This window comes from Ambystoma mexicanum, chromosome 1q, assembly GCF_040938575.1.
Source record: "Ambystoma mexicanum isolate Mex_15411 chromosome 1q, UKY_AmexF1_1, whole genome shotgun sequence".
Classification (NCBI taxonomy): Eukaryota; Metazoa; Chordata; class Amphibia; order Caudata; family Ambystomatidae; genus Ambystoma; species Ambystoma mexicanum.
In genome coordinates this window covers 762,655,687-762,727,775 of record NC_090922.1, presented here as the reverse complement: position 1 = coordinate 762,727,775, position 72,089 = coordinate 762,655,687, and positions in this window count along the sequence as shown.

Sequence of the window (72,089 nt, the reverse complement as noted above, 5' to 3'; positions counted from 1 at the left end):
AACAACCAAACTGTCCCCCGAGTAGGGCGAGGGTTCCTATTGACACTAGGGCGTTGCGCCCTTCGCTCCCTGCCCTCCATACCCTCGGGGGGTATGTTATGGGGATTCCTAAACCCCATTGAACCATTTGTCTTTAGCGAGTTCCAGATCGTTGGGTCTTGACCAGACCGCCGTCCGTGAATTGTCCGTTCAGCTCCGTTCCCATGCCCCCCCCCGACAGGGTCTCAGTAGCAGCGTTTCCATGTCTGTCCCCCAAGTATATGTTTTTCTTGTGTTCTTCATGGTACCTTTCTCCGGGTGTCCCTCCCTGCATTTGCCTTCTTCTGTTTGCTGTATTCCCAGCCCATAGGTCTTCTCGTTCGCTCTCTCTTGTTTGTGGCCTCCCCCTGTTCCATCTCTTCATCTTGTAGTCCCATCGTACTGAGGCCTTCTTCCAGCGTGGTCACTCTTTTCTGTTTTCCTTCCCATGTAAATAGTAACCCAAATGGGAAGGTCCATTTGTAGCGGATTTGTTTTTCTATTAGCACTTTCACCAGTGGGGCCATTGCTCTTCTTTTTTGGAGGGTTATTAGTGCCAAGTCCTGATACAATTGGATGTCTTGCCCATTCATTTTAATATGCTCCAATTCCCTGGCTCTCCTGAGAATCTGTTCTTTCTGCGGGTAGGAAGATAGAGCCACCAGGACATCTCGAGGTCTTTCCCCTGGGGCCCCCGCTCTTTTCGGTCCCACCCTATGGATTCTGTCGACTCCAATATCTTCAATGTCTTGTGTTCCCAGAATGTCTCTGAACACCTCTCTCACTGCTTCCTTCAGATCTTTGTCTAGCACTGATTCCGCCATGTTCTTGATTCGGATGTTGGAGCGTCTAGAGCGGTTCTCTAAATCCTCACATTGTAGTTCCAAGTTGTGAGTGAGTGTTACCAGGTGTTCTTGCGTTTCGCTTGTTTGTCTCGTGTCTTCTTCCAGACTTTGCACCGTTTTTTCCATTATATCTGTTTTTTCTTCTAGGTTGTTTATATCCGTTCTCATGTCTTGTACCGCTTGTTTCATTTCGTTCTTCATGGATGTAAATTGTTCCTGGACTGTAGACATGAATTTTTCCTGCAGGTCCATGAACCAGGTTTGCATGTCCTCCCTGGTCAGTGGTTGCTGTTGCTGGGATAGTGGTTCTGCCTCCCCCGTGGAATCTCCCTGGTTTCTCCCTCTCGGTTGTGGTGTCCTCTCTGTTGACCACATTTGTAGGATATCGGCCCCTTGTTTCGGTCTTTGGGGAGTCTGCTGGATGGGGTTCCCCTTTCCTTTTGCTCTAGACATGATCGGGCGCTCCGTCAGACAGTCTATGGGGCTCCTGCGCCCTCTTGTAGCCCTCCGGTGGGGCCTCCTCGCTTTCTTGTCCTCCGAGAGGTTCTTATCTGTTGGGGGTTCTGCAGTAGTGTGTTTCTCCTTCCTGGGTTTCCCCCCTCTCCTCACCCCTGTCTTGTGGGCCTTGGATCCTGCCTGCGTGGGTGGGGGGGACTTGCGTTGTGATTCCGTGTGTCCCCGGGGGAATCTAGTTGGTGCCGGAGAGAAAGGTATATATTTTTATTTATTTTTTTTTATTTATTTTTTTTCTTCTTATTGTCTTGAGTCCCCCCCGGGGTGTGTACGCGCGGGCGGGCGCCTTGTTTCTGGTCCCCCCCCCGGGCCGGCTCACCTTTTGCGCTTCGTCCTCCTTGTGCGCTCTGTGCAGGGCGGCCCCCGCTGCTCCTCTCCTGCGGTCCGCCCTGCTCGCGCTGTTTTCTCCCGGCGCCGCAGCGGCTCCGCTGCACACCGCTCTCCCTTCACTTCAGGGCGGTGTGGGGTGATGTGAGGGCGGTTCTGTCCTCCGGGTCTGCTGTGTCCCCGATCCCGCTCTCTCGCGGCCGGTGCTTCCCGGTCTCCCGATGCCGCGCTGGATGGCCCCCTGCGACGTTGGAGAGTCTCCTCCGGCGCCGATGGGGGAGGGGCTGTCTGCCTCACTCTTTAGATTTACGGCAGCGCGCGCTTCGCCGCAGCGCCTGCTTCCTCGCTGGGGGGGATGTATGGGGGGCAGCTTTGTAGTCGGGGGGGCCGGAAGACGGTCCGTCACGGCTTCGGTCGTGCTATTTTTGGCGGCCCGGGCGGAGCGCGGTTTAGCTGCGACTCCTCACCCCGGCGGCCATCTTGGATCCCCTATTAACTCTTTTTGAATTGCCAAGTCTTTCTCACATGGCAGGTTTTCAATGGAGATCGTCTTTTTTTCCGCTGTTATTGTTTGGCCCACTGCCTTGTCTTTCATTGTGTCCGCTAATTTCAGACTTGAAGTGATTGCTTTGTCCACCAGTTGGAACATATTCAGGTTACGTAAAAAATTTCATGCTCCTTTTTGTTGATTTTTTTTCCGAGCAGGTACATTTTTTTGCTTTTTCTCCATGTGGGATGGAATTTGTTTTGCAACCATGTTAGCTTTGGACTGAATTTCTGAGACTTGATTTCCAAAAATAGGAAATAACCCGGCGGAAATCTCGATTACTGCGGGGTCTTCAATCATCTCCACCTCCTGAACCACCTCTTTCACAGGAGGCATTGAGCTGGATGCTTTTTGAGAGTCTAATAAGGCAGGATTTGCAGCATTTTTGGCTTGGTGGAAGGCCGTGTTAAACAACATGTCTAATGAGTTGGTGAGCTCACTGCTGTTGATGGAATTCTCTACCGCAGTTACAGACAGTGATGATTCGACAATGCGCATTGGGAGCACAAATGCATTCCCTTCACTTACGAGACTTTCCAATGGCATGCCAGTCAGATGCTGAGATTGAGTGGGCTGGACTTGGCGGGCCTTCTTCTTGGACAACTTATCGGCATTAGATGAAGCTTTCCCGGAACATTGCACCTGTAGCCTTGTTGTATCTCTCATGTCGCTGACACAACCCTGGTCCCCTCCTCTTTGAACGATCAGAGATTTCCGCCAGTATATTTTGGTTTAGCTCCTCTTGTTTAGCCTTTTGGGCACTGTGTGCTGCTTCCAAGTGCAACACTTTTGAGTTCATCATGGCCAATAGAGTTGTAACGTCTTTCACATTTTCATTTAAAGATTCATACAACTTAGTGAAAGGCGTTATGGAAATTGCCATAGCAGATGTTAAGGCTATTAACGACGTTTGTCATTTTAGTTAAGGACGTGATTCCACTTTCAATTGTGATCGGTGTAGCGCCTACCTCATGTTCGACTTCAGGGTCAGCTATGCTTCTGCCATCGAGCTTAGCATTCGATCTCCAAGAGGGCTCCGCTGCAACACGGCTAACAAGGCGAGCCTCCCCCAGGTCCAACAGGCACTGTGTTGCCTCTGCGTCTCCAGCAACGGCGTCATCTCACCCAACCACTTCCGCCTCTGCCGACTGGCTCCGCCCACCAACCCCGACGGGAGCGCCATGGCCACGGACAGCAACCTCGCGTCCCAAGCCTCCTGCCGCTCCGCCTCCGCCTTAGCATGGGCCAGGGCCACCGCATGCTCCGACCGACCAGATATCCGGAGATCACCCACCCCCTCCAGAATGGAGCACGGTTCACCCTTCCCCACTGGTAAGTCATGATCCATGACCGTGCCATTCAAACAAGTTGCATTATGAGTCAAGTGCTGACTTTTAGCTTCAGCCTGATTCGTGCTACTTAGCACGGGCGTTGGGATAATTGATTCAAGGTAGGCGAGAACTGAGGGTACGACATCTAGAGATGGTGCCGAACAGTCTTCGTGTAGCAGAGGATAAAATACATCATCGCGCATCTGAATGACCTGGTCCTTGGTTAGATCTATTTCCGACGCTGATCGGCAGGAAAAGTATTGGCTCACCTGTTTCTGGCAGGCGCCTTTTGTAGGTAGCTCATCTTGAATTGCCATACGTTTAGATTGCGATCTTGTCCTTAGAGATGAGGTTAAGTTAGATGGATCCATCATCTGCACTGCGCCACTCGCCAAACAGCCAAACAATGGATTCCTCAGCCCTTAGTCCTCAGGGCTTAACGCCGCAAGGGCGGTAGAGGCGGCCTTTTGTGCCTGGTGACCAGGTCAGGTGACTTGGTCAGGTGTAAGTTTGTTAAAGACACAGGCACAGGGACACGCACCTCAATTCTCCTTTCTCCTTTCTCCACTGGAATATGTCACTTACCACAGCCAAACAGTGGATTCCTCAGCCCTTAGTCCTCAGGGCTTAACGCCGCAAGGGCGGTAGAGGCGCCTTTTGTGCCTGGTGACCAGGTCAGGTGACTTGGTCAGGTGTAAGTTTGTTAAAGACACAGGCACAGGGACACGCACCTCAATTCTCCTTTCTCCTTTCTCCACTGGAATATGTCACTTACCACAGCCAAACAGTGGATTCCTCAGCCCTTAGTCCTCAGGGCTTAACCTGCAGCGTTTCGGGAGAAAAAAAAAGACGTCAAAGAAAATGGCCGCCATGGCCATTGGGAGCAGACGCGCTGGAAACAGAAACGCTTCCAGTGTGTCCGCTCCCGAAAAAAAAGAAGGTAAGTGCGGTTGCGAGCGCGGAAGGGAGGGAAGGAAAAAAATTAATAAAAAAAAGGTACCTGGGTCCCCGGCGGGGGACGATAGAAGCCTCCAGCCGGGTGTCTCCGCTCCGAGTCTCCACACGGTAGGAGGCTGCCATCGTCCCCCACCGGGGACAAGGGATAGAAGGTAAGTGGGGTGGGGAGGGCGGGGAGGTGTGAGGAGGGAGGGAGGAAAAAAAAAAAGCCAAAGCCTTACCTGAGTCCCCGGCGGGGGGCAAAGGCAGCCTCTCAGCCATGGGGAGGCTCGGAGCAGGGATGCCCCCGCTTCAAGCATCCTCATTGGCTGAGGGGTTGCCACACCCCCATCCGGGGACAAAGGCCATGGAATCCCGACAGAGGGATTCCCGGCCTGGTAATGACTCAGCGAGGGCCAATCAGAGTGGCTCTTTCATTCTGACTGCACCCTCGCCGGGTACTAATGTGATATAATTCAAACCTCTATAATCCACAAATGAAATAATACTGATTGATATTTGAAAGCCATTCTCCTTTAAGTATTCCTGCAAGCTTTTTATGTCTTTCTCAAACAAGTGCCCTCATTACAAGTATTGCGGTCGGAAATAAGGGTGCCGGTCGCAACATACCAGCACTTTTTCTGGAACGCCATACTACAGCAAAGCCGGTAGTGGCCATGAATCCCCCGGCAGGCCTGACCTGCCAGGTTTTCAGGCACCTACCGGCATTGTTGTCACTGAAGCACCAGCACCATTAGCAACAGTGGCAGTGCTTCAGCGACCCCATTTCCATGGAGTCCTATGGAAATGGGGTCACTCCATTAACGTACCACTCGATTAAAGTATCACTCCATTAAAGTGCTTTATTAACCAGCACCTACTTTGGTGGTATTAGTATGGATCAGGTTAAACAACTGCTGAATGAGAAAGTTTGGAGGCCAGATATAGTAGGTTTCTGGGGGCAGAGTGCCAGTAAACAGAGCAGAAGGCCCGGTAGTTTTGTTATCGGGCCTTTTTGCTTTGTTTTTCAGCTCTCTTCCACCCAGATAACTGACATTCAATTATCAATCAAATATAATTATCTGGCACTGGTCAACTCCGCCTGGTGCCAGATACTCAGTCTTTTACTGTATATATTTCTCTCATGGGAGAGTAAGCTGAACATAATAGAATTGCTCTTGTTGATAAGAAATGTGTTTAGCAGAAATACTTTTAAATAGCCTGCTGGACAATTCAGAATATGAAAATAATTGTCTGTTTTTATCCCAAAGTGGAATTGTACAGACACAACAAAGAAATATGATATCACAACAACATGTATTGGTTTTGCCAAATAAAGGACAGAGACATTATAGGGTGGGAATAACCACCCTATACCTAAACTGAGTCGGACACTCATAGGAACCCTTCAAAATTCTATCATTAATAACCTTTGATTTGAGTAACGGTTTTGCCCAAACCTTGAATGTGATTAATAACCTGTGGACCCACCCAGACTCCAAAGTTCCATAAAGATTGGTTGGAAAATGAGAACGTTATTAAGCGTCCAATACATTTTTTTTCTCCAAAAGTGCTGCCTACTTCCCACAAATTAGAGGTTGTAAAATGTTGGGATGGTTTATTAAAAGCTTCCATGAGCAACAGTTTAAAATCGGAAACATACTGATTTCTTTTTATGTTATTGTTACTCTACTGCTACTTGATACAGAAATAGTAACAGCTGTGACTGCCAGTTTACTGGGCACACTGGTTCTTCTATGGAGTTAAGGTGAATATTTAGCATGCTCATAGTTACAGGTCAGACCAACATGAGGGCTTTAATAAAGACTGTGCGGCATTATCTGACACAGGTATGCCCCCTTGGCTTTGGGCTTATTGCTATTAGGACTGTGGCTCATTACACTGGTGTAGTAATAGTGTCTTTATTTGATTGGGGAACAGCAGCAGTAGTGATGCTTTTTTACAGTAGATTCATGTGTGAAAATTATAGGCCATGCTTCAAAAGGGAGGCGCGGGATGTTCAGTGCACATTGTGAATTATAACAGTAAGACATGGCCCTTCAAATGTTCCTTCAGAAATCTTGGGAGCATCAATCATGATAAATGATCAGGTGCGAGTCGTCTGGAATGATGTGGATGATGCATTTTGGAAATTGCACAATATGCTCTGGCCCATATTGGGCTGCAGCCCTTTTTTGGCTAATATGTGGTCTTATATCTTCACTGTAGCTGAGAGTGGTGGTTGTGCATAATCAACCTCCCCTCCACCCATTAAAGGTGCTGCTAGCATTAGCCAGAGTCTTCAAACACTGGCAGCACTGAAATACTCTATTTGAAGAGTCATCAGAAATGCTAGGGAGGTGCAGAGGAGGCTTCTTTTTTGTGGCATTGGGCCTCATTACAAGGTTGGCAGTACGGTAATAACGACACCAGTAAGGCATTACCAGCATCATTTACAGGACCGGCCCATCGCTACCTGCAATGCCGGTCCTACCGGCATCGACACGGACCCGCTGTGGGCACGCACCATCGTACCGGCATGCGCAGGGACACGTGGGTGCGGTGCCAGTAACACCGGCATGCTACAAGGAAGAGGACATTACGAGTCGCACAGACATGCACATAAGGGCCACCATGATGCCGGCAACACCAGCATCGTGGATCACCTGTTAATAGCAAACTGCTGTGTTCCCAACTGCCACAGGTGCACAAAATCAGCACAGGTGGAAGCAATAGAGTCTGGCCCTGCACAAAAGGAGCACACCCACACACCACACCCCTTCCAAGACCAAAATGATTCCACTTGCAGTTGTGATACTGGAGCTGGAGGACATGCATACACTGCTACTCCTTGAACAGGCAGTACACCAGGGATTACAGAGAAGACGCAGGAGGAGAAGGAGGGTGAGACTGGGCCAGCAAATCCCACACCAGTGCAGGTAGTGGATCCCCGCAGGCAGCCACCAATTCCACGCATAAGGGCCAGTCCACTCAACTTAACCCCAGCACAGATCCACACCCTGTACCGCCTAGACAGGGACACCATCACCACCACAGTGGAACTAATACGTGAAGACTTGGTCAGCCCGATCAACATCCGCACCACCATCCCCCCTCTGCTGAAGGTGGTGTCTGTGCTCCACTTTCTGGCCACAGGCACCTACCGGCAGACAGTGGGGCAGCTGCATGGCATCTCGCAACCATGTTTATCCGGTGTGCTAAACAAAGTGCTGGATGCACTCCTAAAGCATGCAAGGGCCTACATATCCCTGCCACGGACAGCACAGGAGGTGAATGACACGAAAATTGCATTTCATGTACTGGCAGGCATGCCCAATGTCATTGGTGCCCTCGACTGCACCCACGTGGAGTTGGTAGTCCTGCATGCTATAGAGGTGGTGTACTGCAACCAGAAGCTATACCACTCCATCAATGTGCAGATGGTGTGTGATGCCAGCAAGATGATAACACATTGCTGTGCTAGATTCCCAGGATCCACAAATGATACAATGGTTCTGCGGAACTCCCCCCTACCCCGCTACATGGAACCACATGCTGCCAGACGTGCCTGGCTGCTGGGTAAATCTGCTCACTGGGCCATGGGAGTGTATTTTTGGGGGGTACATGCATATGCAACCTGTCTGCTCTCTGGGCCATGGGAGTGTATTTGGGGGGGAGGGTACATGCATATGCAACCTGTCTGCTCTCTGGGCCATGGGAGTGTATTTTGGGGGGCGGTGGGGTACATCTATATGCAACCTGTCTGCTCTCTGGGCCATGGGAGTAAAGAAAGGTCAAAGAGGGGGGAATCATGCCAGGCACATGAACCAGAGGGAGATCTTCTGGATAGAAAAATTGAACAGCCTAACTCCCAACGGGATGAACGAAGACTATAGTCTAGCTGCATTCTTATAGATAAGAGGCCAGGGTGATATCCAATGAATAATCTTGCACACAAGTCAATAGATTTGAACCCAACTCACACACTTGGGGTACACGAAGCTTCTGTGATGATAACTCATATAGAGATGTTTTCGCCCGTGAGAATTATCTAAGAAGGTTCACGGATAACATAATGGAGAATGTGAGCATGTTCTATTTGGAGTAATAAGTACATGGATGGTCAATATCACTCCCCCCTTGGGACTTGCACATACACAACGCCAAACGCCTAGCTCTGCTAATTTTAGGCAGACCCAGGTGTGTTTTTTTAAAACACCTACCTCTAGAAATCAATATGATATATCACACATTGGGCTTAGTTAGTGATGAGTTGATTTATCAACTTACGAATACTTACATTGAACCAGTGCGCGCATCAACAGACCGTGTTTACATGTGTAGGCATGTTGATTTTCACGTCACACGTTGACTGTGTAAACACAATGACATCACCACGCTTTTACGAAATAACATCACTATATAAACAGCATCCATTTTTGAGTGCTACTCACGAGGAGCTACGTGAAAAGCAGCACCTAATCCTGGAACATCCATTCGTAGAGTAAGGTAAGACAGGTGCCTCGAGCATACATTCTATGTCTATATATGTTAGCAGATAGACACCATGTGAATATTAGTTATTCTATCGACTGACCCGTTTAACATGGGATGTGACCGTGCTAGACAACTTAGACCCACTGCTTCCATAGAAGCAGTTGTTTACAATCAATGCCTATAAGTTTCATAGACCATTCTCTAACTATTATCCATGGGTTAATTTAGGCTCTAGATGGCTATACTTTGACCATCTATTACAACACATGTATATGTGTTTTACAGGTACATCTTGGAAAATCATCCAACCAAATTACTTCTCCCCCACGGGAATTCCTTGGCAGTCCAACAGTGACACTAACCAACTTACTGTGTGGTACCACAGATGAAGATACGGCAGGTAAATTTTGATGCACATGTTGCATGATAAGAACTTTTTAAACTAGAATTCAGGACTCATTCTCCGATTTTAATTTAGTTTATCTCTACCATTTTTCTATTAATTTTACAGGTTGCATACCAACCATGCTCTAAATACAACGTTTTGGTTATTCTTTGAAAAGACCCCCATCATTATCAAGTTAGGAGATTTGCCATTGAACATCCAGGTGATTATTATTATAGATGGTCCACAAAAAGAACATGACAGAGACCAATTAAGATGAAAACTGAATGTTGTACTGAATATCGAATTATATATTATAGGTGAAGAACAAAAGGAGGAATAGAAAGAGGGCAAACAACTCTTGAAGAAGGGGACAAAACCAACCCCGAAACGCATAGAATAATATATGTTAACGCTCTCTATGATAAATAGAAAATGTGTTAAACATACTGTGTGCCCACGAAGAATATTGCACCTAAAATGAGTGTGACAGATAAATGTGTATGTCCACGCTTGATAAGTAAAGTTGAAATTGCATCAGTATAGATGATAAACATCTAATGAATCAATATGCAAATGTGTAGCTTGTATTTGATAGCAACATTAAACTGATGGTTATTTTTTAACATAATCATTGTCTTAAGTTGTTTTTCACAAACATTTTTCAAAAACAAATTGTTACAATTATTAAATTATTGATTGTTTTCACAATTGATTGGGTGTGCAGGGGACGGGAGAGTTCCACAAGAGAGTGTGGACATCTGTTGGTTTTACATAGGTTAACACAACCCAGTGTCAAGGTTGTTTTTCTCCCCGGCACCCCACTAATTTATCACCAACGTCTTGAAATAACTTAACTAAGAGGTGTGCGCTAGGCCATAGATATATTGGATGTGCTAAGGACACACTATACCTGTCTGTACCGTTCGCAACCAAGGTGGAACTGTTCTTAGAACACACCCAGTGTCCGGGATGTCCGTAAGTGAACAAAATGGAGGTATCCTAAGGACACTATACCTGTCCCTACCGTCCACAGGCAAGTTGAAACTGTCCTAACAACACACGCGGTGTCAGGGATGTCCGTAGTCAAACAAAATGGAGGTGTCCTAAGGACACTATACCTGTCCGTACAGTCTGCAGAACATCTACGCACATGCGCACCACACCCGTAAAGCCTGAGAACATCGCGTATGTCCGTAACTGTCCGTCTCACTTGTGTCACACTATTAATTTGTTTGAGGACCCGAACATTGTCCGTAGAACACCCGTGCGCATGCACACGACTTTTCCCGTGCATTTGGTGTCCTGCGGACACCCGTTCCCTTCGTGGACGTGTTCCCGATGTCATCATGTGACCGCAACCATGCTGAGCGTGTGTCCTAATTTGCGGACAATGTCCGGTTCCCCAACATTTTAAAAGAACTTTTTCCGACAATCCAAATTATTTTACAGTAAAAATTCACCATTGCACATGTCCCAGACAATGACCCTGGCTTTCCACATACTTTTTGGAACTTTTTGAACCTTTTTGGGTGTTCGATCTACCTGTGAAGTGCACCCCTCCACCCCTATAAAAGGCCACACCACAGAGCTGATCTTCATTGTACTTCTGGCTATTGCAGATTGACTTTTGCTGCCTGTGCTGCTCTTGCTGAGATTATCTCATCAACCCTGATGACATCCATGGCTGCTGTTGCTACATCTCCCTCAGCACCACCCCCAAACCGTCCACCACCACCTCCCCAAGGGCCTGCAGATGGGAACAGGCGTGAGGATGTACAGAAGGAGGATGAAGAGGATGTGGTAGAGGAACTCCCTACTACCAGTACTCGCCGGGAATCTTGGGTGTGGCGGTTGTTTACCATTCATGGTAACGTACAAAAAACATGTGCAAACAAGGTCACCTGCAAACAGTGAAAAATGGTGCTGAGTCATGGGAGACGTGGTTCGTACAGCTTTGGTACGAGATCCATGAAGCAACACCTAATGTCGTTCCACAGGGGGGCCATTTGCAAGGTTGTACCTTGTGATCAACATAGTAGGTTGCGTTCCTCTACCACATCCTCCGTTTCCGCTCCTCTCACCACAAGAGACACTCCTGTAGGAGAGCGCATCCCTCCAGCTGCCTCACAGGCCATTCACGATGCTGTTGACCCTTACCTTTCGAGGGTCACAATATTGTGTATGTACTGTGACACTGTACTCTGCAGGGGGGAGAGTCTTTGAAGTGCTTTCGAGACTACGGTCACGGAGCACCAGAAGACCTGCTACCTACCTAAGTAAGGCCCAACCTACATCTTCCTCTCTCCACCTGCCCTTTCCTATCCCTGTGGTTGGTGTCCCTTCATTACCCTCCTTTCCCCTCCTCTCCTAGTGTGTCGAGTGTAAAAAACAAAAAAAATATAAAAGAACACAAATTAAAAAAAAAAAATCTTTTCAGAGCCGCCTTTCACAGTTTCAAAATCGAAGTGGGAAATAAACAGTGCAGGGCCCTGTGCATTTTTTGGAAGTCTGCGGACAGTCCTAGGACAAATAAAGTTTTAGGGTGCTGCCCTACCAAAACCAATGCACCTTTCTCTTGGAGGAAGTGGTGGCTCTGATAAGAGCCTTTTGGTGGTGTTTTTGTGTGTTTGAAAAACTTGAAATCTTCAACATCTACTGCAAAATAGATGACTGTAACTCCAAAAAAGTTTGCAATGCATTTTGTACATTTCTCAGAAAAATCTGATTGCCAGCATAAGTAAGATGGACTCCATCTCTGCAAAAAATGTATATGCTACGAAAGATAATATTTTCATTGTGAAAAGAGGACATGCCAACATCTCTTTGAAAGGCACAAACAGCCTTATTGACATTGCGCCTCACTTTCTCCATTTGTGGACCAAATGAAGAAGAACGCAGCCACATTTGTCTTTGCGCAATACGAGAATAAATTTTTGGGAATTTGGAAACATGTTCATGACCTTCCCAAGTCCTTCTTTCATTGCAAATTGCAAAGAAATTCCAGACACATGTCCTAAACAGTTCCCTCCCCAATATATTATAATTATGTCTGGATGATGCTCTGTCTCTAAAGTAGCACAGAGAGGTACCAAATCCAACCACTTCATTCCACGCACTCCATGCCAGTGCACTTCCACATGAGGGAATCCAAGATCTGCAGCTACTCCACAGCATTCTGCATGCACCTCCAACCAATGTATCCATGAGTCTCCCAAAATCCAGATAATCTGTTTTTGGAAACACACAGCCATAGCTATCTGTTCTTGTCTCAGGAAAAAGACGTTCTGACAAAATCTCTCCTTATACAACACACCCAGTAAACTTTACTGACCAATGCCTAGCTCCACTCATTCTCATTTGCATGCCTCTCCACCCCAAAATCCCTGTATAATATACACGCTGTCCGTGGATTACCACTATGTCCGTGGACATATCGAAAATCTGAGCATGGTGAATGTAAATTTAAATAGTGTGCCCCATTTCTCCTTTGAGGTTGGCTCTGAAAAGAGCTGTTTTTTTGTTTATTTTGCAGATGCTTAACAGACACCTGTTATTTTGTATTTTTTTTTTTTCTTCTTACTTTACAACTAAAATCTTCACATAACCTCCTCCAAAGCAACCCTTACATTCCAAAACAGCTTGGCATTTCCCAAAAAAGATAAGGGAATGCCATCTTCTTTAAAAACAGAATTACTGAAATCAATATTCTCATTATTACAGAAAAACATACCAGCTCTGAGCATGAAAGCACACATGCCTCGGTTGATTGCACACCTACCAATGTTTTGCAGAGATCAAAAAACAGAACTATTGTCCTATATTGCCCTAGGTAGTAATCCAGAAAAAAATACTTTGGCATTTGGAAGGATGCTTATTACTGCTTGAACCAACTGTTCCAAATCTGCCAACAAAGTAGGGGCACTGACGTAGCCCAAATGGAAAGCACCATAGTGCAAAACTACCAGATGTGGATTATTCATCCTGCCCATATCTTCACAAACATGTACAATTCACTGTACATTGCAATCAGGCACAGCACTCCACACCACCTCCACTCCTTTAACATCGAAAATGTTTGCCACATGCCTGCATTGAGCATATTGCTGTAAAGCATGCACAAACATATCTCCAAGCACCAACACCCGGACTTTCTCCACCTCTGCCCTCTTCACTTCACACAGTGTCTTTCAACACAAATTCACAACCTCAACATCTAATTGGCTGGTCCATACAGTCCCCTTTCCATGCGGTATTTGCTGGAAAACCCTGGATGTGGCACGCCCTATCAGTGGACAGCCGCGGTGTTCGCGAGGTGGTTAGCTCTTAGCCAGCCCTTCTACCCTTTCCACATCACTCTCGGTGCCATTCCCTAATTTATTAAACAGGGATTAGCAGGCAGAATGGCACACAAATCCCTGTTTTTTTTGGAACACAAATAACATAACTCAACCCCTAGAATGTTAGTATTACAAAACAAAGAACTGTTTTAATTTTATACCATTAGGTTTACTATTAATGCTTCTCCTCACCACTAGATCACTTTCTACTCTCATCTGAACCGCAGTATAGTAACATACAAATAGAAGAATAGCCTTCCCAACTAATTGTAGCTGCCCAATGCACAATCACACACCACCACATACATCTTTCCCATCCTATTCAGACACTCATGCACACAGCACACATACATTGCAGAACGGGCCAACCAACCCATACCTTCTTTTTTTTTTCAACAGACCCCAAAGAATGCCTACCAAAAAGCAAGTCCGTAGAAAGCATTGCAGAAATAGAGCAAATAAAAATAAAAGTGTCCAAAATAAGCATCCATCTCTACCAGAGTTTGTACAAAAAGTTCAAACAAAACAGCTAATACAGTCATTTAGCGAAACAAAACAAGCTTCCATTACGGAAACTTTGCCTCCTCTATCAAAATGTAAAACGAAACAGAAAATGGTTAACAAGAATTCAGCTACCGCTACTGCTAAAACTGCTCCTATAAACCTTGATATACTAGCAAGTTATGATACCAAAAAAAGTATTTTATCAAAAATGTTCCGCCACAGAGTCCTTCAGAATCTTATAAAAACATGAGACAAATCATGCACAACCCTTAATACCTACCGTAGAAAATTAATCTTAGAAGCTTTGATAGACAGTGCAATCCTTCTCAAAAGAAAGTTATTCATTTTAGTGTTGAACAGAATGAAAGCACTAACAAAACTAACTACTAAATTACAAAAAAGACTTCTCAATAAACGGAATGTCAACAAAAATAACTTCTTAAATATCTGTGGAGGGGAATGGAGTCACACCACGAGCACAGAACCATATTTTAATTAAGAAGCATACCTACAAAACCAAACAAACACAATTGCCATACATAGCAGTGGACGAGGTTATGAAAAACTTAATAATACCATAATGGATCAAGAAATACTGCTTACAAAAATATCCCCAAAAAACAAACTCAGAATAACCTCTCCATTCGACTGAAGCAGAACGTCCAGTATACAAATGGCCATGCACGTCAATGTGTAACATTCCCAAAAAATCTTTCAAATCGTTACGCCAGTTCCTCAATCAGTATGTGAAAGGCAAAGACAAAATCAAAATGAAACTGCTGCAAAATATGGATACCTGTCCAGTGCGCAAATACACAGAACTACAAGGACATTCATTAACCAGCATTTCAGGACCTATTTGCAAAAGCACCTTCCATCACATCAAAATGATATCAACACATCATTCAAATATAAGAAATCCAGTCTATAAACTGTACTATGCTAAAAGTCCTGCTTTAGTACTAGCCAATTTAAAATAACAATCATATACATGGTACAGCCAAAGACCTACTCGAGGAAATCGACCATATCCAGAAAAAATATTCTGGAAGTGAAAGCCACTTACAAAATGCAATAGATTTACAACAGACTAGCAACAATTCTACACATGGCAACCTTCTACTTCACACATACAAAAAAGATATACTAAAATTTAAAAGTACATCCGCTGAAGTACCAAACCATGTGTGTGTGTGTTGCCGCAGAACTTTTTATAAGAGTAACACAAAAACTGTAGACGTAACATACAAAATAGAAGATAATGAAGATTCCAAATGGTTTGAATTAGCTCTCTACCTTATAGCAGAAAACAAATACAAAATAACTGACCCCTTAATACTTTGCAGTTACTGCACTACAAAACTTGACAACAATCAAACTTCTTCACGTGCTATCACAAATAACTTGGAATTATTCCCACTACCAAAACAACCGCAACAACTCAATTTATATGAGAGCATCATAATTCAAACAGTGCACCCATTTCAAGCAATAATACGCCTTCAACCAAAAACAGCAAAATTACCTCCCTCTGAATTGGTGAAATGCATTTGTGGCAAAGTAGTTGATTTACCATTAGAGCTGAAAGAAAATGTGCACACTCTGGGAGTGCAACGTCCAATAGAGCAATCTTTAATTGTCTTAGTAAATGGTGTACCTAGAAAAGACAAAAAAAATTGGCAACAACTCGTAGACTTACATAAAGTTAGACAAGCCTTGCAATATCTAAAAGACAATAATGAATACTACAAAGAAATAAATATTGAAGAAAACTTAAGGGAAACAACTCAAATAATTCAAGAGTCACCAGAAACTGGTCAATTTTAACTTCTAGATCCTGCTACAGTATCCAATATTTTAGACCAGTATACAATTCACCATTACACTCTAATGACACCATAGATGATGCACTAGAAAGTACGAAATGCGACAAACCAAAGGATCACCAATCAGCATATGGGAAAAAAGTATAGAATCAAGCGCTTTTCCTCTACTCTTTCTTACTGGCAAAGGAGGAAGGTACGATGATAGACCCACTCAGATGACAGCATCAGAATACCGCTCGTTACAAATGTATTCTGAAGATCCCAGATTTAGACAAAATGTGGAATACATATTCCACCTACTCTTTGAAAGTGAACTAGCAACTCTATGTTACAGAATTGCACACACATTGAAATCAGGAACCCACTTTCAAAATATGTCAGCTACGCAATTAATACAAAAAGTGCAAGAAAAAGATGAGGTTTTACAATCAAGCATTACAAATCTGTTAGCAAACATGCGTGGTAAGAAAGTGTACCTGTTCCAATGTCACAGAGATGTACGTTGTATGATAAGAAACCTTGGCCCACCCACTTGGTTTGTTACATTAAGTTGTGCAGAATATGCATGGGAAGATTTACATGATTTCCTACGCATATCAAACAAAAACAAAACAAACATAGATAAATAGTTAATCTTTCAAGATATTTCCATCATCGTTTCATTGCTATTCTACACTTTATTTGTAATAAAACTGTTCCTCCCCTCCGAGAAGTGCAACACTTCTTTTGGAGAAAAGGATACCAAGCCAGAGGGGCACCACATATCCACATGCTTTTATGGAATAAAGATGCTCCTAAATTTGGTCAAGACAGTGATGCCACTGTTTTACAGTTTATTGTAAAATATGTCACTTGTGAAATTCCATCGGAAGCAACAAGTAGTGAGCTTCATGCAGAAATTGTACAATTTCAAAGACACAAATGTGGCAAATATTGTTGTCGCAAATACAAAAACAAAGAAAAAAAAGAGTTCTCAAATCATACGATGACATAGAAACAATAGCCAAAAATGATCCCAACAGCCAAGACATTTTGAAAAACAATTTACTAGACACGTACTCAGGAGTACCACTTTGGAAACCATGTGTCTATACCACATAGCCCAAAACTTCACATTCAAAAATAATATAAAACCCGCTGAAAAAAAAGGTAGATATAGAGTGACAGATTGTGAAGGCAGCTTAGTGAAACTTACCAAACAAAGCTTAATTAATCATATCAAATTGTCATTAAAAACTCCTCAACATAAAGAACTATATTACATGTCCCTGCTACAACTTTTTAAACCATGGAGAAAAGATGAAGAGATACTAGAAAAGTATGACTCCTATGAAGACACTTTCAAAGCAAATGAAGCACTATCTCCAATGTAAACTTTACACAGTACAAAACAATGTTGCACAATGAACAGCAACACGAAGAAGAACTCCAGGCCCAACTAGACAAGGACACTCCCGACAGTAGTCAACATTCTGTAACAGGAAGCCAAGAACCACTGGGACAGCCACTAATAGCAAATGAGGCAGAATTAGCTATGAAGAAGTAGAGAACACCATGTTTCACTGTGAAGAAGATACAGAAGACTTAACTGTACTACAATCAAAACTGAACAAAGAGCAGTGTACCATTTTTCAAGAAGGAACAAAAGAAATTGCACATGGTGTACAACATAAAATAAAGAATGTACCTGCCAAAATCACAAACCTATACTACTATACATCAGTGGTGAAGCTGGTTCAGGCAAAACATTCTTAATCAAAATCATCAGCAAGTTCCTTCAACAATTGATAAACAACAAACTGTCAGCTGTTGTAACTGCCCCCACAGGTTTAGCTGCCTACACCATAGGCAGTGTCATTTTAGACCGATTACTACTCCTTCTAGTAGAACACCAAAACAAATTAGAATATTACAAACTTTCTACAGAAGCTGCAATGGAACTACGCACAGTGTTAAAACAAATGAAAATGCTACTAATAGATGAAGTGAGCATGGTCTCCAACCTAATGTTGGCTTTGATTCACCTCAGATTGCAAGAAGTACTTAAAACAAACTACGAAGAGCTCTTTGGAGAAAAACACATTATTGTTTTCAGAGATCTTCTTCAATTGACACCAGTGAAAGGCAAACCTATTTTTAAAACCTTAGGACACAAACTTTGCCATAAAACTGTTGGCAGAAGCACAAGCAATATTAAAAACCCAGCACATCCATGCACTTTATGGCCATAACTCATCTGCTACTGATGTCATGGAACAATTAGCACACAACAATGTCAATCGTATGTCCTTAATGCCAACTCTTGCAAGCTGTTCCAAATTCAATGAAACAATGTTGAAAAAAGAAATGCAACCAATAATTGAAATTTGCTCCACAGACAAACTGGATGTACACGGTATGACACTACCCATGTGTCAACAAGCCACAACAAAACTAAATACCTTAGAAAATTCTATCTCCAACACAGCTGGTTTGGAGAAAACATTAAAATGATCCTTAAACTGTAGAGTAATACTTAAACGTAACCTTAACATGGAGCAAGGACTATTTAATGGAGCATTGGGGACAGTTGTTGGCTTTCAAACATACCCACGTGACAACAACATTCAGTTTGTCAATATTCTCTTTGACAAACTTTCAGAAGTAAAAAGGATAGGGTGCTCAACAGCTCGATTCTTTCTCTTCAAAGACATGTATGTACGCAGAGAACAATTTTCTCTAGCTCTAGCATACACAGTCACCATTCACAAATCACATGGTTTTACCCTAGACAAAGCATTGATAGATATTGGGAACACAGTCTTTAAAGAAGGCATGATCTACGCAGCACTATCATGCTTACGTACACTTGACGGTCTATTTATAATCAACTTTGATGCAAGTAAAGTAATCACTGATATCCCTTGCATTTTAGAATACAATAGACTACGTTCACTATACACCCCCATCTAAAAACATATCCTGTTCCACTAAAAGGGAAACGTTGTAAAAGAAAACAAATTAAAACAGAAATGCACCAGGATCTCACTGCAAATCCTCCAAAGAGAGTAAAAGAAGCTAATACTTTATCAATTACCACAACCAAAGAAGAATGTATTATTCAAAGTAACTCAGGTACTTCTTCAAAGAAGCAACACACACTCTGAAAAAATGACTTGGACACATAACTTTCTGGTCCATTCAAATTTTCAAATATAACTGGTGTAAGTTGCTACGCAAATGTAGCAATGAATATTCTATTTCAATTGCCACCAATTGTTGACAACATTTACTTACACAGTACAGACCAATTGTGTTTGCAAATGTTAGTCCTTCATAGAAACGCAACAAACAATCCTGACAACACATCAACAGGCCGATTCATGGAATAATTAGCGCGGCGCAAGTGGGCAAAAACGTGCGAATCGCAGTGGAATAGCGAAAATCGCAGTGCAAGTGCGAAAATCGCACGAAAAGCAGCGCACGTCGATTCATGGAAGGCCGTGCGCGAGAAAACCAGCGGATGTGCGATAAAAAAGTGCGCGGCGCACGTTGGCGCACAGGCCATCTAACAGCGTGCGCCAGGTCACAGCGAAAATCGCACAGGCCACAGCGAAATTCGCACATAGCACGGCGCACGCAACAAAAGTAGGCGGAACACGGGCGTAACACTCGGAATGGGGAACAACTTGCCAAAACGTGGGCGTCACGGGGGAAGTACAGGGCACAAGTGCGCGGAACGCCCACACGCTCGCCTACAACACGTATTCATGGAATAGAATAGGGGAAAAAAGCGCATGCTCAAACCAGCGCACAGGCACAAACACGACCGCCACAAGAAAGCAGGCGGTAGCGTCTCTGCGGCTGTAAGAAATGTGCGCCAACAAATAGCACCTATATACTGCCATGATGAATGTCCCATACTGTGGCCCTCCAGGAAAAATGACGTGCAAAGGGGTACCCACAAACACGGACACCCGCTGACAAAAAATACGTGTGCATGTATACCGGGGTGCGCGGGAAGTCTCACACGCGATTTCAGCAGGGTACGTGCATCACAGGGGTTCGCGTGAAGTTATTCACGCGATCGGGCCTGGGGGAGCGGGCTACGTGTATTTCAGGGGTTCGCGTGAAGTTTCTCACGCGATCGGACCTGGGGGAGCGTGCTACGTGTATTTCAGGGGTTCGCGTGAAGTTTCACACGCGATCGGGCCTGGGGGAGCGGGATACGTGTATTACAGGGGTTCGCGTGAAGTTCCTCACGCGATCGGGCCTGGGGGAGCGTGCTACGTGTATTTCAGGGGTTCGCGTGAAGTTTCACACGCGATCGGGCCTGGGGGAGCGGGCTACGTGTATTACAGGGGTTCGCGTGAAGTTCCTCACGTGATCAGGCCTGGGGGAGCGGGCTACGTGTATTCCAGGGGTGCGTGAGAAGTTCCACACGCGAATAGCCTGGGCGCGTGTATTTCAGGGGTGCGCGGGAAGTTCCACACGCGAATAGCCTGGGCGCGTGTATTTCAGGGGTGCGCGGGAAGTTCCACACGCGAATAGCCTGGGCGCGTGTATTTCAGGGGTGCGCGGGAAGTTCCACACGCGAATAGCCTGGGCGCGTGTATTTCAGGGGTGCGCGGGAAGTTCCACACGCGAATAGCCTGGGCGCGTGTATTTCAGGGGTGCGCGGGAAGTTCCACACGCGAATAGCCTGGGCGCGTGTATTTCAGGGGTGCGCGGGAAGTTTTACACGCGATTTCTGCACGGTACGTGTATTTCAGGGGTGCCGGGGAGTCCCACATGTGATTTGACAGTGTGGGTCCTCCCAGGTGTACCCTGTACACCCTCCACGGCCCCTGCAGGCAGCCCACACCACAGGGGACTACCCTGCATCCCTGGTCATGTCCCGCAGGCAGCCCACCCAACATGGGCATGCCCCCCAGCAAAGGCACATGTCTCCTTGAACTAATGAACACCAACTCATGTCCCCTTGCACCACCCCCCCCCCCAGCACTGTGGGGCACCTGCCAGCAGGCCCCCACCCATGTCCAACTCATGTCCCCCACCACCCCCACCCCCCAGCACTGTGGGGCACCTGCCAGCAGGCCCCCACCCATGTCCAACTCATGTCTCCCACCACCCCCACCCCCCAGCCACCAGGGTCACCCTCCACCAGGCCCCCACTCATGTCACCCACCACCCCCACCCCCCAGCCACCAGGGTCACCCTCCAACAGGCCCCCACCCATGTCTCCCACCACCCCCACCCCCCAGCCACCAGGGGCACCCTCCACCAGGCCCCCACTCATGTCTCCCACCACCTCCACACCCCAGCAGTGCAGGGGCACCCTCCACCAGGCCCCCACCCATGTCTCCCACCACCCCCACCCCCCAGCCACCAGGGTCACCCACCAGGCCCCCACTCATGTCACCCACCAACCCCACCCCCCAGCCACCAGGGTCACCCCCACCAGGCCCCCACTCATGTCTCCCACCACCCCCACACCCCAGCAGTGCAGGGGCACCCTCCACCAGGCCCCCACTCATGTCTACCACCACCCCCACCCCCCCCAGCTACCAGGGGCACCCTCCACCAGGCCCCCACCCATGTCTCCCACCACCCCCACACCCCAGCCACCAGGGTCACCCTCCACCAGGCCCCCACTCATGTCACCCACCACCCCCACCCCCCAGCCACCAGGGGCACCCTCCACCAGGCCCCCACTCATGTCTCCCACCGCCCCCACACCCCAGCAGTGCAGGGGCACCCTCCACCAGGCCCCCACTCATGTCTACCAGCACCCCCACCCCCCCAGCCACCAGGGGCACCCTCCACCAGGCCCCCACCCATGTCTCCCACCACCCCCACACCCCAGCCACCAGGGGCACCCTCCACCAGGCCCCCACTCATGTCTCCCACCACCCCCACACCCCAGCAGTGCAGGGGCACCCTCCACCAGGCACCCACACATGTCCCCCTGCCCCCAGGTCCTGACGATACTCAATAATGGCAGTAATGGGCAGCATACACAGCACAAACACCCAGGCAAGGATTGCATCCACCCACATAGTGAATGCAATTACATGATACAACCCCAATGGCAAGTCTGTAAATGAACACATGTCCGTCACACACACATACACAATGGGTGCAAGTCAATGTCAAAACCCATATCATGACATGTATGAAACCAATGAGAAAATACCACAAGTGAAAGTTAAAAAAACATGTATTAAAGAGGAAAAATAAGTAAAAAAATCAAACATACAACAATGGGGATAACAAAATAAATGGTCCATGTCCCAGAACAAATGTAAAAATAAAAAAAACAAAGTAATCAAATGTTGTCCAAAGCAAAATCATGTGGAAGTAAAATAATGAAAAACCATTTCCTCATGGTGAACACAATAATCAATCAAAAAAATGTTTCTTCAAAAAGCAAACTATATACACGAAAATTCCAGGGTCCATGAGCCAAACACCATAAATGAAACCTACTACTACCTAATGAAAATAATATATACAAAAAAGTGGCCATTGTCCGAGCGGTCCAAAAAAACAAAAATTAATAAAGGAAACCTAACACTAACTAACTAAATAACTATATACAAAGGCAGCGGGCAAGTCCTGCGGCTCACTCGGTGATGTTGCTGGCCAGGGCATCATCGAACTCCATGTCGATGTCCTGGAGGCGGGACTCTGTCCTGGCCCCGAGGTCTCGCAGGGATAACCCCATGTCCAGCTCAAACTCCCTGCGAGCTTCCTCGAGGCACTCAGCCCGCCTCAACGCCCGACGCATGGAGAACTCCGCCCTGACCATGGTGAGCCGCTCCTCTTCCGCCCGCTGCCGCTCCGCACCTATCCGCTGGACCAACTGCTCCCACACGAAAGACACCACCATCCCAGGGTTGCCCTGCCCTCCGGCCGATGCCTGCCCCTCTGATCTTGAAGGCCCCGAGCCATGATGCCTCCCACGTCGAGCCTGCTGCTGCCTCCGACGCCACTGCCTCTGCCAGCACGACGGCATCCAGGCTGATGGAAACCACCGACGCCGTCGTGCACGTGCCCTGCCTGATGATGCTGTCACATCTTCCATCTGCTGGGGTCCAGTTGCTGTGTTGTCCACCCCTGCTGGACCTCCGACTCCCAACTGTGGCAGGGATGGGATCCCCACCGAGCTGGCTGCATTGGTCGTGGCAGGTCCACAGGGGGCCCTGGTGGCATCTGGGCTGGAAGACGGCAAGGAGAATGACTGGTGTATAGCCTGCACAGAGGAGGAGAGGGCCGCCAGATTAGACAACACATGCAGAAAACCCCCGAACATGGCCGATCCCAATTGGGCCACGTCGGCACGGTGCACTTCGTGATGAAGTGCGTCCTCCTCCCGGGAAGCACGCACGGCATCACGAATCACAGCCGTGCGCATCGCGACCCCAATCAGGACCTTCTCCACACGGCCAGGGGTTCCCACGTCCGCAGGTGGAGGGGAGTCAGGTGACATGGACATCCCCTCTACCTGCGGACGGGCCTGGGACGGGGCATCCCTGCTGGTGCATGGTGGTGCACTCACAGGGTCAGGGACAGCGACATGCACAGGCCCCTCCACGGTGACCTGTGCTGCCTCCTGCCCCTGGCCCTGGACTGCATCACTTGCACCAGCAGGGATGCCCCCACCAGGCCCCATGTGTGCCCCAGTGGCGGCCTCCTCCTCCTCTGTGCAAACCACCAACCTGGATGGCTCCTCACCGTCTCCCACCGTAGCAGGCCCCTGTGGGGGCTCACCCACCCCTTCCGCTGCAGCCGTGGGGGCATCCCCGCTGCCTTGCTCCACAGCGCCGTCCCCGCCCTCTTCTTCACTAGCCGCTGCGTAGAGGGAGACAAAGAACACAAGCATCAGGGCACTGTACAATGGTCCCCTAGACAGGAAGCAATAGCAGATGAGCACCACTGTCAAAGTACACTTCCATCATGTCCCTCCACAACACATGGGTCAGTCCAGGCAAAACACACACAGTAACAGGCATGGTGCATGCCATGGACATTTCCATGCATGTCCAATGGACTCTTGAAACATTCAATGATATGTAACTCACATGCATCATGGCCCATGCCTATCACATGCACACACTTCACCTCAGTCACATCCATCTGGCCCCAAACACACCAAACACAGCGGATACAAGGGTAATTTGGCTGCTTCACTGAATCTGTGCATTGTCACACACATGTGTCATGCATCCATGGCATGCACAAGTCACAGACACGCAGGTCAGGCACACAGACATGGCTACCATATATGTACCTGGCATCAGCACCCATCCCTCACCCCCACCCATGTCCAGGTACAGAGACTGGCATGCTCTCATGTTCAGAATCTGCATAGGGCTCCCCATGCGGCATTTGAACACATGCAACAACCATGTGGGTCACACATCACTGGTCGCACATGCATTACCATGATGTCCCTGCACACATACATGCATACATGGCCTATGGCACACATACAGGCAAGTATCATAGAACCAGCACACCGCAACATGCCCTGTCTCACACAGTAATGCTTGGACACTTACCGCTCAACTCCAGACGGGCCTCCCTCTCAAGGATCTGGGCGTGGAGCGCTGGGCGTACGCGTTCCAGGACCCTCATCTGGATGGAACTCATGCGGCCCCGGCCCCCCTCCACGAGGCGCCGGGCCTTCACAAGGGTCCTGGACCTCAAGTCCTCCCAGCGCTTCTTGATCTTCAGGACGTTGCGGGTTGCCACCCCCTCCGCGTAGATGGCAACCACACAGTCGGCCCAGATCCTCTCCCGTCCTTCCTTGCTGGCGCGGGACGATCCAAAGAGGGCATCATACTGCCCCAGGACATGCTCCACCAGGACACCAACTTCGGTGTCAGTGAAGCTGGTGCCCCTCTGCCCCTCTGGCCGGGGGTTGCCACTGGTGCCAGATGTGGAAGTGCCCGACATGGCAACCCCAGAGGCAGGTGTGGGTGGGCAACTGGGTCCTGGGGCTGGGCTGTGGAGCGATGTAATCCCAGTCGGGAGTCTTCAGTTCCAGCAGGGGTGGACACAGCAACTGGACCCCTGCAGATGGCTGATGTGCAGGCACCAAATGGCAGGGCACGGTGGCAGCAGGCAGGCAGGCAGGCAGCAGCAGATGGCACGTGGGAGGCTGCTCGGGGCACTGGGGGGCAGTAACTCGGCCTTCTGGGCAGGAGCGTGGTCTTCCGTGTGTTTTCGCGTGGCCAGCTTGATACGGAGTGATTTGGCACGTGAAAATCCTGCACATCAGCGTGAAATCCGAGGAAAGGCCCTTAGCGCGTAAGCGCGTCAGCACGCATACGCGATTCTATTGGCCCAGAGTCCCTCAGCGCGTAAGCGCGTCTGTGACGTGACCCGCACGGGTGTTCCCCACTCAGCACGTGATGACGGGGCACACGTGGAAATACTGCACGTCAGAGTGTCATCGCGTGTAATTGGACAAAAGTGCGCGTACACGCGATTGGCCTATGTACGTGTATTTCATGGGTGCGCGGGCACTTACACACACAAGTACGTCAGCGAACCTGTATCCCGTGGTGCGTGTGAATTTCCACACGCTATTGGACTGGGAACTGGATTCCAGGGGTGTGCGGGTCACACGCTCGCCTAGAACATGCGCAAAGCATAAATTTGCGCACTTTAACAATAACAAGCTCAGACGCCAGGATGAACATACCGTTCCTAGCAGCAGTGGCAGTGGGCTACCAAAGGAGGAGGAGGAGGATAGTCAGGGCCAGAATATTCACACCCAGAACCAGCCTTTTCGGGATGCCTGATGACCAGGTGTATGGGAGGTACAGGTTTCCACCACACATTATACTGGACCTGGTGAGTGAGTGGGAGGATGACCTCACATCACCCACCCTGTGCTCCCAAGCACTCAGCCTCCTGGAGAAGGTCCTCAATGTACTGCACTTCTTAGCCACTGGATCATTTCAGCGGACAAGTGCCATAGTGGGTGGGGTGTCACAGGCCACCCAGTCACGCTGCCTACACCAGGTCTTGAACATCATCACTGCACGCCCATCAGTCCGCAGGCACATATACCTGCCCAGAACACCTGCAGAAAGGCATGCTGCCGCCCTGGATTTTTACGGTGTGGCACGATTCCCCAAAGTGCTAGGTGCCATCGACTGCACCCATGTGGCTCTACGTCCCCCCAGGGCATCTGAGCACATCTATAGGAACCGGAAGCACTGGCATTCCATCAACGTGCAGGTAGCATGTAATGGCAAGGGAATCATCACCTCAGTATATGCCAACTATCCCGGCTCCACCCACGACAGCTTCATTTACCGAATGTCCACCCTAAGCCGGGACCTAGAAGCTGGGCGGCATGGCGATACATGGCTGCTTGGTGAGTATGTATGCCACTGCACATGCATGCATGTTGGATACTGAGCAAGGTCACAACCCCACCAATGATACCAATCACCACCTCCACAGGGGACAGTGCCTACCCTCTCAGCCCCCACATGATGACGCCAATTCGGAACCCCACCACGCCACCTGAGGTAAGATATAACACAGCCCACATTACGACCCGGGGCATAGTGGAGCGCACATTCGGAGTGCTAAAGTCACGCTTTCGCTCCCTTGACTGTTCTGGCGGCCAGCTGTTATACGCTCCCCCAGTAGTGTGCAGGATCATAGTGGCAGCATGTGTCCTGCACAACATTGCAACACGCCGGGGCCTGGCCGTGGACATGGTGGTGGCCCCACATCCCCAACCACATGCACAGCCGCTGCGCATGGGAGGGGAAAGGGCACGGGGGGAGGCAGCCCGTACACAGCTAGTGGCTAATTACTTCACATAGAAATCACACCCCTGTGGAGTGCACACTGCCCTGGCACATTCCATCTGACAATCAATGATGACTCAACCTGACACTGATCCTGAATGTCTGGAGAATGAACCGTGAATACCATATCAGCCTGAGATTGTTCACCTGGAAGTGTCACAATGTGTGCATCCCTACCCACACAGACACCACCAATGCAGTTTTGTGAAGTTACACATTCAAGCAGCTAAAATGAATACCCACTTGCAAAATGCAACAAGAGGACAGTGCCATGTCAGCCAACCCAACCCCAGCACCGCCACACGACACACCGTGCCATGTCATGCTAATTGCAGGTAAACAAAGTAATCCCCACAACATGACACTAGTGTCACTATGTACAGTGTCCCTATTAGAAACCTGCAACACCTGAAATGCTCACAGCAATGCCGGACCAACAACATACTTGAGCACGTACTACCATTAACATGACATCACAAATGTTACATATTAGTAGTCTCACCACCTGGAAATGCCTGCACTCCCACCACTACCAACTGTGCAGTGTTGGCGCCATGTAGAGTTGTAGGTGCACTGCTGCCAACATGGACCCCAAATCCAGACTAGAGGTCCTTGTGTAGACATGAGGAAGGGACCTGCAAATTGGGAGGTAGAAACAGAAGAAGAGTTACACATCAATGCAACATGCAGTGTACAACACAACAGCAATATGCACTAGGAATGTATACACAGTATTGACTACAGACTGCCCACACAGCTCATGGGAGTCCAACGTCACTGTGTAATTCACTGTCACTTGGCACACCCTTTGCAAGCCCATGGAAACGAGAAGCAGGAGGGGTGTGTGTGACTCAAACCCAAGCATCTGAACCAAATACATTACAAGCCTGCATGTGCCCAGCCACAATGCAGCGTATGCCCACAGAAACCACGGAAGCCAACAAATCGTCCCAAAAAAATTGGGAATAAAAGAAATAAAAATAAAAATAAAAATAAGAAACAATCAAAAATGGCCATTGATGGGCCCGTGGGGGTTGGGGAGGCCACCCAGGAGGTCCGAGGACAGGATGCACACCAGAACCCACCTGCGTGGATCCTGGGAAGATAAAACACCTCCATGGGCTCATGGCCCACACGGCTACCCTATTGTGGGAGTATCACTGCTGTCGCTATTATCACCCTGTGCAGCTGCATCCGGAGGTGGTTGCACTATGGGAGGCAGCCCACGCAAGGCCCTAGTCTGCTCCTCCATGGCTGCAAGCATGCGGGTGTGGTAGGTCTGGTTCTGGAGGATGAGTGTGCGGAGGTCCCCATGCAACAACTCACGGGATGCCCGGACCTCCGCCCTCGTTGCCTGCATCTCAGCTGAGAGCGTACGGGTGAGACGCTCCAGCTGCTGTTCTGTCCTTTGGTGTGTTGAAGCCTCAAGCTCAACAAGAGTCGTCCTGAGGTGAAGGAGCTCCTGCCTCAGGGCTTCCCTGTGGCCCTGGGACTCAATGGAGATGGCCTCCTGCAGAGTCGCCAGTGCCGCCCGCCTGTCCCTGTTGGACCCCAACATGTCCTCCCTGTGTGACTGGCAGATGGAGTCGGTTGCCTGCTCTAGTCGCTCCATCAGCCTTTCTGGGGGGACAATGGAAGTGGCCACCCTATCCATGGCCTGAGCCATCATCTCGGGTGATGCAGCCTGTTGGGTTGCCATACCATAAATGGATTGCTCCCATGCGGTATTGCCGGGTGGCGTACGGCCACCACGTCGGCGGGCACCACACCTGTCTGGGGCAAGGCGAACTGCGCCTTGCTGTGCCGGCACTGCCTGAGGCTGCAGGACTGCATTCCCCCTCTGATCTGCTGGCCCAGGAACAGGATCAGATGTCGCGGAGTGTGACCCTGCATCCGTAACCACCGAAGGCGTAGCTGCCAACACTGACATCCCCATGGAGGGTTCTGACCCTGGTGCAGGTGGGTGAGACAGAACAGAATCCCTCCCTGGAACACTCACCTGCGACGGCACGTAGGTCTCATCTGAATCAACACCTGAGTACAGCTCGGGGGAGGTGCAGCCAGAGACACCCCTTGAGAGCACGACCTGCAGCACTTGTGGGTTCTCCCCCACCACCACACCACGTCCCTCACTGGTGGTTGGTCGGCCCTCGGACCCCTCCTGGGTCTGCACCATCTCCACAACCCCAGCAGTATCAGGTGCGTCTTCCCCTGCAAAGACATGAAAACAAAGAAATGGAAACAGGCATTAGCACCATGGCACACAATGAGGGCTGAGAAGCAAGAGATCCAGTACTTGATTGACACATGTCCCACATGACTAAAACCCTCCCATGCATGCACCCTCACTGCATATGAAGTGCAGGCAAATGGCACACACTGATGACACCAAGATGGAAGATGAACACATTTTCTGCATGCTGCCTGGCAGTGGCATCACACATTGGCCTGTGATTGCCAGGTGATACACACATGCCATCACACAGATGGCATGTACCATTGCTATTGAGTAAAGATGGAGAGGAGGGCAGCACCTATTCATTCAGTCCAGTTTCCGCATGTAATCGCTTTTCTAATTCTAACAGGTCAGATTTTTCACCTGGAGCTGCCAGTCTGAAATGGTCCAATTGCACAGGGACATGTGTGTACAAATGATATCCAGGCAACAAAGTCACTCCACTTTACCATAGCCATGTCAGACATGTGACTAGTGGACAGCGACATGCCTAGTGAAAGTGGTGGAATGCAAACAAACTGACTGAATGAACAGTGAAAAATAAGCAACTATGTTGTGGCAAGGTGACACTTCAAGGGCAACTGGCGTGCAGTTGGGCTAGATGTCTACTGTTGGCAGAAGGGATACTGCTATGGCCAAATGCAGCTGCGCAGGAAGTATTGCATGAAGCACATGGCTGACCCATACGACTCAGGCGCACACACTCTCACCTGGCACACAAACAGAAGCCCTCACACACACACCATGCACATGGATGACACACACATGCATGTGCACTCACCGGACAATGCCTCGTAATCAGCCAGATCTCCCACGCCTTGGATCTGTTCCTCCGTGACGTAGGTCCCAGCGACTGACTCATGTGGAGTGAGTTCCATGTCTACTACTGGAGACCCACCTCCAGTCACTAGAGTTGCGGCATGACTTGAGGCCAGCTTACTCTTTGCCCTGCGCTTTAGGTCATTCCAGCGCTTATAGCAATCATTAGCTGTGCGCCTCACGATTCCAAGGGCACTTACGATGTCCGCAACGGTCTGCCAGTGTGCCTGGCGTTGTGCAGGTGTGGTCTTGGATCCTGCAACAATGACCATCTCGTTGTCATGTCCGGACACATACTCGACAAGTGCATTCAGTTCGTCATCCGTGAAGCTGGGCTTCCTGGATGGGCCGGACTGTGTAGCCGTGTCTGGGGCATCAGCCTGTGCCGGACGAGCACTCTTCCTCTTCCGCTTGGAAGGTGGTGGTGATCCTGAGTGTCCTGCGCCGCTCTGGACACTAGGGGCAGGAGCCCTGGTGGACTCTGTATCAGGAGTGTGGGATTGCACACTCAGCATGGGAGTTGGTGCAGGCATTGGCTCTGGTGTGATGGTGTCAGGGGGAATGTCAGCAGCATGGACTAGGACCGACACTGTCCTGGCTGGGTGTGTGAGGGCTGGGGTGGATGGAGCCGCAGCTGCCCCTGCAGCCTCTCCGCCCTGCCTCCTTGGTGCAGCAGATGACCTTGCTGGCCCAGATGCACGTGGCATGGTGACATCAACGTGCACCAGCGCACGTGTCATAGGCCTGCTGACCTGGAAGTCAGCCATGGAGTCAGCCAGATCTGGTGCCACAATGGGCTGGTCCAACAAGGGCTGAGCATGGATGGTGTCAGCCACATCAGCCTCAACGGGAGGGGGGGGGATTATGGGTGCCCTTGACTGGTCCTCCACACATGGGGGGACAGGCTCACCCTGCAAGTAACGACCACGTCCCCTACCGGATCCACCACGGCCACCACTTGTGGCTCTTCCACCTTTGCCACCCTTACGGAATCCTTGCCTCCCAGCCATGGCACTGATGTAAATGTGCGTATGGGAGTGGCTGGAAACTATTGTCCTGGGCAATTGGGGGTCAAAGGGGTTGGGTACCAGATGGTAATTGTACCCTAGTGCTCTTGCAAGGCTGATTGTAACCCCTGGGGAAAGATAACGGGTCACGCTACGCACAGGAGCCCCAAAAAAGGGAGATGACGTGCACGCAACCCCTCCTAGACCACGTGTGCAGAAAGAAAAACCTGCACTACGCTGTGGCACCCAGTAACACAAGAATGAACGTATGCGTGTCACACGCAGCCTAGAATGACCTCTGAAGGGGTAGGCTACACACTGGGCAAGCACAGATGTTAGATACGTGCGTGACTCACCGTCTGCCTGGTAAACGAGCGTGTAAAAGGAGCACGTTTGGTTGGCAACACCCCCGCCAAAAGAAGATTTGTACGCTGTCTGAGGAGACAGGACAACAGTAGAAGGGAACACTGTTTGAGGGAACAGGCCCAGGTAAACCAGTAAAAGCGAAAAAAGAGAAAAAGCTGTCAGAGGTAACAGGGAATACGAACTTGAAACGCCGTGAAGTAAATCGCGTGTGAAACGACAAGAAGTACAGAATTCACCCACTCGCTCTCCACGAAAAGCACGTACAAGGAAAACGTGTTCTACACATACCTTTTATACAGGGCCACACGTCAAGCGTCACTTACGCGGCGTGTACGCGCTAGGGCCATTTCCACCAATTACACGCTTTGTCACTTCTGCGTGTAGGGACATTTCCACCAATTACACGCTTTGTCACTTCTGCGTGTAGGGCCATTTCCACCAATTACACGCTTTGTCACTTCCGCGTGTAGGGCCATTTCCACCAATTACACGCTTTGTCACTTCTGCGTGTAGGGCCATTTCCACCAATCACACGCGATTACACTCTGACGTGCAGTCTTTCCACGTGTGCTCTGTCATCACGTGCTGTGTGGGAAACACCCGTGCGGGTCACGTCTTAGACGCGCTTACGCGCTGAGGGCCTTACCTCGGTTTTCACGCTGACGTGCAGGATTTTCACGTGCAAAATCACTCCGTACCAAGCTGGCCACGCCTACGCACACGGAATACCACGCTCCTGCCCGGAAGCCCGAACTATTGCCCCCCAGAGCCCCGAGCACGCTCCCACCTGCTGCTGCCTGACTGCCTGCTGCCCCTGCACTGCTGGGGGGTGGGGGTGGTGGGAGACATGGGTGGGGGCCTGGTGGAGGGTGCCCCTGGTGGCGGGGGGGTGGGTGTGATAGGGGACATGGGTGGGGGCCTGGTGGAGGGTGCCCCTGGTGGCGGGGGGTGGGGGTGATAGGGGACATGGGTGGGGGCCTGGTGGAGGGTGCCCCTGCACTGCTGGGGGGTGGGTGTGATAGGGGACATGGGTGGGGGCCTGGTGGAGGGTGCCCCTGGTGGCGGGGGTGGGTGTGATAGGGGACATGGGTGGGGGCCTGGTGGAGGGTGCCCCTGGTGGCTGGGGGGTGGGGGTGATAGGGGACATGGGTGGGGGCCTGGTGGAGGGTGCCCCTGCACTGCTGGGGGGTGGGTGTGATAGGGGACATGGGTGGGGGCCTGGTGGAGGGTGCCCCTGGTGGCTGGAGGGTGGGGGTGGTGGGAGACATGAGTGGGGGCCTGGTGGAGGGTGCCCCTGCACTGCTGGGGGGTGGGGGTGATAGGGGACATGGGTGGGGGCCTGGTGGAGGGTGCCCCTGGTGGCTGGGGGGTGGGGGTGGTGAGAGACATGAGTGGGGGCCTGGTGGAGGGTGCCCCTGCACTGCTGGGGGGTGGGGGTGATAGGGGACATGGGTGGGGGCCTGGTGGAGGGTGCCCCTGCACTGCTGGGGGGTGGGTGTGATAGGGGACATGGGTGGGGGCCTGGTGGAGGGTGCCCCTGGTGGCGGGGGGGTGGGTGTGATAGGGGACATGGGTGGGGGCCTGGTGGAGGGTGCCCCTGGTGGCGGGGGGGTGGGGGTGGTGGGAGACATGAGTGGGGGCCTGGTGGAGGGTGCCCCTGCACTGCTGGGGGGTGGGGGTGATAGGGGACATGGGTGGGGGCCTGGTGGAGGGTGCCCCTGGTGGCTGGGGGGTGGGGGTGGTGGGAGACATGAGTGGGGGCCTGGTGGAGGCTGCCCCTGCACTGCTGGGGGGTGGGTGTGATAGGGGACATGGGTGGGGGCCTGGTGGAGGGTGCCCCTGGTGGCGGGGGGGTGGGGGTGATAGGGGACATGGGTGGGGGCCTGGTGGAGGGTGCCCCTGCACTGCTGGTGGGTGGGTGTGATAGGGGACATGGGTGGGGGCCTGGTGGAGGGTGCCCCTGGTGGCGGGGGGGTGGGGGTGATAGGGGACATGGGTGGGGGCCTGGTGGAGGGTGCCCCTGCACTGCTGGGGGGTGGGTGTGATAGGGGACATGGGTGGGGGCCTGGTGGAGGGTGCCCCTGGTGGCGGGGGGGTGGGTGTGATAGGGGACATGGGTGGGGGCCTGGTGGAGGGTGCCCCTGGTGGCGGGGGGGGTGGGTGTGATAGGGGACATGGGTGGGGGCCTGGTGGAGGGTGCCCCTGCACTGCTGGGGGGTGGGGGTGCAGGGGGACATGAGCAGGTGTGCAGGGTAGTCCCCTGTTTTGTGGGCTGCCTGCAGGGGCCGTGGAGGGTGTACAGGGAACACCTGTGAGGACCCACCCAGCCTAATTGCGTGTGATAATTCCCGCACACCCCTGTAATACACGTACCTGGCCAAATCGCGTGTGATAATTCCCGCGCACCACTGTAATACACGTACCTGGCCAAATCGCATGTGAGAATTCCCGCGCACCCCTGTAATACACGTACCCAGCCGAATCGCGTGTAGAACTTCCCGCACACCCCTGTAATACACGTACCCTGGCCAATCGCGTGTAGAACTTCCCACGCACCCCTGTAATACATGTAGCAAGCCAAATCGCGTGTGATAATTCCCGCGCACCCCTGTAATTCACGTACCCTGGCCAATCGCGTGTAGAACTTCCCACGCACCCCTGTAATACACGTACCAGGCCAAATCGCGTGTGATTATTCCCGCGCACCCCTGTAATACACGTACCCAGCCGAATCGCGTGTACAACTTCCCGCACACCCCTGTAATACACGTACCTGGCCAAATCGCATGTGAGAATTCCCGCGCACCCCTGTAATACACGTACCCTGGCCAATCGCGTGTAGAACTTCCCACGCACCCCTGTAATACACGTACCAGGCCAAATCGCGTGTGATAATTCCCGCGCACCCCTGTAATACACGTACCTGGCCAAATCGCATGTGAGAATTACCGCGCACCCCTGTAATACACGTACCCAGCCGAATCGCGTGTAGAACTTCCAGCACACCCCTGTAATACACGTACCCTGGCCAACCGCGTGTAGTACTTCCCGCGTACCCCTGTAGTACACGTACCCTGGCTAATCGCATGTATGACTTCACGCGTACCCCTGATATGCACGTTACCCGCTTTGCGTTCCTTGTTTGGCAGCCCTGTAGACTGGTCCAGGGTTAGCGCAGCCCTTTGCGATGATTTAGCGATTTTGATGGCTTTTCCTTGCGTGAGGGCGTTCTTGGGGGCGTTACTGGCGCTGCTGCAGGGTCGCTGTGATACTCTGCACCACGGCTGGTTTGGGAGCCTGAAATCCATGAATACGCTGTGCGCGGAAATCGGTTTTAGCGCACGTGCCTGGCGCAGACAATCGCACGCGGACACTCTGCGCCAGCCGCTTGCGACACTTTTCTGCGAAATTCTATGAATTACCCTGATAGTGTTCATGGAATGAGACAAGAATTGGACTACAAATCCCTAATGAGCGCTTCGTGTATGTATCCATACCTAATTGTGAATCCGTTCCATTTCAGCAACTTGTACAAAATACAAACCATGGTAGATTATGTATGACCTGCAATTCAGATAATCACTCCACCTTACTAATACAAACACATAGTAAATACGTAATACTAATGCTTCTATGTTACAATGCAGATGGTACCAAAAACAACTGCAAGCTGACTGGGTTCACACATGGTCAAGTATCACTTGGTAAGAAAACCTTCACAACAATAGGTATAATCTACCGCGCAGGAGCCACAACCAATGCAGGTCACTACACTGCATATATAAAAAAGAAATGTGGATGGTTCGAATGTAATGATAGTACCATTACTCTAAAGCAGAGATCACCAGCAAATCTTAGAAACACTTATTTAATCTTCTTAAAACCAAAATTTAATAACTAATCTGTACTTAAACATTAACAAAACTTTAATTAAAAAACTATAAACAGTTAGAATACGTCAACAGGTATCTAACTGCCCCAAGATTCTATAACAACCAAACAGATAAATGAATACCACTAAATTATAACACGAAATAAACAGTTAGAATATGCCAACAGGTATCTAACTGCCCCAAGATTTTGCAACAACCAAACAGATAAATCAATAACACTAAATTATAACAAGAAATAAACAGTTAGAATACGCCAACAGGTATCTAACTGCTCCAAAAATCTGCAACAAGCCAACAGATAGAACATTAGCCAGAAACAATAAGTGAACACTGAAAACAAACAAACAAATAGACTGTAGCATAACAAAAAAAGTTTTTTTTTAATCCAACATGGATTTTTTTTCCCCACATACCCAATGATTTAAAAAGCAAACACAGAAACTGAGCAAATTGCACAGTATACTGGTTTGTAAACTACTAAATATGAGGGTCGAAAAAAGTCTGAAATGTCTATTTTACAATGTAATAAGTCTTTATAAAAGACCTACATTAACATGATCTTTTCTTTTATCACATAAATTGAAAAGGAATATGTGCTCCAGTTACCCAAAATATATCCAATCTCAAAAAATCAAACAGTAAGTATATTCTAATAGAATGCATAAATACTGCTGCATAACAGAACCATTGAAGCAAACATCTAACCATACACCACAATACAAAATGTTTACTTCCATAGATATGTTATACTGCAGTGCTTGTTACCAAACTCTACAATCTTAATGACATGACGTAGCCAGAACTTCACATACAAATTATACAAATCAAACAGCACACAAACTGTAGCTTTGCAAATGTTTGATAGATAGTCGATTCTATTAGTTTGATAGCGTGTGGCCATGCACCCAAGACTCTAGACCCTGGCCACAACCACCTCAGCATATCACACCCATAGATCACATCCATAGAATCAAACATTTTAACTTTCTATATGGGCCCACCCATTTCACACTTTTTGCAAAGTTTGGTAAGAATTCATCCAGGGAGAGCGAAGTTATAAGCCACCGATGGTGGCTTATAACTTCGGTGCATATAACTTTGGTCTTCGGTGCATGGGCCCTGGCCACAAGCACTGCAGCATATCACACCCATAGAATCAAACATTTTAACTGTGTCATATGGGCATTTTTCATGTCGGCGGACACCGTGCGTGTCCTTAGAACAGTTTCAACTTGCCTGCGGAGAGCACGGACGGGAATAGTGTCCTTAGGACACCCCTCATTTTGACTAATTACGGACATCCCGGACAGCGTGGGCATGGTGAATACATCAGGGGCACCTGCCACCTAAACAAAATACAGCATTTGACCCATCTCTTACTCCCCAAACCTCCCCAAGCACTCTTGCACATGGAAAGACTCCCCAAAACTGCATTTCGCCTCTGTTCGCCGCCGCGCTGTCGGTGGATCCAAGATGGCGGGCGCATCGGAACAAACTGATGCACTTCACGCTCTTCAACCTTCAATCAGCGAACACGTCACATGTCCGTGGACATGACGCAAGCCGATTAGCCAATCAGTGTCCTGTCCGTGGAGCGAACAGGGAAGTGTGTCCGCGGAGCGGACATAGATATCACTAATTTTTTGTGACCTACTTTTTGATCATTTTTAAAAAAACTACATGACGGATTTTCACCAAATTTACAAAAGCACGCTTTTGACACCAAGCCGCTGCTCCTGCGCAAATTTGGTGAAAATCCGTCCAGCGGTTTGGGCTGTAGACGTGCGCAAAGTTTTTTCCCCATTCAGTCTATGGGAAAAAAAAATGTTGGGACCCCCTCTATAACTTTGCCCCCCCTGGACCAAACCTCACCAAACTTTGCAATTCAGAATGGGCCATATACTTTATTTGCAAAGTTAGGTGTGGATTCGTCCAGGGAGAGCGAAGTTATAAGCCACCCAAAAAGTGGTCTTCCTATGGGATTAGCAACTTAACCATAACTACACAGCCACTAACGTGGCTGTGTAATATATATTGTTTTGGATATATATATATATATATATATTACATGGCCACGGTAGTGGCCATGTAGTTATGGTTAAGTTGCTGTTTCCATAGGAAGAGCACTTTTTGGGTGGCTTATAACTTCTCTCTCCCTGGACGGATCCTCACCAAACTTTGCAAAAAACGTAGTTGGGTCACTCTGAATTTTGTTGCAAAGTTTGGTGAGGATTCGTCCAGGGGGGGAAAAGTTATAGGGGGGTCCCAAAACTTTTTTTTTTCCCATAGACTGAATGGGAAAAAACTTTGCGCACGGCTACAGCCCGAACCGCTGGACGGATTTACACCAAATTTGCGGCAGGAGCGGCGGCCTGGTCCCAAAAGCGTGCTTTTGTAAATTTGGTGTAAATCTGTCCAGTAGTTTTTTTAAAAATGACCAAAATGTAAGGCAAAAAAATTAGTGACATCTGCGTTCGCTTCGCGGACGGACTTCCCTGTTCGCTCCGCGGACAGCACCCCGATTGGCCCATGGGCTTGCGTCATGTCCGCGGACATGCGACGTGTTCGCTGATTGGACGGCGAGGGGCGTGGAGCGCATCAGATTTTCTGTGGCGCCCGCCATCTTGTATTCGCAGTCGACCGCGTACAGCGCAGTGAAACGTGGATAAAAAATTGTATTTAGTGCCATGTGTTGGTGTGTAAGAGTGTTTGGGGAGGGTTGGGGAGTATGAGATAGGTTCAATGCTTTGTTTTTTTATGTGCTAGACCTTTTTGTTGCGTTCGATTTGTCCGCGGAGAACAAGGCTGTTCTGACATTTTGTAAATAAACTAAATGGTGGGGTGTTTAACGGAGTATGTGTCATTTTTGTTCGCAAGGAAGGTAAAAATGAGCTATGAACACTCGCAGTGTACTTAATTGTTCGTAAATACACAAACTGCGGGTGTCCTCAGGACGCTGTCCGTATTGTAATCTGTCTAGTTGAATGTGTTCTAAGTACACTCGCAGTGTCCCGAAATGGTTGCAATTACACAAAATGGGGGTGTTCTGAGAACGTTGTTTGTATTGTTCGTTGTCAGGGTGAAAGTGTTTTAAGAGCACTCCTTTTGTTCGCTAATAGTATAATTTCCTAGGGGCGTCAACCGACTTTTTGTCCACTAAAGAAACGATAAATTCGGCTGGTGTGCGTCGACATTATGTGATAATCCTATGACTGGCGCTATTGACCTGGCTGACTTGCTTTTGCGACACTAAATCATATCTCCCGCCCCTAAGCCTGAAATTATCAAAGCATTCATATTCCCCGCCTTTCTCTGTGACGTTACAGGGTGCGTAATGAAATGCGCCCAGTTGTCTCCAGTACTACGCGACTTTACACAGAACCCGGAAGACAACACACATTATGTCACAACACAGCGCGCCACAATTCAGAATATGAAACTGTGATTTAAAAGCAAAGAGCAAGATTGTAAATGTTGTAAAGTACATTTATTTGACATCAAATGTTTAGAGAATATTCAGCAATTTGCATTTGTCTTTGTTGTCGATCCGCAAAAGTTCATGTTGAGACACGCGATGTTCCTTTGCGGAACAGAGAGTGTTAGATCAGGTTACAACTCAGTGCGCCACAATTCGGAATATGAAACTGTGGTTTAAAAGTAAACAGCAGGATTGTACATTTGGTAAAGTACATTTATTTCACATGAAATGTTTAGTGAATATTCAGCGATTTGCTATTGTCTCTGCTGTCGATCAGCAAAAGTTTATTTGGAGCCATGCGTTGTTCCTTTTCGGTAGATAGGCTGTTGGTTTATGATAAAAGCAGTAAATGGTCTCTCTGATAATCTGAAGGTTGCTCCAACAACGAGCCATTAGACCACCGTATTGGTTGGTATGTTGTTTGTAGCCGCTAGTACTGCGTAAGGGCATTTGGTCCTTGGCGATTGTCCCATAAAATGGTGAGGGTCATGAAGTTGCATATTTGGACTTGCACCTGGCAGTTGAAGACCCCATCCGCTGGAGTCTGTAAATCGTGACATAGACAAAATGGGGCCACGTACCTGTTTTAAAAAACATAAATTAGTCTCACCAGCCGATCTTCATTAAAAATCATCATTTTATTTATTAGGGCGTGAAACTATTTGCTATCGAAGATAGTGCAACAGAGTATGTTAATAATAAAATAATATTATTTTCCCCTTCATATAGCGCTAAGAACTGTGAGGTATGTAAGCGGTGCTTATTATTAACCACAGTGTGTGGTGCTCATTTATCGACCACTGAAGGATGAAAGGCTGAGTTTCACCTTGCCGGGAAGCGCTTGACCGCCTATAGACCGGTTAAATTATTTATATTAAACCACTCTGTGTCGTCTGCCTTTTTCAGAGCCCTCTAAACGACAGGGGATCAATTCGGCGGTGATAGTGCGCGGTAGAAAACATTATGCCACTTTCAACGAACAAGTTCAACTTCAGCGGTCTTTAATGCTACGCTATTGTAATTATATTTGGTATAAAGTAATCTAAAGGGTTACTTACAGTACAATTGCAATTTCCATTGTCTACGAGTGGTGCAGTCCCAAAATACGACTCCGCGTGTGCCAACGATCTTTCGCATAGTGATATAATATGTAAAAGTGGTTTCGTTTCAGAAATTTCATCTTTATCTTCTCTTACGTTTTAGCAACACTCCTTCAAGAGAAGTCTTTCATCACAATCTCTGTCTGTCAAGGTCAAAACACAATACAACCTTATAGTCTGCTTCGTGAGCCTCTCCGGGGCCCGAGAAAAAAATGGAAGCAGCTGACCTTCACTGTGAACGAGCATAAATTCTTACTTTGCAACATTCTGTGTAAAGCCATCTGTAGAAGTTGGTTTTTGCACGCCATGTTTGTATATTGTTTGCGTGATATTAAAAAAAGTTTGTTTAAAGGACGTTATGGTTCTAAGTACAGCCGAAAGACCCCTGAAAATAGCAAGTTATGGTAAGCTATGAAAAATAACTCGCGCCAACACCATGCACTGCTAAGACTAACACCCAGGCCATCAAAGATGACATCGCAAATGTCATTGATGAAATCACTGATGACATCACATGTGTATGTACTTTTCATGGAATTTGTGTACTAGGGATTTTTATTATAATGTTCCGAAAAAAGTGTCAAGGATATTGCAATAAATATCACACGGTTATTAGTGCTTTGAACGATGCATTTATATCAATAAATAGCATTGTATTATGGGATTCTATGTAGTATACTGAGCTACTAATGGAGAAAGATAGCATTGTGTGCAGAGTACAAGATAAAAGTATAATATTTGTAATGTTAATATGTAGAATAATGAAATGATAATTGTCCTGAAATGTTCGAAAATTCACAAAATGGGGGTGTTCTGAGGACGTTATTCGTATTGTGTGATTGCTTAGCTGTATGCAATGAGGGAATGGTACAGAGAGTAAAGTGGACGCCGTCCGCAGACACCGCGGCTGTTCGTGGACAGGGCGTGGTAAATCCGGGTTTTTCCAGGAAATCCAACATGGAAAGAAGACTGTACGGATCAGCCAATCAGATGTCGAGGTTGTGGATTTGTGTTGAAAGAGACTGTGTGTGGTGAAGATGGCAGAAGTGGAGAAAGTCAGGGTGTTGGTGCTCGGAGATATGTTTGTGCATGGTTTACAGCAGTACGCTGAATGCAGGCATGTTGCAAAGAACTTTGATGTGAAAGGAGTGGAGGTGGTGTGGAGCACTGTGCCTGATTGCAATGTACAGGGAATTGTACAAGTTTGTGCGGATATGGCCACGATGAACAGTCCGCATGTGGTAGTTTTGCACTATGGTGCTTTACATTTGGGCAACGTCAGTGCCCCTACTTTGTTGGCTGATTTGGAACGCTTGGTTCAAGCCGTAAGGAAGATCCTTCCAAATGCGAAAGTAATTTTTTCTGGATTACTACCTAGGGCAATATGGGACAATAGTTCAGTTTTTTGTCCTCAGCAAAACATTGCTAGGTGTGTCATCAACCGAGGCATGTGTGCCTTCATGCTTAGAGCTGGAATGTTCTTCTGTAACAATGAGAATATTGATGCCAGTAATGCTGTTAATTTTAAAGAAGATGGCATTTGTTTATCTTTTACCGGAAATGCCTTTCTATTTTGGAATGTAAGGGTTGCTTTGGAGAAGGTTATGTGAAGATTTTAGGAGTAAAGTAAGAAAAAAAAACAAGAAAAAAAATATAAAATAACAGGTGTCTGTCAAGCATCTGTAAAAAAAAAACGGCTCTTTTCAGAGCAAACTTCAAAGGGGAAATGGGGCACACTATTTAAATTTACATTCACCACGCTCAGATTTTTGATGTGTCCGCGGACATGGCGGTAGTCCGCGGACATGAAAATCACTACGAGGGGGTTAGTATGTTCTATGTTACATGTCAGGGATATTATGGTTAAGTTGTGCTACTAAAAACCTATGAAATTCAGTGAAAAAACTTTGTTAAAGGGACGTTATGGTTCCAAGTAAAACCGAAAAATCCTTGAAATTCGCCAGTTATGGTAACATAAGCAACCATAACTCGCGCCACCGTACACTGCTAACACGAACACCCGGGACATCAAAGATGACATCACAAATGTCATTGATGACATAACTGATGACATCACATGGCTGGCTCTCTCTTTTTATCCTTTACTGACATATCGAAGCCGCATAGTTTTCTACAGTAACAGTCAGGAAGTAAAAATTGAAAAGGTACTATATTTGTAGACTTGGGGTCCTGTCACATCATATGAAACATGTACATAGCGGAATATACAGGCTTGAAATAGAGCAATCCTTTCTGTGCATGAAGATAATCATTATGGTTATCAGCACTTTGTCATAGTTTTATTTTTATTACTCTACCTTCCCTCTATATGCTCATATTTGTATACATTATACTCACTCTCCATAGAGTGAATGGGAAAAAAATTGTGCTTGCATCTACAGCCCAAACCGCTGGACGGATTTCCACCAAATTTGGACCAGGAGCAGCGGCTTGGTCCCGAAAGCGTGCTTTTGCAAATTTGGTGAAAATTCGTCCAGTAGTTTTTTTTTAAAATGACCAAAAAGTAGGTAAAAAAAATTAGTGATATCTGTGTTCGGTTTGCGGATACACTTCCCTGTTCGCTCCGCGGAAAGTGTCCTGATTGGCCAATCATCTTGCGTGATGTTCGCGGACATGCAAAGTGTTTGCTGATTGGACGGCGTGGAGCATGAAGCGCGTCAGATTTTTCGGTAGCACCCGCCATATTGGATTCGCGGACGTCCCCGGACAGCGCGGTGAAACTTTGTTCAAAATGTGTATTTTGTAGAGTGTGTTGGTGTGTAGGAGTGTTTGGGGAGGGTGGGAGTGTGTGAGATAGGATGAAAGTTGTGTTGTTTATGTGTTAGACGTTCTTTTTGTGTTCGATTTGTTTGCGGACATCACGGGTGTTCTGAAATTTTCTAAATAAACTGACTAGGGGTGTTCTAAGGTGTCAATATGTGTCCGTTTTGTTTGCAAGCAAAGTGAAACTGTTCTAAGAACACTTGTGGTGTCCGGGGAGTGTTCGTAGGTGGTGTCCTGAGGACGCTGTCCGTATTGTTCTCTGTCAAGTTGAATGTGTTCTAAGAACACGCGCGGTGTCCTGAAATGTTCGCAAATAAACAAAATGGGGGTGTTCTGAAGACGCTTCTAAGAACACTCCCGGTGTCCGGGGAGTGTTCGTAGGGGGTGTCCTGAGGACGCTGTCCGTATTGTTCTTTGTCAAGTTGAATGTGTCCTAAGAACACTCGCGGTGTCCTGAAATGTTCGCAAATAAACAAGATGGGGGTGTTCTGAAGACGTTTTTGAGAACACTCCCGGTGTCCTGGAATGTTCGTAGGGGGTGTCCTGAGGACGCTGTCCGTGTTGTTCTCTGTCAAGTTGAATGTGTCCTAAGAACACTCGCGGTGTCCTGAAATGTTCGCAAATAAACAAGATGGTGGTGTTCTGAAGACGCTTCTAAGAACACTCCCGGTGTCCGGGGAGTGTTCGTAGGGGGTGTCCTGAGGACGCTGTCCGTATTGTTCTTTGTCAAGTTGAATGTGTCCTAAGAACACTCGCGGTGTCCTGAAATGTTCGCAAATAAACAAGATGGGGGTGTTCTGAAGATGTTTTTGAGAACACTCCCGGTGTCCTGGAATGTTCGTAGGGGGTGTCCTGAGGACGCTGTCCGTATTGTTCTCTGTCAAGTTGAATGTGTCCTTAGAACACTCGCGGTGTCCTGAAATGTTCGCAAATAAACAAGATGGGGGTGTTCTGAAGACGTTTTTGAGAACACTCCCGGTGTCCTGGAATGTTCGTAGGGGGTGTCCTGAGGACGCTGTCCGTATTGTTCTCTGTCAAGTTGAATGTGTCCTAAGAACACTCGCGGTGTCCTGAAATGTTCGCAAATAAACAAGATGGGGGTGTTCTGAAGACGTTTTTGAGAACACTCCCGGTGTCCTGGAATGTTCGTAGGGGGTGTCCTGAGGACGCTGTCCGTATTGTTCTTTGTCAAGTTGAATGTGTCCTAAGAACACTGGCGGTTTCCTGAAATGTTCGCAAATAAACAAGATGGTGGTGTTCTGAAGACGCTTTTAAGAACACTCACGTTGTCTGGGGAGTGTTCGTAGGGGGTGTCCTGAGGACGCTGTGCGTATTGTTCTTTGTCAAGTTGAATGTGTCCTAAGAACACTCGCGGTGTCCTGAAATGTTCGCAAATAAACAAGATGGAGGTGTTCTGAAGACGTTTTTGAGAACACTCCCGGTGTCCTGGAATGTTCGTAGGGGGTGTCCTGAGGACGCTGTCCGTATTGTTCTCTGTCAAGTTGAATGTGTCCTAAGAACACTCGCGGTGTCCTGAAATGTTCGCAAATAAACAAGATGGGGGTGTTCTGAAGACGTTTTTGAGAACACTCCCGGTGTCCTGGAATGTTCGTAGGTGGTGTCCTGAGGACGCTGTCCGTATTGTTCTCTGTCAAGTTGAATGTGTCCTAAGAACACTCGCGGTGTCCTGAAATGTTCGCAAATAAACAAGATGGGGGTGTTCTGAAGACGTTTTTGAGAACACTCCCGGTGTCCTGGAATGTTCGTAGGGGGTGTCCTGAGGACGCTGTCCGTATTGTTCTTTGTCAAGTTGAATGTGTCCTAAGAACACTCGCGGTTTCCTGAAATGTTCGCAAATAAACAAGATGGTGGTGTTCTGAAGACGCTTCTAAGAACACTCCCGTTGTCTGGGGAGTGTTCGTAGGGGGTGTCCTGAGGACGCTGTGCGTATTGTTCTTTGTCAAGTTGAATGTGTCCTAAGAACACTCGCGGTGTCCTGAAATGTTCGCAAATAAACAAGATGGGGGTGTTCTGAAGACGTTTTTGAGAACACTCCCGGTGTCCTGGAATGTTCGTAGGGGGTGTCCTGAGGACGCTGTCCGTATTGTTCTCTGTCAAGTTGAATGTGTCCTAAGAACACTCGCGGTGTCTTGAAATGTTCGCAAATAAACAAGATGGGGGTGTTCTGAAGACGTTTTTGAGAACACTCCAGGTGTCCTGGAATGTTCGTAGGGGGTGTCCTTAGGACGCTGTCCGTATTGTTCGTTGTTAAGTTGAAAGTGTTCTAAGAACTATCGCGTTGTTCTGAAATGTTCGTAGGGGGTGTCCTTAAAACGGTTTCCGTATTGTTCGCTGGCAAGTTCAAAGTGTTCTAAGAACACTCACATTGTTCGCGGACATTAAAAGTTTCCCATAGATCATAGTTGAAATGTTTGACTCTATGGATGTGATATGCTGCGGTGGTTGTTGCCAGGGCATAGAGTCTTGGGTGCATGGCCATTTGGCCATGCACCCAAGACTCTATGCCCTGGCAACAACCACCGCAGCATATCACATTCATATTTGTTCATAACTTTGGGTGAAAAACAAATGTATAAGGAACAAAGGTATTAGATACTATGGATGTGATGTGCTGCTATGGTTGTCCTTATTATTGTATACTTACTGTTTGGTCTAGTAATGGGAGTCCATGTTTTTCTTCTTCATTTCTGTGATAAAAGAAAATAGCATGTTAGTATTAGTATTTTGTAATGACTTATTACATTGTATAAGCAAAATACTTTTTTTTTTTTCGACCCTCATATTTAGTAGAGTACAAATCAGAGTACTGTGCAATTTGCTCAGTTTCTGTATTTGTTGCTAAAATCATTGGGTCTGTGGGAGAAAAAAAAATCCATGTTGGATTTAAAAAAAACCTTTTTCTGTTATGCTACAGTTTATTTGTTTGTTTGTTTTCAGTGTTCACTTGTTGTTTCTGGCTAATGCTTTATACTTTGCTTTGTTGTATTTTTTTTGGAACAGTAACAGATTCTTCATTTGTTTTGATATTATAAAATTTTGGAGCAGTTAGATACCAATTGGCGTATTCTAACTGTCTATTTTTTTAATATATTTTAGTGGTTTTCATTTACTTATTTGGATATTGTTAAATTTTGGGACAGTTAGATACCAATTGGCGTATTCTAACTGTGTATTTTTTGGCCTAATTTAGTGGTATTCATTTATCTGATTAGTTGTTGTAGAATCTTTGAGCTGTTAGATAGCTTTTGGAGTATTCTAACAGTTTATATTATTTTAACACACATTTATAATTTTGGGACAGTTAGATCCCAATTGGCGTATTCTAACTGTGTATTTTTTGGTCTAATTTAGTGGTATTCATTTATCTGATTAGTTGTTGTAGAATCTTTGAGCAGTTAGATAGCTTTTGGAGTATTATAACAGTTTATATGTTTGTAACACAAATTTACTTAAAGGTTTAAATACAGTTTATTTATCAAATTTTGGTTTTAAGAACATCAAATAAGCGTTTGTAAGATTTGCTGGTAATCTCTGCTTTAGAGTAATGGTACTATCTTTACATTCAAACCATCCATATTTCTTTTTTATGTATGCAGTGTAGTGCCCTGAATTGGTTGTGGCTCCTGTGTGGTAGATTATACCTATTGTTGTGAAGGTTTTCTTACCAAGTGATATTTGACCATGTGTGAATCCAGTCAGCTTGCAGTTGTTTTTGGTACCATCTGCATTGTAACGTAGAAGCATTAGTATTACGTATTTACTATGTGTTTGTATTACTAACGTGGAGCGATTATCTGAATTGCAGGTAGAGCATAATCTACCATGGTTTGCATTTTGTACAAGTTGCTGAAATGGAATGGATTCACAATTTGGTATTGATATATATATGAAGCGTACATTGGGGATTTCTTCTTGTGTCACATTGTTGCAGAGAGTGCATGTATGTTTCCACATGTATGAAATCTGAAAGATTTCATTTATAGGTATGTTGTTGTTTTCCAGTACTTGTAGTAAGTACATTAGAAATTCTTGTGGATCTTCCTGTGAGTTTATAGTGAATTTCACCATTCCAGCACAGTAGTCCAATTGTCGTCTTATTCCAAAAACCCTATATGTGTTGTCAGGATTGTTTGCTGCATTTCTGTGAAGTACTAACATTTGCAAACACAATGGGTCTGTACTGGGTGAGTAAATGTTGTCAACAATTGGTGGTAATTGAAATAGAATATTCATTGCTACATTTGCATAGCAATTTACACCAACTATATTTGAGAATTTAAATGGGCCAGGTAGTTCTGTATCTAACTGCTTTTTTTGGAGTTTGTCTTCCTTCTTTAAAGAAGTACCTGGTTTACTTTCTCTAATTGATTCTTTTTTGTTTTTGGTACTTGATGAAGTATTAGTTTCTTTTACTCTCTTTGGAGGATTTGCAGTGACGTCCTGTTGCATTTCTGTTTGATTTAGTTTTCTTTTACAACGTTTTAGTTTTTGTGGAACAGAATATGTGTTTAGATGGGGAGTGTATAGTGAGCGAAGTCTATTATATTCTAAAATGCAAGGAATATCAGCGTTTACTTTACTTGCATCAAAGTTGATTAGAAATAGACCGTCAAGTGTACGTAAGCGTGATAGTGCTACGTAGCTCATGCCTTCTTTAAAGACTGTGTTACCAATATCTATCATTGCTTTGTCTAGGGTAAGACCTTGTGATTTATGAATTGTGACTGCGTATGCAAAAGTTAGAGGAAATTGTTCTCTGCGTACATACATATCTTTGAAGAGAAGGAATCTAGCTGTTGAGCGTCCTATCCGTTTTACTTCTGAAAGTTTGTCAAAGAGTATATTGACAAACTGAATTTTGTTGTCACGTGGGTATGTTTGAAAGCCAACAACTGTACCCAGTGCTCCATTAACTAGTCCTTGGTCCACGTCAAGGTTACATTTAAGCATTACTCTGCAATTTAAGGATAATTTTAATATCTTTTCTAAGCCTGCTGTGTTTGAGATTGATTTTTCTAAATTATTTAGTCTTGTTGTGGCTTGGTCACACATGAGTAGTGTTATACCATGTACATCTAGTTTGTCTGTGGCGCTATTTTCCATTATTGGTTGCATTTCTTTACTTAGCATGATTTCATTGAATTTGAAACAGCTTGCAAGAGTTGGCATTAAGGCCATACAATTGACATTTTTGTGGGCTAATTGTTCCATAACATCTGTAGCATAAAGTGCATTCATGTGCCGGGTTTTCAATGTTGCTTCTGCTTCTTTAGAAAGTATACCAACTCTCAAACTTTTTAAAATGTTGGCATAAGTTAGATCTGCAGATTGGCACATGTTTTCTGTTAATTCTCTGCATTGGAAATGTTGCCAAAGGTTGACATTTCCAATGCTGCCAACAGTTTTACGGCAGAGTTTGTGCCGTAATGTTTTAAAAATAGGTTCACCTTTTACTGGTGTTAATTGAAGCAGATCTCCAAAAACAATAATGTGTTTTCCTGCAAAGAGCTCTTCATAGTCTGTTTTGAGTACTTCTTGTAATCTGAGGTGAATCAAAGCTAACATCAGGTTGGAGACCATGCTCACTTCATCTATTAGTAGCAATTTCATTTGTTTCAATACTCTGCGTAATTCCATTGCAGCTTCTGCAGAAAGTTTGTAATAGTCTAATTTGTTCTGGTGTTCTACTGGTAATAGTAGTAATTGGTGTAATGTAACACCACCTATGTTGTAGGCAGCTAAACCTGTGGGGGCAGTGACAACAGCTGACAGTTTGTTGTTTGTCAATTGTTGAAGGAACTTACTAATGATTTTGATTAGGAATGTTTTGCCAGAACCAGCTTCACCACTGACGTACAGTAGTATAGGTTTATAATTATGGCAGGAACATTCTTTATTTTCATGTTTTACACCATGTGCAATTTGTTTTGTTACTTCTTGAAAAATGCTACTTTGCTCATTGTTTAGTTTTGATTGTAGTATAGTTAAGTCTTCCTTATCTTCATACTGACACATGGTGTTTTCTACTTCTATCATAGCTAATTCTGCCTCATTTGTTATTAGTGGTTCTCCCAGTGGTTCTTGACTTCCTGTTACAGAAGGTTGACTACTGTCAGGAGTATCCTTATCTAGTTGAGCTTGGAGTTCTTCTTCATGTTCCTGTTCATTGTGCAACATTGTTTTGTACTGTGTAAAGTTTACATCAGTTATAGTGCTTTCATTTGCTTTGAAAGCATCCTCATATGAGTCATAGTTATCTAGTAATTGTTCTTCTTTTCTCCATGGTTTGAAGAGTTGTAGCAGGGACATGTAATATACTTCTTTATGTTGAGGAGTCTTCAATGACAATTTGATATGATTAATTAAATTTGGTTTAGTGAGTTTAACTAAGCTGCCTTCACAGTCTGTCACTCTATATTTACCTTTTTTTTCATCGGGTTTCATATTATTTTTGTATGTGTAGTTTTGGGCTATTTGGTATAGACACATGTTTTCCAAAGTATTACTTCTGTTTGGGTAGTATGTGTCCAATAAATTGTTTTTTAAAATGTCTTGGCTGTTGGGATCATGTTTGGCTATTGTTTCTATATCTTCATATGATTTTAGAACTCTTTTTCTAGATTTAGCTGGACCAAGACTTGGCCATACTATATTTTCAGAATTACCATACAATGAAGTACCAGTTAAACGATCAGCTGCTTCATAAGATCCACATTCTCTATGGGTGAGCATTTTTATGCCCAAGCTGTATAATTTCTGAGATACTGTTTTATCTGATGACAGGTCATTCCAGAGGTCTTGGAGCTCTGTCTTTTCTGCTTTAGTTAAGTGTGCTGTGACATATCGTGCAACTGCAGTAGAATTGTCTGCAATGTACTGCACATCTATGTTTGCATTCCATAAGTGGGCAATGATTGCATTATAATCATTGATATATTTTTCTTCTTCTTTTCTTTTTATGTAATATGTATTTTTAGGTGACTTTCCTTTAACAGTATGTCTAACTGAAGACATGAGGTTGTTTACTTGAACTGTATTTGTAACTGGTCTAGGGAAACCAAATCGGCATTTGGTGTAGTATTTGCCTTTGTTTTTGTATTTGCGACAACAATATTTTCCACATTTGTGTCTTTGAAATTGTAAAATTTGTGCATGAAGATCACTATTTGTGGCTTCTGATGGAATTTGACAAGTGACATATTTTTCAATAAACTGTAAAACAGTGGCATCACTGTCTTGACCAAATTTAGGAGCATCTTTAATCCATAAAAGCATGTGGATATGTGGTGCTCCTCTGGCTTGGTATTCTTTTCTCCAAAAGAAGTGCTGCACTTCTCCAAGGGGAGGAACAGTTTTATTACAAATAAAATGTAGCATAGCAATGAAGCGATAGTGAAAATATCTTGAAACATTAACAGGATCCAAAGAACAAAGTTCTCCAGGTGTTAGAATATCTATGTTTGTTTTGTTTTTATTTGATATGCGTAGGAAATCATGTAAATCTTCCCATGCATATTCTGCACAACTTAATGTAACAAACCAAGTGGGTGGGCCAAGGTTTCTGATCATACAACGTACATCTCCATGACGTCGAAACCAGTACTCTTTAGTACCACGCATATTTGCTAATAGATTTGTAATATTTGATTGTAAAACCTCATCCTTTTGTTGCACTTTCTCTAATAATTGTGTAGCTGTCATATTTTGAAAGTGAGATCCTGATTTTAATATGTGTGCAACTCCGTAACATAAAGTTGCTAGTTCACTTTCAAAGAGTAGGTGGAATATGTATTCCACATTTTGTCTAAATCTGGGATCTTCAGAATACATCCGTAATGAGCGGTATTCTGAAGCTGATATTTGAATAGGTCTATCATCATAACTTCCTCCTTTGCCAGTTGGAAAGAGTAGAGGAAAAGCACATGCTTCTATACTTTTTTCCCATATACTGATTGGCGATCCTTTTGTTTGACGCATTTGGTAAGTTTCCAGTACATCTTGTTCGGTATCATTACAGTGCAAAGGATGAATTGTATACTGGTCTAAAGTATTTAATATTGTAGCAGGATCTAGTAGCTCAAATTGACCAGCTTCTTGTGTTTCTTGAATTATTTCAGTTGTATCTTTCAAGTTTTCTTCAATATTAATTTCTTTGTAATATTCATTATTCTCTTTAAGATATTGGAAGGCTTGTCTAACTTTATATAAATCTACCAGCTGTTGCCATATTTTTTTGTCTTTTGTAGGTACTCCATTTACTAATATAATTAAAGATTGCTGCATTGGACGTTGCACTCCTAGAGTATGCACATTTTCTTTTAGATTTAATGGTAAATAAACTACTTTTCCACGAATGCCTTTTACCAATTCAGAGGGAGGTAATTTTGCTGTTTTTGGTTGAAGGCGTATTATTGCTTGAAATGGGTGTACTGTTTGAATTATGATGCTCTCATATAAATTAAGTTGTTGTAGAGGTTTTGGTACTGGGTATAATTCCAAATTATTTGTGATAGAACGTGAAGGAGTTTGGTTGTTGTCAAGTTTTGTAGTGCAGTAACTGCAAAGTATTAAGGGCTCAGTTATTTCATATTTATTTTCTGCTAGAAGGTAGAGAGCTAATTCAAACCATTTAGAATCTTCATTGTCTTCTATTTTGTATGATAGGTCCACAGTTTTTGTGTTACTTTTATAAAAAATTCTACGGCAACATACACATACATGGTTTGGTACTTCAGCTGATGTACTTTTAAATTTTAGTATTTCTTTTTTGTATGTGTTTAGCAAAAGGTTGCCATGTGTAGAATTGTTGCTTAATTGGTTTAAAGCTATTTCATTCTATAAATGGCTTTCACTTCCAAAATATTTTTTCTGGATATAGTGAATTTCTTCAAGTAGGTCTTTTGCTGTACCATGTAGAAGGATGTTATTTAACTTTGCTAGTGCTAAAGCAGGACTTTTAGCATAGTACAGTTTATAGACTAGATTTCTTATAGTTGAATGATGTGTTGATATCCTTTTGATATCATGGAAAGGTGTTTTACAAGTAGGTCCTGTAATGCAGGCCAATGAATGTCCTTGTAGTCCTGTGTACTTGCGCACTGGACAGGTATCTATATTTTGCAGTAATTTAATTTTGATTTTGTCTTTGCTTTTTACATATTTATTGAGGAGTTGGTGTAAAGATTTGAAACATTGTTTGGGAATGTTACACATTGACGTGCATGGCCATTTGTACACTAGACTTTCTGATTTAGTTGATTCGAGGGGTAATTCTAAGTTTTCAGGGCATATTTTTGTAAGGAGTACTTCTTGTTCCATTATGGTATTATTCACTTTTTCATAACCTCGACCACTGCTATTTATGGCAATTGTATTCGTTTGCTTTTGTTTGTATGCTTCTTCATTAAAATATGGTTCTGTGCTCGTAGTGTGATTCCATTCACCTCCGCAGATTCTTAAGAAGTTCTTTCTGTTGACATTTCGCTTATTGAGAAGTCTTTTTTGTAATTTAGTTATTAGTTTTGTTAGTGGTTTCATTTTGTTTAACAGTAAAATAAATACATTTCTTTTGAGAAGAATTTCACTGTCCATCAATGCTTCTAAGATTAATTTCCTAAAATATGTTTTAAGCTTTGAACCTGATTTCTCTCCTGTTTTTATAAGATTTTGAAGGACTTTGTGACGGTATATTTTGGCTAAAATACTTTTCTTGGTATGCTTACTTTGCACTATATTAAAATTTGAAGAAGTAGTTTTATCTGTACTGATAGGTGATTTTCTGTTAATTGTTTTTTGGTTTGTTTTATATTTTGATAGAGGAAGCAAAGTTGTTGTACTTGAAACCTCTTGTGTTTCACTAAATGATTGTATTAGCTGTTTTGTTTCAACTTTTTTTTACAAATTCTGCTAGAGATGGATGCTTATGTTGGACACCTTTATTTTCATTTGCTCTAATTTTGCGTTGCTTTCTACAGAGTTGTCTTTTGGTAGGCATTCTTTAGGGTCTGTTGAAAAAAATAAAGAAGATATGGGTTGGGGTGTTCTGGAATGTATGTGTGCTGTGTGCATGAGTGTTTTGAGTAAGATGATAAAGATGTATGTAATGGTGTGTGATTGTGCATTGGGAACTAAAACTAGTAGGGGTAGGTATTCTTGAATTTATGTGTCACTAAACTGGGGTTCAGATGACAAAAAAAAAGTAAGCTAGTGGTGTGGAAAAGTACAAATAGTAAATGTAATGTATACAATTAAAACAGTTGTTTGTTCTATAATATGAAAATTTTAGTGGTTCAGTTGGCTAATTTGTGTGTCCAAAAATAGAAATTTGTGGGCCATTCTGGTTGTAAATCGCTGTTTACGACATGGAAATTTTTGGACAAAATGGTACAAAATCTCTATTTTAAGAAACCAAAATAGCTGGTATTAATGTTGTAGTATATTTGATTAATAATATAAATAATATGGTGATATTTTACTTACTTTTTTTTTAAATTAACAGGTAACTTCTTAGTTTTTCTTTCTTCTTCGAATTCGGCTTCTTCTTTTCAGGAAACTGGTCTTCACTGCAACTGTGAAAGCTTCAAATTAGTAACTTTGTTTGTATATAGCACTGTTTTTAATTTAGATATTGATTTTTTTAATTGAAATCCTCAGTGCCTTCTGTAAAACCATTAAACTAATTTATGTACATAAGATACATTGCATCAGTTCAGTGCATATGATATGTTCTTAATGAACAAATTGTATTGAATGACTAACTGTAGCAAAAATAAAATATCTTTACTATGTCTTGTGAAATTTATAATATATTAGTGAATAGCACTATTTCTGTAAGTAAACTGTTCTAGGTAATAGCGCCTCAATGTCATGTCTAATTTAAAGTAATTAAGTAAATAAATAAATAAAAACAAAAAATATGAAATTGTATAAGTATTTTTATAAAGGTTTAAACATAGATTGTGTTTGCATGCAATTTTGTTTGAATATATGTAGTCTATATATTTCATTTAAAAAATGTTAGTTTAACATGATTTGAGTGTGTGTGTATAAAGAAAGTAAAAAGTATAAAGGTGTATAAGTGGTAGTTGATTTTAGGAAATTGAAAAAAGTACAGTAAATTCATTTTACAGATTTTACAAGGTAAAAGTCTGTTTGAAAATGTGTTCATCTACCATAGCTCTCAACTCACACGCTTTTGGCGGGTGTCACACGCCTTGTAAAGGGCAGACTCACCCGCCAAGCCTCCTGCACGCCCATTCATTCCAATGGGCGTCTCACCCGCTAAAAACAAAATCGGGTGATTTCACCCGCCTGTAAAACAAAAATGGTTGAGAGCTATGTCATGTACTATACAGAAAATATGCATACCTGAAGTTTGTGTTCATGCATATGGATATGCATGGAGTTGCAAGTAGAAATCTTGAAGACTTGTACAGTATTTGTGGTAGATGCTGCTTGCCAATGATATGACACTTGTACTCAGAGAGATTCAGAGTACATTTGCAGTGCTGATCTATGATGATGCAGTTAGATGTAGAGGTCTTGAATGTGATTGGTGTATGGTCATGTGATTTATGAGGTACATCCAATGAGGGAATGGCAGAGAGAGTGTAGTGGAAATGGTAGAAGGGCTGTTCATGTTACGATATGTCCGCGGACATGGCGGTAGTTCCAGGACATCGGGAGTTACATCCGGGGATTTTTGGGTTCAGAAGGCATGCAAATGAGAATAAGCACTGAAAGGGATTGGTCAGGAAAGTTTGGTGGGTGTGTTGTGCCAGGAGAGATTTTCTGAGATACTCTTTTTGCTGAGAGAACAAAAGATAGCTATGGCTGTGTGTTTCAGAAAACAGATTGTTTGGATTTTAGGAGATTCGTGGATACATTGGTTGAAGGTGCATGCAGAAAGCTGTGGAGTAGCTGTAGATCTTGGATTCCCACATGTGGAAGTACACTGGCATGGAGTATGTGGAATGAAGTGGTTGGATTTGCTACCTCTCTGTGCTACTTTGGAGACAGAGCAACATCCAGACATAATTGTAATTCATTGTGGAGGGAACAGTTTAGGGCATGTGACTGGAATTTTTTTGCAATTTGCTATGAAAGAAGGACTGAGGAAGGTTATGGACATGTTTCCTAATTCGCAAGTGATATTTTCACGGATTGCGCAAAGACAAATGTGGCTTCGTTCTTCTTCATTTGGTCCACAAATGGAAAAAGCAAGGCGCAATGTTAATAAGGCTGTTTGTGGCTTTCTAAGAGATTTTGGCATGTCTTCTTTTCACAATGAAAATATTATGTTTTGTAGTACATACATTTTTCGCAGAGATGGAGTCCATCTTACTTATGCTGGCAATCAGATTTTTCTGAGAAATGTACAAAATGCATTGCGACCTTTTTTGGAATTACAACAACGATTATGAAGTAGATGTTAAGCATTTACAATTTTTGACTTACAAACACCACCCAAAGGCTCTTTTCAGAGCCACCACTTCTTTCCAGAGAAAATTACAATGTTTGTGATGGAGTAGTAACCCAATTTTTTTAATGTTCGCGAACTGTTCGCGGGCTTCTAAAAAATACAAAGCGCCCTGCTTCATTTATTTTCACTTCTATTTTTTAACTGGGAAAGCGGCTCTGAAAAGAGCCTTATTTTTTTTTGATTTTTGTAATTTTGTATTTTTTTGGGTTTTTCAGACACGACACACTAGGAGAGGAGGGTAAAGGAGGGTAAAGGGGGGACACCAACCACAGGGATAAGAAAGGGCGAGCTGAGAGAGGAAGATGTAGAGTGGGTTTTATTTGGGTAGCGAGCAGGTCTTCTCGTGCTCTGAGACGATAGTCTCAAAAGCACTCCGAAGTCGCTCCCCCCTGCAGAGTACTGTGTCACAGTACATACATACAACTGTGACCCTCGAAAGGTAAGGGTCATCAGCATTCTGTATGGCCTGTGAGGCAGCTTGAGAAAGACGCTGTCCCACAGAGGTGGTCCTTGTGGTGACAGGATCAGAAACAGAGGATGAAGTAGAGGAAATCAACCTGCTACGTTCTTCTCAAGGTACAACCCTGCGAATAGCCCCAGAGTGAAATGACCTCAGGTGTCGCTTCATAGTAGTGGTCCCAAAGCTGTAGTTACCGTGCTTCCCGCGACTGAGTATCATTTTGCACTCATTGCAGGTAACATGGTTCGCACGAGCCTTAGGACCATTCCCATGAATGGTAAATAACCGCCACACCCAAGACTCACGCCTAGTGCGGGTATTGGGGATTTCCTCTACCTCATTCTCATCATCCTCTTCTTCCTCCTCCGCATCCTCGGTCCTGTTCCCCTCTTCAGGCCCTTGGGGAGGTGGTGGTGGTGGAGGGGGTGGTGGTGGTGCTGAAGCAGGTGCAGCACCAAGTGGCAGTTCAGCAGCCAAGGATGGCATGTCGATGATGGTGTAGTCTGCAGGTGACAGCAAAAATCACTGTGTTCTGAAGAATAGCCAGAAACACAATGGGAATAAGCTCTTGGGCATGGTCTTTTATAGGGGTGCTTGTGCGCGGTCCGCAGACATGCGCATTGTGCGTGGACAGGTCGAACACAAAAAAAGGATCGGAAAGTTTCAAAAGGTATATAGAAACTCAAGATTGCTATGTGGGACTTGTGGCATGGTGAGATTTTATTGAAAAATATTATGGATTAACTGAAAATGTACTTTTAAATTGTTCCGGGACACGAACAGTGTCCGCATTTCAGGACACACGATGAGCGTGGGCGCGGTCATATGATCTGTTTGCGAACTAGTCTGCAAAGGAAGCGCCTGTCCGCAGGACACCAAGTGCACGGAGATTGGTTAGCGCATGCGCATTGATGTCCTACGGACACTGTTCGGGTTCTGAAGTAATTAAAAGTGCGTCACACGTGAAACGAATATTTCAGGACACCGCGTGTGTTCTTAGAACAGTTTAAACTTGGTAGCGAACAGTAAGGACAGATATAGTGTTCTTCAGGACACGTGTAATTTAGTTTATGTACGAACATTTCAGGACACCAATTGGGTTCTTAGAACACTTTAAATTGGGGAGCGAACACTACGAACAGTTGTACTGTTGTTCAGGACACATCATTTTCGTTTATTTACGAACATTTCAGGACACCAATTGTGTTCTTAGGACAGTTTTAAGTTGATAGCGAACATTACGGACAGATATAGTGTTCTTTAGAACATTTTATTTTTGTTTCTTTACAAACATTTCAGGACACTACGAGTGTTCTTAGAACATTTTCAACTTGCATGAGAACATTACGGACAGATGTAGTGTCCTCAGGACAGTTACATTTTCGTTTCTTTACGAACATTTCCGAACAACCGCGGTGTCCGTGGACACCTAAATTGGTTTTATTACAAGGAACTGAAAGTAATTACAACACAATATAAGAAAAGTAACTTTATTTCATATATATATACAATTATGACTGGGAAGGTGGGGCAGAAACGGAAACAAAAACAGGAGAATTAGGGATTTCTAGATAACTGGGATCAGGTGAAGAAGGGAAGGAAATGTCATCGAAACGCTTTAGTCAATAGACAGGGTTTGGGGTTAACTGCGTGGGATAGGGTGAGGGGGGACAAGTGCAGGTTGGACAATGGTGTGCTGTTGGGGGTTTCACATAATTTTCCACAAAGTTTTTCAAATCCATAAAATTTTGCATAAGGTCGTCCATTTTTTGATGAATCTGCTGTAGAGTGATATCCTCTGATTGTTGTTGTGAGATGCTTGGAATTTTTGTATGGTCTGTAAAAAAAAAATGTATATGTTAAATGTATACAAAATAATATTTATTAATTGGTTTATATAGTAAAGTGTGTACCATTAGGTGGACTATTTTCTAACATTTCCTCTCGTGGGAAATGCTCCTCTAGCCAGTCGAGAGTACTACACATTTCTGTGAGAAAACAAAAAAGTAATATGTTTTTTTTTTCTAATATAGAAAGTTTATAAATATATGAGTAAACAGAAGTGCACTTACTATGTCTGGTGAGATATGTAATCAGTAGTGTATACGTCTGGTCTTGCTGTTGGTTGTGGAGCGTCTGTGAGGTAATTATGGTGGAAGCCACTTTATCTTCTTTTAGTATATTCCTTTTTAAAACATATTGGCCCTCATTACGACCCAGGCGGCAAGTTACCGCCTGGGTCGTACCCTTACGACCATGGCGTAAACTATGTTTACTCCATGGTGGTTGGCGGATTTACCGCCCCATTCCAAGGTGAGTGGGGCGGTAAATCCCCATTTCCCATTTTACCCTTCCCCATTCCCATTTTCGCCCCATAGGGCATAATGGGAATGGGGAAAGGCGATAATTACGGCACCGTAAATTACGGTGCCGTAATTATCGCCAAGGTCCCTTTGCGGCATGGATTTTAACGGCTGCAAAAAAGCAGCCGTTAAAAGCCATCCCGCAAAGGGAACCTTGTAATCAGGCGTTAAGGGTCGGCGCCGTTTACATTTGTGATGTCATCTTTGATGTCCTGGGTGTTAGTCTTAGCAGTGTACGGTGGCGGCGTGAGTTATGGTTGCTTATCTTACCATAACTGCCGAATTTCAAGGGTTTTTTGGTTTTACTTGGAACCATAACATCCCTTTAACAAAGTTTTTTCACTGAATTTCATAGGTTTTTAGTAGCGCAACTTAACCATAACGTCCCTTTAACAAAGTTTTTTTCACTGATATATATATATATATAAAATGGAGGGTTGCAGGGGGTTCCCCCCGCATATATGTAACAATTGACCTTCACAATTTGGTCAGTTGTGCAAAATTGTAATTCGAACAATTGTAGTTCGAACAGTTCGTATACAACCTAAATGTGAACATGAATGAACCCTCCACCTGCAGTACATCTAACTCTCCATTCGTGACATCCGGCCATCCATGTTCTGGATTGAGATGGTTTGGGTTGGTTGCATTGCTGGTGGGGACATGCGCAACACAGGCCTGTCCTCTGGTGGAGACCTCTCCTCCTGGCTGTGGTGACCTTCAGGCTCATGATCATTGGTGTCCTGTGGTGTGTCCTGCGGGCTGGGAGTGTGTCCACCATCCCCCAATATACTGCAACCTGCATTTGGTTCCTCCTCATGCCCCTCGTCCTTGTTGGCACTGTGTTGTGCGGATGCTGCAGCCTCGCCCACAGAACTTGTGGATGCTGACTGCGTGCCATCAAGGTCGCTTGCCACTGATGTGGTCTCATCCCTGGCAATGTGTGTCTGCTTGGGGGCCGATGCATGATTGTGGGCAGGCTTCCCGCCTGCAACATCTTCATGCAGGTGTGCCCTGCTGGCATGGGTTCCTTTGGCCTGGTGCTCCATGGCGACAGGTGCAGGTGGCTGCGCGACCTGTGTTAGGGGCAGTGCACCTGGTTGGGCACTGGTGTGTGCTTTGTCAGCCCCATTGCTCATCTTTGCACCCCTGGACGTGGATGGCCTGGTGCCATCGTCCTGACCACTGGCCTTTCTTGCAGGTGTTGTTTGCTGTGCCACTGCATCATCCCCGTTGCTGTTAGTATTCGTGCCTGTGGGGGATAGAAAGGCATGGCATCAGTGATGGGGGGACATGCATACTGCATGCATTGGTGTTGGTGCAGTTTGGGCCATGTGCTTCGTTGTGTGCTTGTTAGAGTGGCAGACATGGTGCTTACAAGATTGGGGGGATTGTATTGGCATCCCTGTGGTGCAGTCATGTTTTCCATGCTGTCTGTTGTGAGACCTACAGGTGTGTTGTGGCTTGTGTGCTGTGTGACATGTGCTGTTTGGTTGTGCTTCGGGGGTGTATTAGATATCGGAGAGGCAGCAGCATGCATTTTGACGTGACAGTGGTAGGGCCAGCATCTCGACAGGGATGTGTGTATGTGTGGGTGATGGGCCATGTATTTGCTCTCATCAGATTCACATTTGGTGGCCAACTTTGTACTTGGGATGTCAGGGGTGTGTGGGGACTTATGTGGTGCACAAAGGGTCACTCACATCATCATCCGATGCTGGGACTCCATACTCTGCTCCTCCAACTCCTTTAATGTCCTCCATGTCCATGATGGAGCTGCAGGTTTGCTCCCATCTGGACAACTTGATGGGGGAGTTTGGACCGCTGCCTGTTGCCTGCCCCTGGCTTCGGTTGGCTGAAAGTATGTTATGGACTCGCAGGCGTAGGTCGTCCCACCTCTTCCTGCAGTCCTTTACGGTCCTCCCAAATTTCTTCTTTACGCAACTGTGCTGGACGCGGCAGGTCTGCACAGAAAACAATATCGGCCTGCACAACAAGCGTGTCCGAGATCATATTCAACTCATCATTGCTGAAGTGCGGTTTGCACATGCGAGAAGGCCTTTCTTGGTCACTTTAGCCATTGTCTTCCAGCAGGGATTTGGAATTCTGGTGCACAGGTCCTTTCTTCCTAGAATTACAATGGATTGTGTTTTTCAAGATGGCCACCGCTGCATTTCCCGTTCCGACGCGATGATATTACTTCCGTTGCCGGTAATGATGGTGCCGATAATGACTTACCCGGTCATTATGGTATTTAGGGGCACAACTATGTTGGAGAAGGTATCAGCGCATTTCTTGATGCCGCTATCAGGGATGTGGGGGACATTACCAGCATGGCGGTGCATCCATTACCGGCATGTCGGGACGCGCGTGCATGCAAACTCATAATCAGACGTTGTTTGCAGGGTGAGAACTGGTGAGCACTGAATGGACACGTTCATACCGGCATGCCGGTAATGACAGATTTTTACCGCCAAACTCGTAATGAGGACCATTGTCTTTTTAGAGTTGTATTTTTTTGTTATTTTATGGTTTGCTCAGCAGTTGGACATTTGAACAAGGAAATAGTAATATGATAAATCATTTGGTGCGAGTTTCCTGGGATGATGTGTATTGGAAATTGCATGAGATGGTCTGGACCATACTAAGCTGTAGCATTTTCTGGCTTATATGTGGTCTTATATCTTCAATGTAGCTGTGAGGGTGGTTGTGCAGAATCAACCTCCTCCCATTAAAGGTGCTGCTAGCAACAGCCAGAGTCTTCAAACACTGGCAGCACTGGAACACTCTATTTAAAGGGTTATTAGAAATGCTAGAGATGTTCAAAGAGGAGGACCATTTGGATGAGAGAGAGGCCTTCCCAGGATTTTTTCTTTCTGATGCAATGCATCTTCCAGAATTCTTCATCCACTTCATTCTGGGGAAATAATAGTGTCTTTATTTGGCTGAGGACACTCTGGCATTTTGCTACTGAAAAAATGGAGAAAAAAAATGTCCACCATGGAATGGGATATGAAGTCCATTCAGCCTCCCATTAAAAAGATAAAAGTAAAAAAAAGAAAGAAAATAGCTGCTATGAAAAGGGAGAAGGGAGTACATGGCAGCCACTCACAGAAGAAACACCAAGGGATGTAGTGGTGATGGGTACCTTGACTGGATGCTAAGGACCCAGTTAGTGCCAATCTGATTGTTTTAACCATCCAGTTATCCTTGTTGGGTACTAATTATACTTTAAACAGTCTACTTGGATAACATTAGGAAAATTAACGCATTCAAGATAAAGTGGAAATGTAACATTGTTACATGATCCGATTACCTGTTACAAACAGGTGCAAAGTCGCATAGCTGTGTCAATGAAGCTTTCAAAGTGATTGGGGCTTTCCTTTACATGGGTACGGCTATGTGCAGGTGCATCTTCTTTTTGATTTAGGTGATTGGTCAATAATTTAGGTGTGCACACGTCAGTACGTTTGGGTGCACCCACGTGTACAGAAAACACATTCTGGTTTGCTATATCATGTGACAGCAGTTGTATTCCTCTCCCAAGCACCCCATTCCTCTTTTTTTGTCTTTGCTTTTTGTCTCTTGGTGGGTGAAATTCTTTGTAAGCCTTCATATATGGGCAGTACTCTTGTAAAGATGTATTTTAAGATATATTGAGTGTAGTCTTTGTACACAGTTCCGGTAACACTTTAATAACTTTCTATTCATTAACATTACATATAAATGTAAACACTTTAAAAAGTTGTCATCATTGTGTTCATAGGCTGCGCAACAAGGGGCGCGAAGATAAGGTGCATTTAGCTGATTTTCAGGGGTTTTGTTGCATTCAGTTCTTAGCTTAACGTCCCTGCAATTTAAGATTTTTCCTTGAATTTCAAAGGTTTTGTTACAATGTATTGCTCACCTTAACACCCCTGTACCTAAAGTTTTTTCATTGAAAATATATATATTCAATTAACTGAAAAACCTCAGAAATTCACCAGTTATGGTAAGCAAAGCAACCATAACTCCCGCCACCGCTGTGCTCTGCTAAAACTAGCACCCAGGAAATCAAAGATGACATCAGAACTGTCATCGATGGCATCACTGATGACATCATATATAGCATTTATTTTGATGACAAGTCCCTACAAGGGGTTGTGTTTATAATGTTGGCAACAAGATATTAGCGGGATCGGGAGACCTACCTGAGCTACTTAATCTATTAAAGAATGCACTCATCTAAACAGAACATTATATTAGCGTGTTGTTGTTAATACAGGAATGTAATCATGCACACACACGTAGGCAATGGCTGTAGCATGGACCATAGAAGTACAATATTTCTAATCTGGTAATTTTGGGTAGTACATGAAAGATGACATCACAAATGCCATTGATGATATCACTGATGGCATCACATACCTGTGCCACTTGTTTTTGTTCACTGGCATGTCCAGGATAGTTTTTATTTTTTACTAACAATGAGAATTTAAGAAATTGAAAAGGGCTATATATATATATATATATATATATTTATATATATATATACATATATATATATAAATAATACCTTCTTATATCTTCTTAAAGTACATTCCATAGAATCTAATTTGACCTCATAGTGCGCATACATGTGGTAATAAGCAGGCCTCAAACATACAATTCATTTGTGCACATGTATGAGGAAAAGAGGAGTGGTGGCACGCAGGCTCCATGTTCGGTCCGTGGGCACCGGGAGACTGCAATTCGCATGAGGCATGTGCGTAAGCAAGACTGCCAATAAAGCCCCTCCCCGGCCTGTGCTGCTTGTTGGTGATTTTGACATCTGATACGGACCGCAGGAGTGCGGGCAGGACTACAGATGTCAGCAGGAGGATGGTGAGCGTGCACAAACGGAGACCAGAGGAGGCACCAGGAGATTTCCCTTGAGGTGTGTGAGGTCACCGCTCAGACCATGGGTTCATCCCGCTCAAGGCTTGATCTACAAAGCCTGGGAAGGTGTCAGTCAGCCCTCCCCAGGCCTCAGTTAGGTGCTCCACATTGGGTGTCATGGTGTGTGAGTGCGAAGGACATGTGGGGGAAAGACTACGTCTGGAATAAAGACTCTTGCAAACTCTTACATTTAAACAGGAAGGTTTCATCTGGCATACAAAACGTTTCTTTTCTTGTTTGCTCAGCAAGTCAAATGGAACTCTCTAAGTAGCGCACATGATTAGGACAGGGGGTACTGCAATGTTCACTGTGTGTAACAGTACTTTGTTGCTTACTGCTATGCTTACTAACAGTACTTCCTTGCTTACTGCTATGCTCTGCCATGTTTTTCCGTGTTTAGCAAGCACTTTAGTGCTAAGAGAGTACCCTCTTGTCTCTTATACATGTACTTGGGTACTGCTTATGTAGAAGCTTGTCCAGGTCTTCCTGGTGCTATGTTGTTTGTTTAGTTGCTTGCTAGTTATGTCATGATTCAGGGTATGTTTGCTTCTTCTTGTGAGCATAGTCCTAATCAAGAAGGAGGGTGCTCAAGCTGATCAAGGGAGTGAACACTGGTATAGGAGGTCAGGTGCAACAGGAGAATTCAAGTGTGTTTAAAACGTGTTGTGTGTACCTTTCCTTACTTCCCCAATACCCATCCACTACACAAGATCCTAACCTTGTTCCGGTTAGCTAAAAACATCCCCTTCCCTATCCACAACTTCTCCCTAACCCTCTTCCCCCATTGGCTGCCTCGAGGTAACCTGTTATACTAAATCAGGAGCTCGTGCCAACCAAGGTGTGAGCGGTCAACTGCATTTGGCTTCCATGGTCAGGAAGGAGTTGTGAGATACTCCAGCGGTGTGACAACATGTTTATCAACTGTAGTGTTATTGTAATTGTTTGGTGCTGTTGTTTCTTTCTTCTTTACTTTATTTTCCATGTACGTGGCTCTAATTTGTATGCATTCTAGGGTTTTACATGTATTTTATGTACTGACACAAGTATGTTGTAAGTTTGAAAATGTTAGCTATTTATTCCATGCTTAACATTACGCAAAACTTTGGTAAGGTAGCATTCATTATTTTACTATCGGAAATTACCAGATTAAGAATTGTGCACTTTTTTGTTAGATGCTGCAGCCATTGCATATTCGTATGTATGATTAGGTTCCTGTATTAACACAACACTTGAATATAATGTTTTCTTTAGATGAGAACATGTTTTAATACATGAAATAGTTTATGACAGAACTCTGATCGACGCTGACATCTTGTTATCAACATTTTAAACACTACCCCTTGTAGGGACTATTCATGAAAATGATTTTAATATGTGATGTCATCAGTGATGTCATCTATGACATTTGTGATGTCATCTATCTTGTACTGGGTGTTAGTCTTAGCAGTGCACGTTGGTGGCAGGAGTCATGGTTGCTTGGCTTACCATAACTGGCGAAATTCTGTGGTTTTTTGGTTTTACTTGTAACCATAACGTCCCTTTAACAATGTGTTTTCATTGAATTTTTGTGGCTTTTATTAGTACAATTTAACCATAATGTCCCTTTAAAAAAGTATTTTCAGTGAATTTCATAGGATTTTAACAGCACACCCTTAATTTCCTACAGCTTACTAATATCATACTACCCCCAATATAGCTACATTTTTGTACAATTTACAAAGTTTCACCTTAAAACTCTGCCATTCTCCACCTTCTAGCATCATTTCTAACACTTCTATATACTTTTTGCAACTTTTTCTGTAGGCAAACGTCTGACATCATTGTGAACTTTCCGGACAGTGTCACGTGACCACGCTCTCTTTCAAGCTCAAAATGTACCCTTGCACAGCTCCTACACCTATTCTTACTCATTATCCATTAACAATCTAGCACAGAGCACATACTTGGAAGAATATTAGCAAAACTGCTATTCATCCTAAAAACAGCATTAGCTATTATCATCCCTCCTCCCCAAGTGACACCACCACCACCACCACCAGCTGGAGGACCTACACAACAAAAAAAGCGCAGTGCTTCCAAAGACAATGAAGAGGACCAAGAAGATGAGGTAGAGGAAGTGCTTACACTTCGGACGCCCGGGCCAGGGACGCCCTTGATCTAAGAGTTAAGAGCAGGAAGGAAGAGGCAGTGCTTAGAAGGCGGGCAGGGCTTGCTAAGTGGGAATAAGAGCTGCAACCAGGAAGGCACCAGGTGGGTGGAGCTTAGGCCAGGTGACCTAGATCACCTTGCACCTGCTCCCCATCTGCAAAGGAAAAGAGGCTGGATGGCTCCTTAAGTAGGGAAAAAGATCGGCAATCAGGAAGGCACCAGGTGGGTGGGGCTTGCTAAGTGGGGGAAAAGAGCGTCAACCTGGAAGGCGCCATGGCCAGGGCTTAGGCCAGGTGACCTAGATCCACTTGCACCTGCTCTCCATCTGCAAAGGAAAGGAGGCTGGAGGGCTCCTTAAGTAGGGAAAAAGAGCGTCAACCTGGAAGGCACCAGGTGGGCGCGGCTTAGGCCAGGTGACCTAGATCCACTTGCAGCTGCTCCCCATCTGCAAAGGAAAAGAGGCTTGAGGGCTCCTTAAGTAGGGAAAACGAGCGGCAACCAGGAAGGCACCAGGTGGGCGGGGCTTGCTTAGTGGGGAAAAAGAGCAGCAACTGGAAGGCACCATGAGCGGGGCTTAGGCCAGGTGACCTAGATCCACTTGCACCTGTTCCCCATCTGCAAAGGAAAAGAGGCTGGAGTGCTCCTTAAGTAGGGAAAAAGAGGGGCAATCAGGAAGGCACCAGGTGGGCGGGGCTGCTTAAGTGGGGAAAAGAGAGCAGCAACCTGGAAGGCACCAGGTTGGCAGGGCTCAGGCCAGGTGACCTAGATCCACTTGCACCTGCACCCCATCTGCAAAGGAAAAGAGGCTCGAGGGCTCCTTAAGTAGGGAAAAAGAGCGGAAACCAGGAAGGCACCAGGTGGGTGGGGCTTGCTAAGTGGGGAAAAAGAGCAGCAACATGGAAGGCGCCAGGTGGGTAGGGCTTAGGCCAGGTGAACTAGATCCACTTGCACCTGCACCCCATATGCAAAAGAAAAGATGCTGGAGGGCTCCTTAAGCAGATGGAAAGAGTAGCAACCAGGAAGGCACCAGGTGGGCGGGGCTTGGTAAGTGGGGAAAAGAGTGGCAACATGAAAGACACCAGGTGGGTGGGGCTTAGGCCAGGTGACCTAGATCCACTTGCACCTGCTCCCCATCTGCAAAGGAAAAGAGGCTGGTGTACTCCTTAAGTAGGGAAAAAGAGCGGCAATCAGGAAGGCACCAGGTGGGCGGGGCTTGCTAAGTGGGGAAAAAGAGCAGCAACCTGGAAGGCACCATGGACGGGGTTTAGGCCAGGTGACCTAGATCCACTTGCACCTGCTCCCCATCTGCAAAAGAAAGGAGGCTGGAGGGCTCCTTAAGTAGGGAAAAAGAGCGGCAATCAGGAAGGCACCAGGTGGGTGGGGCTTGCTAAGTGGGGAACAAGAGTGGCAACATGAAAGACACCAGGTGGGTGGGGCTTAGTCCAGGTGACCTAGATCCACTTGCACCTGCTCCCCATCTGCAAAGGAAAAGTGGCTGGAGGACTCCTTAAGTAGGGAAAAAGAGCTGCAACCAGGAAGGCACTAGGTGGGCAGGGCTTGCTAAGTGGGGAAAAAGAGTGGCAACCTGGAAGGTGCCAGGTGAGTGGGGCTTGGGCCAAGTGACTTAGATCCACTTGCACCTGCTCCCCATCTGCAAAGGAAAAAAGGCTGGAGGGCTCCTTAAGTAGGGAAAACGAGCGGCAACCAGGAAGGCACCAGGTGGGCGGGGCTTGCTAAGTGCGGGGAAAAGAGCGGCAACCTGGATCCCTTGTGACCGCAACTTTAAAAAAAACCAGAAAAGAATGTTTGATTTATTTTTTTTGCCCAAAAATGAAAATGTGTGCTCCTGGTGTAACGGACCCTCAAGCGGCACAGAGGAACCCACCACTCCAGGTCTGGTGGGTCCCTGGCCCAGTCCTTACTCATCAGGGTAAAGGCTGGGCCGGGGAGGCACTCAGTAGGAGTTCAAGCTGACTGTGACATGTGGCACATGTCACATGCAACGTTCAGCTCCTCCGTCGGCTTCCTTGCAGCTCACATACAGGAACCAGGTAGCTCTAGCAGCTTCCTGGTTCCTGTCTGTGAGCAGCATGAAGGAGCCGAGGCGGCTTGGAAGGATGGACTGAAGCTGCAAGAAAAAAGGCAAGAAGGCTTTTTTTGTAATATGATGTGTGTTTTGCATGTGTGAAGTGCTTGTCAGATGTATGCATGTGAATTGTGGGTGAATGAGAAGTGATGTGTGTTTTGAATGTTCTGGGTGGGTGGGTGTGTGCCTGTGTAGAGAATGCAATGAGTGGATTAAGGGAAGGTGTGAGTGACTGGAGTGTGAATGAGAAGTGATGTGATGTGAGATTTTGAATGTTCTGGGTGGGTGGGTGTGGCCTGTGCACATATAATGTAATGGGTGGGTGTAAGAGAAAGTGTGAGTGACTGGTGGGTGAATGAGAAGTGATGTGATGTGTATTTTTGAATGTTCTCGGTGGGCGGGTGTGTGCCTGTGTAGACAATGTAATGAGTGATGTAAGAGAAGGTGTGAGTGACTGGTGGGTGGGTGTATGAGAAGTGATGTGATGTGTGTGTTTGAGTGTTCTGGGTGGGTGGGTGTGTGCCTGTGTAGAGAATGCAATGAGTGGATTAAGAGAAGGTGTGAGTGACTGGAGTGTGAATGAGAAGTGATGTGATGTGAGTTTTTGAATGTTCTGGGTGGGTGGGTGTGTGCCTGTTCGCATATAATGTAATGAGTGGGTGTAAGAGAAAGTGTGAGTGACTGGTGGGTGAATGAAAAGTGATGTGATGTGTATTTTTGAATGTTCTCGGTGGGCGGGTGTGTGCCTGTGTAGACATTGTAATGAGTGATGTAAGAGAAGGTGTGAGTGACTGGTGGGTGGGTGTATGAGAAGTGATGTGATGTGTGTGTTTGAGTGTTCTGGGTGGGTGTGTGCCTGTGTAGAGAATGCAATGAGTGGATGTAAGAGAAGGTGTCAGTGACTGGTGGGTGAATGAGAAGTGATGTGATGTGTGTTTATGAATGTTCTGGGTGGGGATGTTATTTGACTGTGTAGAGAATGTAATGAGTGGATGCACGAAAAGGTGTGAGTGACTGGTGGGTGAATGAGAAGTGATGTGATGTGTGTTTTTGAATGTTTTGGTTGGGTGGATGTGTGCATGTGTAGATAATGCAATGAGTGGATGAAAGAGAATGTGTGAGTGACTAGTGGGTGAATGATACGTGATGTGATGTGTATTTTTGAATGTTCTGGCTGGGTGTGTGTGTGCCTTTGCAGAGAATGCAAAGAGTGGATGGGTGTGTGCCTGTGTAGAGAATGCAATGAGAGGATGTAAGAGAATGTGTGTGTGAGTGACTGGTGCGTGAATGAGTAAGAATGTGATGGTGTGTTATTGAATGTTCTGGGTGGGTGAGTGTGTGCGGCGCCTGTGTAGAAAATGCAATGGGTGGAGGTAAGAAAAGGTGTATGATTGAGTGACTGGAGGGTGAATGAGTATGTTATTGAATTTTCTGGGTGGGTGGTTTTGTGCCTGTTTACAGAATGCATTGAGTGCATGTAAGAGAAGGTGCGAGTGAGTGATTGGTGGGTGAATGAGCATACATGTGGTAATGTTTGTTTAAATGTTCTGGGTGGGGTTTGGTGTGTGCCTGTGTGGTGAATCCAGTCTGAGCGAGTGCGAGAGGAAATGTATGGGTGAGTGACCGGTGGGTGAAAGGGGATGAATGTGTGTGTAAGGCCCCGGGAGACTGGGGATCACTGGAGCATTTTTGCCACATCTTTTCTTGACTTTGCATGTTTTAATGGTATTTTTGGGCAATGGCAAGTTCATGTGTGCCATCCCTGGCTAGACTGACATTTTGGTGCAGTCAGTCTAGCCATTGCATACTGTGGCATGACATTTATTACTCAGCATCTTTAGCAGTCAGTCTAGCCATTGCATACTGTGGCATGACATTTATTACTCAGCATCTTTAAAAAAGCAAGCATTATAAGCAGTGTTACCTCGCTAGACTGATGTTTTGGCGTAGTGGCCTGTTTATTCTTCACTGTAGCACGGCTTTTTGTTAACTGAGCATCTATTATGAATCAGACAAGATCAGTGTTTTTATGGGTCTAGACTGGTTTACAGAGTCAGTTTTGTGCCCAGTGCCAGTAATGATACTATAGAAAAACGTCTTAAAGCGAACATAAGTATGGTTTTATATGGGAATACTAGCATATGTTGGTGGAGCCAGCATGGAAATATATAGTCACAGCCAGCATACAAATGTTTTTTATACTGGCATATGTTGCAGGGACCAGCATAATAATGCATTGGGAAATGCCCTGTGCACTTTTGGTGACTTGCATCTATTGTACTTTTTTCATGATTTACCACCCTACACCCTACAAAACCGATTGCTGCCCTTTTACCCACATTGTTGGCCTTTTACCCAAATGTCCCTAGAAGGTGTGCTTTGTAATGCACCATTTTAACCCATTATTCAAAACATTTACTCTGGGGAGGGAGAAGAATCCCGCTGGAAAACCCCCCAACCCATTTTCATTAGTTCGGGCTCCCTCGCTATGCTCAGTTGCAATCATATATATTTACACCCTCCAAAAAAACAACTCACCAGCCACCAGTAGTGGCTGGTATATTTGTGGACCAGGCACTGCCCCTTCTCTCTATGGTACATTAAAGATTTAAGTTTTCATTGAAAAACATATATACTTCTTTCACTTGCAGTAGTGCATGCCCCTGCAGCAGCATAATCATCATGGACATTCCGCACACATTGTGGTCCAGACCGGCCCAGGGTGTGGCGTGCCCTGTATTTTGTTAAGGAGCTTAGGGGGGCCCCCAGAGCATGGCTCACAGCGGAGCTGCCAACATTTGTGCTAAGCCATTGGGCACCACTGGGTCTGACATATGGGTAGTATGCAGTGCGCTCCTTGAAGTCTGCTAGTGAGTCACCGGGTGAGAAGCAACTCGTTTTGGTTTTCAATTTTAAATAACTGTGTGGTGCTATTATTATGTGTGCAGCAATGATATTACATTAAATGGTGTTTAAAGTCCTCTGGCACTCAGTATTACGCTTAGATAATAAAAACTATGGGGGGGTCTTGGTATATTGAAAGAAATGTTCCCGGGTATTATACTCCAGCAAAGATAACATTATCAGGTACACTGACCCTTGGTGAACGCAGGCCAGTCTAATAAGTTTCTTCTATCGTAGTGGTAGCTGAATCATGTATACATTTATAACAACCAGGGAATTTTGTTGATACTAAATCCTGGTCAATGATTTAAGTTTCAGGCCTTGCTTGTGCAGCATTTTTCTCCTGGTTAAACAGCAGCGCACGCCTCCCCAGTTCAGTGCTTTTTTAGCTTGTTTGACACAGCAACACCACAGATAAAAGGTACTTCTGTGTGTATTCACCTATAGATGTTTCATACACTAGCTGCAGCCTGCGTTACACATTTTGGTTACCCTGTTAGAAATATTGCATTATGTATGTTTTACATATAGACCCCACGTTGAATCAGGAAAATGTCATTCCCCAAATGTGTAATCGTGGACAAATCATGCCTCCCTCTATGCTTCGGTTCTTATATATGGCTGAAATGTGAGCACCTAGAAACACGGGTGCTAGATGCATCGAAAAAATCTGAAGGTCGTTTGCCATCACTTCCTGTGATGTCACTTGGGGGGTGGGTCAAATTACATCACTTCCTGTGATGTCATCAGGGGATCAAGGGTCGTGTGATGTCAATTCCGCTACACCTGGCATTTTGGTGAAATGACATCTCTGGACAATTGTATACGAGAGAAAAATATTAAAGGACAGAAACAATTTTCTGTCCCAAATAATGTTATCTAGCATACAATAAGGACCATAATCTATGAACCTTTATAACTATCCACAGTATCCACAGTCCCCTTTCCAGGCCAAGGATCATTAAAAGACCTGAATGGCAGGTGCACAGGGCAGCCCTTGTACTCTTTTTAATGTTAGATTTGTAAGACTCCCTCAATGCCTGCTTTTAAACAGTCACACATACATCCACCAATCACTTCCAAAAACTGTACATATAACCCTATGGCCATACTAAGCTTCCACACACCAACTGCCACTTAACAATCTTCTACAAATCTTTTGAATCTGCATTTCCCTTACTTATACACACACATTGTACACAATGCTTCTATTAATGCACATATGCATTGTGCAGTGAGATAAGTGCATAAATAGAAGGAGCAGAACGAATGGGCAAGTGCTCAAGAGAACCCAGCAGGGAGATGCCATGGTGGGACGCCACTGGCTAACTACTGCAGCAGAGGAGACCCAAGGGTGGGATGCATCTTAACTCTAACATCCCTTTAACAAAGATTTTTCTGTCAATTGAATAGGTTTTTATAAGTCAAAATGTTTCATGGTGTTATATCACTGTATATAAGTCATTAATAATTCCTGTTTTAATAATAATTAACTATAAACTTATTTAAAAAAATGTTTTTGCAACACATATTTATGTCTGTTATTATCAGCAGCGCATGCTGGAGACGGAAATCATCATTCAATTGCCTACGGGAAAAGGCTCGACCATGACCCCAGCCAAACCAAACCACCCCTATTATTCACTGCACCTACCCTGCATCCTAGCTCAGTGTCCACCATACCCTAATAAAGTAACCAATGGCCAGTGCTCATGGCTTTCAGCCATGGCCAGTGTCCAAATCCATGGGGCATAGGTTTTGGCCATGCTGCATTCCCCAATAAGCAAATCAGAGTGCACATTTGCGTTTTCCAAGGGACAGGCCCACTACCCACACACCAAATGTATATCACTAGTGTTCCTACATACATTCTTACACTTTTCAAAAATAAAACACAACACATTTCCAAAAATATGCTTTCAGGTCTTGCTAAAGCTCGTCGCGTATGTTTTTTGTAATCTAGTCCACCACTTCAGCTGTAATCGCAAGCAGAATATTTTTTCACATTCAAACCTACCGCTTTGGCCATGCCTCATGGCTATGCCCACATTAACTCCATTGCTGGTCCCTTGTGGTCATGGCCAGTAGCCAGATTGTCCGTGCCATGGCCTTAGGCAATGCCCCAGACAATCTAGCCACT